General features: G+C 45.7%; 3 protein-coding genes across 3 annotated transcripts in view; 2 read left to right on the top strand and 1 right to left on the bottom strand.

Moving 5' to 3' along the window:
- The window catches only part of LOC309336281 (keratin, type II cuticular Hb5-like), a gene marked incomplete at both ends in the record, with an annotated part of 18,972 nt that extends 16,195 nt beyond the window's left edge, over positions 1-2,777 (top strand). Inside the window, 2 exons of the mRNA XM_081851910.1 lie at positions 2,362-2,393; positions 2,518-2,777. Of these exons, the coding sequence (XP_081708036.1) occupies positions 2,362-2,393; positions 2,518-2,777 (292 nt within the window). The remainder of the gene's footprint in view (positions 1-2,361; positions 2,394-2,517) is intronic.
- A 7,287-nt stretch (positions 2,778-10,064) lies between these two features.
- Positions 10,065-22,600, top strand: LOC309336372 (keratin, type II cuticular Hb3-like; the record flags this gene model as incomplete). The annotated part of the gene is made up of 10 exons (XM_081851991.1): positions 10,065-10,337; positions 12,446-12,654; positions 13,670-13,730; positions 13,879-13,974; positions 15,974-16,138; positions 16,883-17,008; positions 18,446-18,666; positions 19,760-19,791; positions 20,866-20,989; positions 22,585-22,600. The coding sequence occupies 10 exons, from the start codon at positions 10,065-10,067 to the stop codon at positions 22,598-22,600; spliced, it is 1,323 nt and encodes a 440-aa protein (XP_081708117.1).
- A 6,500-nt stretch (positions 22,601-29,100) lies between these two features.
- On the bottom strand, positions 29,101-52,662 carry LOC309332054 (keratin, type II cytoskeletal cochleal-like). The gene is made up of 9 exons (XM_081844717.1): positions 51,993-52,662; positions 50,352-50,560; positions 42,385-42,445; positions 39,952-40,047; positions 37,047-37,211; positions 36,092-36,217; positions 32,295-32,515; positions 31,329-31,363; positions 29,101-30,284 (listed from the first exon to the last, which is right to left on the bottom strand). The coding sequence occupies exons 1-9, from the start codon at positions 52,398-52,400 to the stop codon at positions 30,094-30,096; spliced, it is 1,512 nt and encodes a 503-aa protein (XP_081700843.1). The 5' UTR covers positions 52,401-52,662; the 3' UTR covers positions 29,101-30,093.
- Between the last annotated feature and the right edge of the window lie 19,129 nt (positions 52,663-71,791).

Genomic DNA, 71,791 nt, shown 5'->3' on the forward strand with positions numbered 1-71,791 from the left:
TCTCGGCGTACGGCCAAAGCCTCCCTTCAAAAACCCCCTTTAACGGGGAACCCTGGTATCGCCACTGCAAAGAGGAAGATGGACTAAAGGATTCCGCCCAAGGCCTGATACCGCCAAAGTTGTGACGTTTTGCTACGGGAAAGGCGAAACCTGCCAATGCAGGGAAATTCCTTTCCGGCCCTTTGACAGCGATCTTAACGTAGCAGCGCCCGCATACCTGTGAAGAAAACTTAACCTTCAAAACCTGTGAAGAAAAGTTAACCTGCAAAATAAGACATTAACTGAGGGTGGGTAGGGTGGGAGAAGCTCTGGAGCCAAGTGAGGATTCCCAGGTAAGATCCTCCCTCTATTGTGTGGGCAGGTAATCCCTCCCCTACCTGGCCTGGTCTCCTTGGCAACACTTCTCCCAGGTGGGATTGGACAACTGACTGGGGTAGGCGGAGACTTCCAGGTATCCCACCTGAGGGAAGGCAAAGCCAAGCCTATGCTGATGGAGCCGGTCCAGATCTAGGGGCTGCGCGCGTCCCCGCAAAGGGCGCCCCCTGTTTTAAGCGGGGAGCGGTCATTAAGTGAACTGACTTAATTCACATCTCTCAGACTAATACTTGGCTTGAGATGTACCAGTAATTAGTCTTCAGATCTGACACTTTCTCCAAATTCTGTGATACAGTTTTCAGCTCAAAAACCAGGAGCTGTAGCACAGCAACATCTGGAGAGTCACAGGTTCCCCACCCCTGCCATATACTTATGTTGTGGGGCAAAGTTGATTCCAATCCTTGCAGGCACCTATCAGAAGGCAATGAGAATGTTCGTCATGCAGTGCACATATAAAGGTCCATAAGGAAATCAGTAATGATTCAAAATTCACTGAAAGACAGCTTGTTCTCCATCATTTATCCTCCTTTGCCATATGCAGCCGCAACAGAGAACCTGTTCTGTAGGCTATGCTTTCAGTCTATCTAAGATGGTAGCAACACACACACACAAACACCTAGAATGTACACCTAGAATATGCCACAGAAACCCCAGAATCCTTTGCAACATACAGAAGTTCCGTAGCGTAGATGCAGAGGTTCCTTGACATTTATTCATGTGCAAAGTGCTTTGTAAAAAGTATAGAAGCAAACACAACAAAGTATATATGTTCTGTGTGCATTTTTTCCTATGCACAAGTGATCAGAATAAAGGAGGGAAGAATGAATGTAAAGTCTTGTGCCAAGCCAGGTTCTCATTTTATTTTTCTTACATGCTTAAAAAAAACATCAGCACAGTGAGAAAATTTTATACAGGAGGATTTAAACTCACCAGTTTTACAAGCTAGAATATTTTCTGATAAACGTGCCCCCAAGTGGTGACAGGAAGCATTCACAACCTGAAGGACCTGCTAGTTTTACTTTTCCCAGGCTTTTCCCCACCTGCAATTGGGTGGTGACTTTCTCACTGAGCTCCCATTGCTCTGTCCCTGCTCCTGCCAACCTAGCAGTTCAAAAGCACGCCAGGTGCCAGTAGATAAATAGGTACTGCTGCGGCGGGAAGGTAAACGGCGTTTCCGTGTGCTCTGGTTTCCATCACTGTGTTCTGTTGCACCAGAAGTGGTTAAGTCACGCTGGCCGCATGACCCGGAAAGCTGTCTGTGGACAAGCGCAGACTCCCTCGGCCTGAAAGCAAGATGAGCGCCGCAATCCCATGCCGTCATACCTCAGGTTGAAGTAGCTCCAGGTTAAGTGTTTTCGGGTTGCGCTCTGCGGCGACCCAGAAGTAATGGAGCACGTTACTTCTGGGTTTCACCACTCGCGCTTGCACAGATGCTCAAAATGATGTCACATGCGTGCACAGAAGCGGCGAATTGTGACCTGTACATGCGCAGTCGCGCAGTCGAGGGTTGTGCTCTACTCAGCATGCAAACGGGGCTCCGGAACGGATCCTGTTTGCATTCAGAGGTACCACTATAGTCACCTTTGACTGGACATAACCGCCCAGTGATCCTTTACCTTTTACCTTTTCTCATTGAGAATTTACTGCTGTGGGTGCTGTTTAATGCTGGCCTTTGCCAAGTTGTGGTTTTTTCTGTATGTTGTACCCCTATCTGGGTAGTTTGGATTGCTTCTTTAAAGGGCCATACCTAAACAGACAGACAGTCAGTCAGTCAGTCAGTCAGTCAGTCAGTCAGACAGATAGATAGATATACAGACAGATGGATAGATATATAGACAGACATACATACACAGATATATATAGATATATATATAGATATATGCACGCACGTATACATGCACAACCTATTTCTAGCTATGAAATTTTTGGTGATTTAGGCCTAATATTCAGCTAATGAGATATTTCAATCTATTTAATTCCTGCTAGGATGGGCGATGGAGAATGTGCTGTGAACATCTGTAAGTACCTCCAAGAGATGCCTCCAGAAATGCCATTGCTAATTTAATTCATTTCTTTCTGTTTTGGGTGGACACTTTCTATGTATCTCATCCTGTGGTCCCTTCCTTCCCTTTCCCTCCACAGCTGTGCAGAGGAGCCAGGGTGCCGTTGTGTGCAATCCTGACCACCACTGTGGACCCGGAAGAGGTGGGCACATTATGACAAATGGAAGAGATCCCTGCAGCCCAGCAGGTTTCAAAAGAGGCATGGGTCCCTGTGGAGATGCGGGTCTACCATGTGGAGACAGCCATACCCCTCCTCCTGAAGGATTTAGCACCCAGAGTGTGAAGAGCTCCAATGTTAAACATGTAGCAGCGGCTTCTCCTTGCGCATCAAGAGGTTAAATCTAGACTTTGGGTTTCTGCATGCCTGAAGTTGTTGATTCAGCATTTGTACCTTGACTCAGCAATTCTTGTACTTTTCAGGACAATCCTTGGGGACACGTCCGTCCACCTTTATTGGCTCCCTAGTCTTATGTCACTTTCAATTCACAGTGAATTCTGAGTATCAACCAACTTCTGCATAACCAGGATAAAGACTGTTGCTATTTTTGTGGTCCCTTATTCTAAGATCAAACGGAGGTAAGGCAGGAGCCCCTGGGGGCTTTCCTCCAGCTCCAGTTAAACCCCTTGATCACCCAAAACACTCATTTTAAGAGAATGTTGTCATTTCAGGGTAACTGATTACGAAAGCAAGTTCCAACACCTACAGTGAAAGGGAAGGTTTATTTCATTTGGAAATGCTGTGTATTCTGATGATTAAAAAAAAAGTACATAGCTTCCTGCTGAAAATATTGTGTTCAAAGTCTATTTCTTACCTGCAAATACCCAGAATTTTGCACCCTTTCTTGCTTCTCTCCTTTGGTTTTGTCCTGGGGAATTGCTTCTTTAGACAAACTTTGGGTGCTTCCAGACAGGGAATAATACTGTAAATGATCATATATATGTATCTCAAATGGGTGATAGGTTAGATTTTTTTAAAAAAAAACTTGCTGTATTTTCCCTGGAAGGGAGGTGGGGATATGGACTGGTATTTTGATTCCAGCAATGTCTTGTTGATGCTACAAAACATTTTATGGCCCTTCCTTATTGCTTGTCCAGCAGTAGTTAAATACATACTGCACTTGCAGTTTGATGCCATGGTTAATAGCCAGAGACATCTATCTTCTAAGATTTTTTCTTGGGCTGCAGTCCTGTACACATTTACCTTGGCAAGGACTGGGAGTAAGCCTCAGTGAATTCAGTGGGGCTTGATTCTGAGTAGACATGCACAGAATTGCATTGCCAGCCCTTTTTAAATGCCCGATCTAGGCACTGGTTTGCACAAAGCTGTGTGTTCATGCAAGCCAAGAATGTATAACCAAAACCGGTTTGCAAAAGAAGACAAAGTGCTTTCTGTGAATGATAGAGGTGAAGGTATTCAGACAGCCTAAATGAGGCTGAATACACCAGTCTTTGGTGAATGAGAAAGGGAGTCGGGTTGCTTTTCAGCTGCTTGTGTATCTGCCAAATTATATCTCAGTGACAGAGCTTTAGCACTGCATGACTGCAAGCAGAGAATAGCCCAACAAGAAAGTATTTCAGGTTTGGGCATGCCTTTTACCGTCTGGTGGGTTGCTTTTTAAAAATGTGAACCTCTGCTTTTGTGTGTGTGCATGTGAACTTCAATTTTAAATAAATCAATTCAGCTAAGCAATGACTCCAGTCTGACTAGCTTTAACCATGCAGCAGAGAATGAATGCTATGGTTGAGCTAAATGATGGGTAGCATTTTTGAGTTTTAAGACTGTTTGATAAATCTACAGGCAGCTGGTTCCCATATGCACTTCTGTTATCTGATTGAATGATTACTTGCAAAAACATCACCTTAATGCAGGCATAGGCAAACTCTGCCCTCCAGGTGTTTTGGGACTACAACTCCCATCATCCCTAGCTAACAGGACCAGTGGTCAGGGGTGATGGGAGCTGTAGTCCCAAAACATCTGGAGGGCAGAGTTTGCCTATACCTGCCTTAATGACATTGCTTTCTAGTGGACTTAGTTTATGGGTCCACTGCCAAGCAACATGCTGGTAAATTCCAAGATGCGCACATGCATATATTATCCAAGCTTGTGATGACCCTGGTCTACTCTCTCCATCCCTGTGTCCTTTCCAATGTGGTGCTCCTCATTCAATGAATGGGTTCCCTCCCTCATCTGTGTCTTCTCTTTGTGCCATCCACCACACCACCCCCTGGTGAGGGAAACAGCTTGGCACTGATACTGAGAAGAGTGTGTTTTTATCTCTGAACTGTAGGGTCATCAAGATGAAAAGGCTTTCCAACCATTCAAATGCTATCCTATACATAGCTGCAGGGCCACCCAGGAGGTAACGAGAGGTGACCACATTAGGGGGCCAGATCCATAGGGACAGCAGATCCTGGTGTAGATCTGCATTCTCCTCTTTTTCCTGACGTAGAGTTTCACTTACCCTTTCTTCTTTGGGGGAGGGGGGTGCCATTTTGTTGCTCGGCTTAGGTGCCAAAATGTTTTGGGCTAGCCCTGCGTAGCTGAAACATATCCCACAGCGTACAGCCATGGACACAAAGGTAAAGGTACCCCTGCCCGTTCGGGCCAGTCTTGCCAGACTCTAGGGTTGTGCGCTCATCTCACTCTATAGGCCGGGAACCAGCGCTGTCCGCAGACACTTCTGGGTCACGTGGCCAGCGTGACAAGCTGCATCTGGCGAGCCAGAGCCGCACACAGAACACCGTTTACCTTCCCGCTTGTAAGCGGTCCCTATTTATCTACTTGCACCTGGAGGTGCTTTCGAACTGCTAGGTTGGCAGGCGCTGGGACCGAACGACGGGAGCGCACCCCGCTGTGGGGATTCGAACCGACGACCATGCGATCGGCAAGTCCTAGGCGCTGAGGTTTTACCCACAACGCCACCCGCATCCCACATAATGTAAAATATTAGGTTGGTTCACTCAGCAAGTGGACAACATGTCATTCCAACTAGGGTAGCTTTAGTTACCACCTCTTCGGATGGCCCATCCCCACAATGGAATCACTACTACTTTAAAACCAGCCCCCAAACATGACCCAGTTTCAAATGGCTTGTGTTCCATGTGTAACAACAGCAGAGCTAATCCAACTTCCTCTCCATCTTCCTGAGGCAATCCTGAACAACCTTGGGACCATGGGGATGGGTTGGGGAGCAGAATATTAGTTTTTCCTCTCCCTGCCATGGTCCTGATAAAAATCACAAGCTCTTTCCTGTATATCAGTGGAAGCTCCTATTGGTCTCAAAGGAGGGAATGTTCCTTGGAACGTAAACTGTACCTTTGGATTGGCTATTCTTGTCAGAACTGTAGAAGGGAGAAAGTTAACCCTTCCCCTTCTCCATCCCCACCAACCATAGTCTCAAGGCTGCTCAGATTTTCCCGAGGTTGCTTGCTGTTTAAGTAACAAAAAGTGAGCTCCTTATTTCCATTCACACACTTAATGTCACAAGCAATCTCACATGCATGTCCTAAGCGCTAGGTCCAGCTTTTACATGAGTAATAGCAATCTGAAGTGCAGATATGAACCATCTCAGCACAGAGCAAAGGTAGCAGATGGGTATGGCTAATATGGTGCCCTTCAGTTGTTTGTGTGACTCTTGTCAGCCCCAGGCAGCCTGGCAAATGGCCGAGGATGATGGGAGCTGGAGACTGACAACCTCTGAAGTATTCCATTTGCACTACATTAGGCCATGCCTAATGTGAAGCCAGGGACGCGGGTGGTACTGTGGGTTAAACCACAGAGCCTGGGACTTGCCGATCAGAAGGTCGGCGGTTCGAATCCCTGCGACGGGGTGGGCTCCCGTTGCTCGGTCCCAGCTCCTGCCAACCTAGCAGTTCGAAAGCACATCAAACTGCAAGTAGATAAATAGGTACTGTTCCGGCGGGAAGGTAAACGGCGTTGCCGTGCGCTGCTCTGGTTCGCCAGAAGCGGCTTAGTCATGCTGGCCACATGACCCAGAAGCTGTCTGCAGACAAACGCAAGCTCCCTTGGCCAATAAAGCGAGATGAGCGCCGCAACCCCAGAGTCGGTCACGACTGGACCTAAAGGTCAGGGGTCCCTTTATCCTTTACCTTTAATGTGATGCCAGCAGCAGCCATACGTACAATATATTTGGGGGAATTTGCAAGTGAAACAGCTGGAATCCCAACCAGCATGGCCAAGGTTCAAAGAATTATTCTTCAGAAACATCTGGAGGACCAGATGTTCCCATCCCTGATCCAAAGAGGTGGGGAGGGTAGCTTATATACTCCTTCCTAGTAACCATTATATATTTCGAGTACACACACCCACAATCTACAGAAGCCCAACTATGTACAGGCTTCTGAAGCCCAACTCCTTGTACAGGCACCTTTTGGACTGCCCTGAGAAATAAATGATAGGCTGTATTTTTATGTTGAATGTGTCATATCACAATTGCATTTCAATGGGAGAAGTTAATGTCTTGAAATTGTGCAAGTATCATTGCGAAACATTAAGTAGGGCAGTATCATTTGCAACATCAACACCTCTAGTCATTATTAGAAACTTGCTTGCTAGCCCAGCAGTACTAAATTTCTGTGGTGTGTGAAGCATTCAGAGAAGTGCAGCTTCACAATGGAAACTAAGAGGGTTTGCTCAAGATCACATGCATTAATAGTTAGGAGAGAGGGGCTACTATTATGCTTACGACTACATGAAAAATATAGGCACACCAGACCCCTATAAATTTTGCTGATATTTAGGGATGGGAGACAGATTTGATTTTGTTTGCATTTTGATGAAAAACTACCCAATTCATGCTTCTTGAACCAATACATGAATCGAAACACAGCTACCCATCAAAATGCACACTTCTCTGAGTTTTACAAAGCAGTTCTCCAATGAAACAATGTGCATATATGTTAAGGGAAAGTGCACACAAACATTGATGTAATCAGTGAAAATAGCATTGCATTAGGAAAATTGCTTGCAAAAATACGTGGATTAGGAAAAATGTGCTCTAGAGTGATGCCAATTTTTCACGAGCATTAAAATAAATAAATAAATCCAAAGATTCCTGTGGAAACAGAGAGGAGAGAATTTAAGATTGGAAAAGGGAGATCCATCTATCTCTAATAATGTTTCTTCCTTTTGCCTTAAAATCCCCGCAAAGCTTTCGTGTGCTTGAGTTTTGCTTTACCTGAAATTCAATGGCAATGTTATTGAAACATTTTAAAGCTTTTTTGGAATTTCCTGTGGATGTCTTACTTTCTCAAATTGCCCATTACATGAAATTCACGGGCAACTCTAGCCCCTTGACCAATGATAGCCATAGATGCAGTACATGCACAGAATGGGACTGTTGCACTAACCGCCACGTACCTGGCCTCTGTGCTCTATGCATGTACAATTACTCATGTGGAGGGGCTTCATGCTATCAGGAGGGCTGTGCAAATGGGGGGTCCCGACCACAGAAACGTGTGAAGGGGCTTCTCTTTACAACTCATCTAGCGATTAAAACACGGACGTCATTAGCAACTGCTCAGATAAAAACAGATGCAAGCGAATAATCTTGATATACAAATAAGGAGAGACCTAAAAGCATCTTCTAGATGAAGGGACGGAATTGGTTTCAGGATGTGTGCATCTTCTAATGTCATACACAAACACAACCCAAGACGTTTTGCTGCTTGGAGTGGAGGATGAAAAGGCACCCACCCTATTCTACACACACAAGCAGACTGACCGACCGACCGACCGTCATATCATACTTCAACACTGATTGCAGGGCAGGGCCCTTCAGCACCTGAGGGCAGCAGCCTAGCTTGTGGGGACAGAGGGCAGGCTGAATGTCATACTCTTCCAGCAGTGGAGTATGGCCAGAGGGCTTAGGAGTATGGCAGGCAGGCAGCTACCACTTTACTACACACACACACACACACACACAGAGAGAGAGAGAGAGAGAGAGAGAGAGAGAGAGAGAGATATCTGTTGGGACACAGAGATCACATGTACCCTCTGAGACAGTTCTACCCCACATCACTCTTTAGCCTGGGAAGAAGTAACTCCAATAACTGGACCTGGAGCCCACATGCTAGAGACCTCCTATATCCCTTTCTGAAAGGCAAGTCCCCCTCACAGCTTAAATAATCCTGAAGGGGTGGGAGAATTTGGCTTCAGTGAAGCAGAGCAAAAAGGTAAAGGTAAATGTACCCCTGACCATTAGGTCCAGCCGTGGACAACTCTGAAGTTGTGATGCGCATCTCACTTTACTGACCAAGGGAGCCGACGTTTGTCCTCAGACAATTTTACCGGGTCATGTGGCCAGCATGACGTGTTTTCGAACTGCTAGGTGGGCAGGAGCTGGGACCGAGCAACAGGAGCTCACCCCGTCGTGGGGATTTGAATCGCCGACCCTCTGATTGGCAAGCCCTAGGCTCTGTGGTTTGGACCACAGCGCCACCCACGTCCCTGAAGCAGAGCATAGGGTGGCCCATATTTAGACCCCAGGCTGAAGAGGAATGAGAGGCAGGAAGAAGTTAAATGCTACATACAGTAAGAGATGATACTAATACAGTGAAGGCAACATCTGTCAGCTACTTATTGGGGGTGAAGAGGGGTCTCCACTGAGGGTGACCCCATAAGTCTGCAGCATGATGTGTTGATGGCTGCAGTTTTCAGGGAGACTGTGTGAAACCCATGCCTGTCATTGCATTCCTAATTCTGTTTCCACTTCACAAAGACTCTGCTTCTTCAGCAGCTTAGAGAGATTTTGCAAAAGGTCCCATTGTGTTGCGCAGCAATGACTTTGCTACATCAAAGCAACCTTTCATCTCCAGGCAGCACGGCTGATAATTAAGCCTCCCAACATTTTTGGGTGTGTGTGGAGATCATAGAACCTTAGAGCTGGAAGGGACCCAAGGGTCATCTAGTCCAACCCCCTCATTATCTTTGCTAAGAGGTCTATAAACTGAGATGCAGAGGTCGCACAGCCAACTGCCGACAAAACCAGGAAGGGGTGTCAACTTCAAATCCCAACTTCTTGATATCCGCGTCATAATTACAAGTCTAGTTTCCTCCATGTATAAAAAGGGGAAGGTGGAATCAGCCCTTTTAATGCAGCATTGTAGGCGCTGTAAAAAAAAAAAAAAAAAAAAAAAAGGCCTTTGTGAAATCCCTGAAACTCTTTTTCATCTACCAGGTGATCAGCCACCAAACAGTGTGGATGAGCACATGGGGAGTTGGTTCCCTAAATGTCCCAAGCTAATAAATGTCAGAGAATTTGCTTTCTCTTCCATTTCAATGCTGGCCAAACCCAGCTGTCCCAAACAGATATAAAGGGAGCGTTTCTCCGCAGTAAACCACACTACCTCTGCCTCTTTTGCTTTGCAGTTTCGCTTCCCCCTTTCTTCTTCCAGCTTCTGCTCTCCTACGAAACCATGTCTTGCCACTCAAACTCTGCATGTGGCCCCAGGAATTTCAGCTCCTGCTCAGCTGTCCTGCATCCTGCAGGTTATGCTTCCCGGATGAGCACTTCCTGCTCTGCTAAGGTCACTGAGATCAGCTATGGAGGAGAGGGCCATTTTAGTAGCAGAAGCCTGGGTGGCGCCGGTTCATGTGGCCCCAGGATGGCTGCCAACAGTTGCCTGCCTCCGCGGTGTGGATACAGCTGTCATGGTGCCAGCACTGGATACGGCTATTGTGGCACTGGATACGGCTACGGTTTCAGGCGCTCTGGAGTCTGCCCACCCTGTTCACCTGGCATCACCCCCGTCACTTGCAACGAGACGCTGCTTCAACCGCTCAACCTGGGGATCGATGCCACAGCCCAAGCAGCAAAATGCCAAGAGAAGAATGAACTCCAGTTCCTCAACAGCAAGTTTGCCTGTTTCATTGACAAGGTGAGTCATGGAAGGGCTATAGCTCAGTGGTAGAGCATCTGCTTTGCATGCAGAAGGTCGGTCCTAGCTTCAGTCCCTGGCATCTCCACATAGGACAGGAATGTCCATTGCCTTGGAGAGAGACACTGCAATACTGACCTAGCTGTACCAATGGTGTCACGGTCCGGGTTACAGGCAGTCAGAGTCCCGGCTTGGTATGTCGGGACCGGGGTAGAGGTCGGGAAGCAGGAATCAGCAGTCCAGGGTCAGCAGTCCGGGGGTCAGGAAGCCAAGAGTCCACAAATCAGGAAACCAGGATTCAGGAAGCCAAGGGTCCAAGGGTCAGGAAACCAGGAGTCAGGAAGCCAAGGGTCCAAGGGTCAGGATGCCAGGAAGCCAAAACACAGCTAGGTGGGTAGCGTGTTGCTGTGGTAAAGAGCCAGAGGGAAATGCTGGTCTTATTACCCCTCCTGGCCCTTGACACCAGGTGCTACGCGTCTTCTGTCAAGCCTCACCTGTGCGGCAGCGCCTTCCCCTTCCAGGCCAAACTCAGGAAGGCCCCAGTCCTGCGAGGCCCTACCAGTCACAGGGCCTGGCTCCTGCACGCACTCCTGACAAATGGTCTGACTCTGCATAAGGCTGGTATGTTCCAAAGAGTTTGGCAGGGAATGAATACAGAATGCTTATACCTGAGATAGGAAGATCAAGCATCACTCTTTGGATATATTTCAGAAGCAGCCAAAGTCACATCATAGATGATCTGAATCTAAGCTGGCCTGTTACTTGCGGCGGGGTGGAGGAGGCAGGTGGCATCTCATCAACTTCCTCTGTGTGTTGTGAAGACAGTGCCACAAAACGCGCTGTTGGAGATTGATCAATATGTCTTTTCAAAAGGAGGAGAGAAAATAGAGCGCCGTTGTACTCATGTAGGTTTCCCAGAGGCATCCAGTTGGTCATCAGGAAACAAAATGTTGGACCAAAAAGGCCTTTGTTCTGATCATCCAACATGGCACTTCTGACATTTTTCTGCATATAGTAGGGCCTGATGGCTGGGACTGATAGGAGCTGGAGTACAACATCTGGAGGGCTGCAGGCTCCCCATTCCTGACACAGAGGATAATGGTAGCTAAATTAAGCCTGCTAGATTAGACAGGCCTTTGATCTGACCCAGGTTGCTCTTCAGCAATTAGCACTGGGATAGCAGATTGAGCAGACCCACAAGTCAGCGGGGCACAGTCTTCTCCTCTATGGGAAGACCCGTTGTATTGCTACTAAAATGATAGTCATTGTTTCTCAGTTTGCATCTATACCTATAACTCAGCACATGCACATTTTATGCAAATGGATGTCCCTTATTTAGTGATGCATTTCGTCTTGTTTGGCAATGAACATGTAGTCATTCTGCACTAGCCGGGCTTTTCTTATGCTTTCAATGGTTAGGTGAATGCAACTTTGTTGTTGTTGTTTAGTTGTTTAGTCATGTCCAACTCTTCATGACCCCAGGGACCAGAGCACGCCAGGCACTTCTGTTTTCCACTGCCTCCCGCAGTTTGGTCAAACTCATGCTGGTAGCTTCGAGAACACTATCCAACCATCTCGTCCTCTGTTGTCCCCTTCTCCTTGTGCCCCCAGTCTTTCCCAACATCAGGGTCTTTTCCAGGGAGTCTTCTCTTTTCATGAGGTGGCCAAAGTATTGGAGCCTCAGCTTCAGGATCTGAGTGAGCACTCAGGGCTGATTTCCTTCAGAATGGAGAGGTTTGATCTTCTTGCAGTCCATGGGACTCTCAAGAGTCTCCTCCAGCACCAGAATTCAAAAGCATCAATTCTTCGGCGATCAGCCTTCTTTATGGTCCAGCTCTCACTTCCATACATCACTACTGGGAAAACCATAGCTTTAACTATACGGACCTTTGTTGGCAAGGTGATGTCTCTGCTTTTGAAGATGCTGTCTAGGTTTGTCATTGCTTTACAGTTCTGCAAAACCCACTGAACTTAACGGGACTCAGGCATGCACCTGGACCTCTGGAATGACCCTCTTTGCCTTTCATATTGGAATCAGTTCTGATTCAGCCCTAAAATTAAACACTCCTGTCCTGATGAGGGGAATTATTGTTTCCTTTGATTGACAGGTCCGATTCTTAGAGCAGCAGAATCTGATGCTGAAGACGAAATGGGACTTCTTGCAAGAGAGGAAGTGCTGCAAAAGTAACATGGAGCCCATGTTTAATGAGTACATTGCCAACCTGAAGAAAGAGCTGGAGTGCTTGGAATGTGAGAGGGCACAGCTGCAGGCGGAAATGAAAAACTGGAGTGACACCCTGGAGTGCAACAGGAAGAAGTGAGTGAGATCCATCATCTCAGCCTGCTAGCAGAAGGACATGCTGAAATGCAGAGCCCAAACCAGACCTGTGCAGTCCAGATGCAGTCATAAGTTACGTATGGTGGCCCACCAGCAGATCAGTAAATGGTGGCTACCTCTGGTCATGCCTCTTCTGGCCTTGTGTGAAATCTTCCTTGCCAGCTGTGTGACACATCTGGAGTCCTGTTCATTACAGAAGACATGGGGGGATGGAAGGCAGAATGGGCAAGAGAAGCCACAACTCTGCCTCATGTGCCAATGCTCTGGGGCAGAGACAGAGAGCCTGTAGCTCTCCAGATGTTGTTGGAATCCAACTCCCACTTGTCCCAGTCAGGGATGATGGGAGCTGTAGCCCAGCAGCATCTGCAGGGTATTACGTTGACTAACCCTATAGGCCAGCTCTCTCTTTTGTGATTTGTCAAGCCTAGAGTTGACTCAGCATTAAGCAAAGTCAGTCTTCAAAGATCCTCCCAAAATGAACATGAGCAGAATAATTTTGGATGAGATATGCACAAGTACCTGATAAGCACCACCTGTAAATACCATATTTTTCCATGTATAAGACTAGGATTTTTTCCTTAAAAATAATGTAAAAAATTAGGGGGCATCTTATACATGGGGCCATCTCCCCCAATTTTCTTAAATATGAGTCCCCCAAAATAGGGGGCATCTTATACATGGGGGGCGTCTTATAGAGGGAAAAATACAGCGTTTCACTCTTTGCCTGGGTTGCCCCTTTACTTTAAAGATCTTGTTTCAGATGCCCAAATCCCCTGAATTTTTGTTACATTTCTTTTTGCATGCATCTACTTGTTTTTATGCTGCTATTTTATTGATTTTCGGTTTTCTTTTTGTTTTAATGACATTGCTTGTTTTATTTTATACTGTAAATGGTTTACAGGTTTTTAAAATATCAAGCAGTCTGTAAATGGTTTTATAATAAATAAAATAAACATTCAGATGTGAGGCTAAACTGTTTCACTTACCTCATCAGGTTCGAAGAGGAGTGTCACCGCCGCACATGTGCTGAAAATGAGTATGTGACTATTAAAAAGGCAAGTGGCAAGTCTTCCAAAATATGGCATTTGTTTCTAGACCCGAGTGGGTTTTAACACTATTCTTGTCCTAGCACCTTGAATGGTAATTGTTAAGAGTCATGGCTTCTTATCAATATTTCTTCATTTCATTCTCATGTTCCCATAGGAGGTGGATTGTGTTTTCATGGACAAGTCAGAAAAGGAGACTAAAGTGGACGCCTTGAAGAAAGACATCTGCTTTTTCAGAGCCACCTTTGAGGAGGTAAGGTACTCTCCCATTCCATACAGAGATGGAAAACCCGTGGGGTTTTTGGACCACAGCTCCTATCCCTTGTGACAGGTTGTAGACCAAAAGGCAAACACAATTTTGAATTGGGGTAAGAGCTGAGGAAGAAAACCATGTTAGAACTAGATAAGACAGACATATTCTTGACCTCTCAGGCAGAAAGCAGAAGCTTTGGTGTGAGCCTCCATGTAGCTGAGAGAACATTTGGATTCTTTTTGATGCCAAGACCATCAACTAACCCTAACCCTTTACTGCCCATGGTATTCAACCAGCCCACAATACAGCCAGCTCAAAGCAAATCAAACATTTATTCATAGAATCATAGAGTTGGAAGAGACCACAAGGGCCATCGAGTCCAACCCCCTGCCAAGCAGGAAACACCATCAGAGCACTCCTGACATATGGTTGTCAAGCCTCTGCTTAAAGACCTCCAAAGGAGGAGACTCCACCACACTCCTTGGCAGCAAATTCCACTGTCGAACAGCTCTTACTGTCAGGAAGTTCTTCCTAATGTTTAGGTGGAATCTTCTTTCTTGTAGTTTGGATCCATTGTTCCGTCCACTTCTCTGGAGCAGCAGAAAACAACCTTTCTCCCTCCTCTATATGACATCCTTTTATATATTTGAACATGGCTATCATATCACCCCTTAACCTCCTCTTCTCCAGGCTAAACATGCCCAGCTCCCTTAGCCATTCCTCATTGCCCTCCTCTGGACACGTTCCAGTTTGTCAGTGTCCTTCTTGTGCCCTTCAGTGCCCAGAACTGGACACAGTACTCCAGGTGAGGTCTGACCAGAGCAGAATACAGTGGCACTATTACTTCCCTTGATCTAGATGCTATACTCCTCATGATGCAGCCCAGAATTGCATTGGCTTTTTTAGCTGCCGCGTCACACTGTTGGCTCATGTCAAGTTTGTGGTCAACCAAGACTCCTAGATCCTTTTCACATGTACTGCTCTCAAGCCAGGTGTCACCCATCTTGTATTTGTGCCTCTCATTTTTTTTGTCCAAGTGCAATACTTTACATTTCTCCCTGTTAAAATTCATCTTGTTTGTTTTGGCCCAGTTCTCTAATCTGTCAAGGTCGTTTTGAAGTGTGATCCTGTCCTCTGGGGTGTTAGCCACCCCTCCCAGTTTGGTGTCATCTGCAAATTTGATCAGGATGCCCTTGAGTCCATCATCCAAGTCGTTGATAAAGATGTTGAATAAGACAGGGCCCAAGACAGAATCCTGTGGCACCCCACTAGTCACTCTTCTCCAGGATGAAGAGGAACCATTGATGAGCACCCTTTGGGTTCGGTCAGTCAGCCAGTTACAAATCCACTGAGTGGTAGCATAGTCAAGTCCGCATTTTACCAGCTGTGTGGAGGCCCCAACTATTCGGATGCAGCAGTGGGTGATAACAGCATGGTGGGTGTGGGTGACTTAAGCCCAGGGTCTTCTGTTGAGGTTCATGGGACAACTTCATAATCTTGTGTGGAATAAAATGTGATTGATTAGAGGAGACTATAAGGTAAAGAGGAGCAGGAGCAGGAGGGGGCATTTTAGACTGGGTTGAGCTCATGACATTAAGGCCATTTTAGTGCAAATCCCACACACCTTAAATCATGCTCACAGAATAATAGGAAGGTAGTATGGGTGGTTGACCTTTAGCACCATCAACTCTTATCAGGGCAGCTGAAGATTCAAAACCAGCCTGGTTCTGACCAGTTTTTCTTGACCTCCCATCACCCCAGGCCTTGCTAGCTAGGGCTGAGTCCAGCAACATCTGGAAGATGTTGGCTACCTCTGTCCCAAACAGGCCACCAAAGGCATCCTCCCACATTGGCTAGAGAACATGAAGTGGGGTGTGGAATCAGGTATATTCAAATGAATTCTTCCATCTTCTCTGAAAAACGCAGGCCACATCTGGAGGCAATTTCATGAAAGTAAAACTCCATAGTATTGACAGGCCGTGTTCTGTCCCTCTGACAGGAAATCCGCGAGCTGCAGTCTTGCATTTCGGACACCTGTGTCACAGTGCAGATGGACAACAGCCGAGGCCTGAATATGGACTGTGTCATTGAGGAATTCCGGCGTCGGTATGAAGATATTGCCTCTCGGAGCCGGGCTGAGGCTGAAGCTTGGTGCCATTGCCAGGTGATCCCTGTGGTGGAAATATCTAGCATGCCTTAAGGCAGGAATGGGGGAACTTCTCTGATTCCATACAGTGGACATACAGCTTCCACATTTCTGCCTTCAGCAGTGGAATCATAGAATCATAGAATCATAGAGTTGGAAGAGACCACAAGGGCCATCGAGTCCAAGAGAGTTGTGACCTTTGCATTTTGCTGGGTTTAAGACAGAACTGTGTTTCCCACATGCAAAGATGTGTACAGTGTCAATCAACTGGAGAAGAAGGGGGAGGGAGAACAACTGGTGGCTGGGAGGAACCATTGGGCATTGGGACCTGGCAGAATGAGGCACTGCAAGGAGAACAGATTCTCCTGTGGATGGGAAGCACAAGATAAGACAAGGAAAATGAGTGATGGTATAAATAGAAGTGGCTCGTGGTATGGGGCTCAATCTAGAGAAGGGAGTTCCCTCAAGGATGGGTGGATGTCAAAGGATGCTCTAGGGGTGCTGTTCAGTTTCTATTGTTTTGAAGTCTCTCCCTTTGCTGAAGCTATTTGCCCTGATATTCATTCACAGCCTCCTCTCTAGATTGTTTTGGGGTGTGGCTTTTCCATCCACTTCTCTATCTCTTCCCACTGAGGCCACATACATTGGCTACAGCTGCACAGTAAGGGCTGGGCTTCTGAAAGGGAAACAGGGGGGTGATTGTGTGACTTCCCCCACCACACCCGGCTTTCAGTGGTTCCAACGTCTTCTCTTTCGCCTTAGTATCAAGAGTTGAAAACAACTGCGGCCAAACACTGTGACAACCTGCGTAGCGTCAAGGAAGAACTTAGTGAGCTGACCCGGATGGTCCACAGGCTGGAGGCAGAAGTTTCAAATGTCAAAGCCCAGGTAAGACGGGACAGTGTTGACTTTTGGAAGTCACAATTGTGAGGTTAGCTGCAGATTAGAAATGTGCAATTGAAGTATCACAGCTGCTTACCAAGGAACCAAGTGACTTCAAGTTCAGTCGAGCAGGAATTTTCTTTGATCACAACAGATCACTACTGGGTACAGAGTTCAGCATGTGGAACAGATGCTACTCTCATCTTTTTTTTTTTTTTAAAAAAAAAAGTTCCAAATTTTTTTAGTCCTCAATACTGCTTGAAAACAATTCCAGGTAAAATTGTAGGAGATCTGATGTGAATAAATAGTATGGGGGGTAAGGGTAGGGGTGGGAATTCTCTTAAATGAAACTAAGAGTGTTAAGCTTAGTTAAGCAGACTGTCTGGCCAGAGTGGTGCATGCTCTAGTTATCTCCCGCTTGGACTACTGCAATGTGCTCTACATGGGGCTACCTTTGAAGGTGACCTGTAAACTGCAATTAATCCAGAATGTGGCAGCTAGACTAGTGACTGGGAGTGGCTGCTGGGGCCACATAACACCGGTCCTGAGAGATCTGCATTGGCTCCCAGTACATTTCCAAGCACAATTCAAAGTGTTGGTGCTGACCTTTAAAGCCCTAAACGGCCTCGGACCAGTATATCTGAAGGAGCGTCTCCACCCCATCTTTCCACCCGGACACTGAGGTCCAGCGCCGAGGGCCTTCTGGTGGTTCCCTCGTTGTGAGAAGTGAGATTACAGGGAACCAGACAGAGGGGCCTTCTCGGTAGTGGCGCCCACCCTGTGGAACGCCTTCCCATCAGATGTCAAGGAAATAAGCAGCTATCCTATTTTTAAAAGACATCTGAAGGCAGCCCTATTTAGGGAAGTTTTTAATATTTAATGCTGTATTATTTTTAACACTTGATTGGGAGCCGCCCAGAATAGCTAGGGAAACTCAGCCAGATGGGTGGGGTATAAATAAATCATCATCATCATCATCATCATCATCATCATCATCATCATCATCATTATAGTTAGGAAACATGGATCTGAATTAAGCCATTGTTCTTTGATGAGAGGCAGAGCAAGGGGTGGGAGATTTATTCAGTTTTTATGCATACCAAAGAATAGGACATTAGAATTGATGGACCAGTGGCCTGATCCAGCAAAGCTCCCCCCCCCCCTTGTGTTTAACCGTTTTGAAAAGGAAAGATCACAGTGTGGGAAAGAATATACAAAGCAATAATTAACCTATCACTTCATCAGCTCGCAAAATCTCCAGGGGAACTCCTGAATTGTTGTGGAATATGCAGAGAAATTATTGGTGTCCCTCAAAACCACTCCTTCTAGTTCTTTAGAGTTTGCAACTAATAAGGCATTACATTAACTAGGCAAACCACAGTCCAGGGACCAATATAGCTGAGTTCATGTGCTGTTATGATGCTGTTGCCTTTGCCACCACAGAAAGCAAAACTGGAAGAGGAGGTGGCTGCAGCTGAGGAGCGCGGGGAGATAGCTGTGAAAGATGCCAAATGCAAGTTGGCTGAGCTGGAAGATGCCTTGCACAAGGCCAAGCAGGATATGGCCTGCCAGCTGCGAGAGTACCAGGAGCTGATGAACGTCAAGCTGGCCCTGGATATTGAGATTGCCACCTACAGGAAGCTGCTGGAAGGAGAGGAATGCAGGTGAGCCCCGTAGGACTGGGTGAATTAGCACGCCAGCTGCACTGCAGCACAGTCTAGAGCCCACCAAGCACAAAGTAGCACACTAGCTATGTATTGTGTACATGAGGCTGGATAAATGCATTGTGTGTGTTTTTGTCCCCGCCCACAACTCCAAAAAGGAGGATATCAAGCACCTGGAAGAGCATAATGCATGGTGCTCAAAGAGCATATGTTATTGGGCAACTGATATAAGTACAGTAAATAAATATATATCATCAATAAAGAATAGTTGTATGGGGCATGCTTGACTCAATGGGACAGAAGTTGTTCGATATCACTGTTGTCTCCATAGGAGAAGGAAACAGATGAAATCACTAAACCATTATTGAATCCTTGTGGATTTGACTAAATCGTTGCAGGCTTTTAAAAGATGTTTTAGTTCCTTTAACAGCAATCTGCAATGCAGAAGTACAGCAGGTTAAGTTTTCCTATCACTTCACTTGCCAAAAGTGGAGGCTGGCCCATTAGGGTAACTTCAGCCTTGCAGAAATGGATTTAGACACTAGGAGAGGATACATTGTTCAGTTATTATCCTTCCTTGCCGGTGGAACCAGCAAGGAAGAGTGACAGTGGCACTTAGCAGCTGTCTTATACCAGATCAGAACTGTTGGTCTGCTCAAGTTTAGCGTTGCCTACTCTTGAGAGCCTCAGGAGGAGGATATCTTCCCCATTATCTATTACTCATTTTTTAAAAAAAAGAAAGAAAAAGAAAGGCAAGCTGGAGACAACAGGATTCGAACCTGGGGTCTTCTGCAAGCAAAGCAGGTGCTTCCCCATTGAGCTACAACACTCCCTGCTCTGCCCCATGGTGCCTTAGAGGGTATATATGGGTGAATCATTGGTGGCCATTGTCAGAAAGCCCCAGAGGGAGGTCATGAGATGAGAAACAAGCTGGCAGGGCCATTCTACAACCTTCATGTGTGATATCAGGCCAAGATTTTTCAGTCGATGAATGATGCATAGCAGTGGTGGTGATTTCCTAGCAAAGAACCCATTTATTTACCATTTATAATAATAACAATATTTTTTATTTATACCCTGATTTGCTTTTTAGGTTGGGTGAGGGAGAATGTGCTGTGAACATCTGTAAGTATTCTGACGGCCCCCTTCTTGGGTGACATTGGGGATAATGGTTATTAGAGAAGTGAGATATGACCATGTTTTTATCATGAGCATTGGGGGGGGGGAGTGGCAGGGGCCCAAGCTATGAGAAAATGCATTCTGTGAGGCCAGAGAGTTGAAGGCCAGACAGTGGTGCAATTAGATAGGTTTAGACTCCGGAATAGTGGTCTTATGGGGGCTCCTTAGTTGGTACTTAGGAGGACTCCCCTCGTTAGGGGAAATGTGCATATTTTTTAAATTTTACAGTCATTATGACATTTCTGTGTCCCACTTCATAAGAAAACCCTAGAGCGGTTCAGAAATATGAAGATACAAAATACACGCCCTTAAATATCAAATTCATTAGGTGTTGCTCCAAAATGTGGGGGCCCTGACCTCTGCCCTAACATCCCCTCCCCCTGGTCTCCTAGAACCAGTAGAGGTATGAAGAAGGCAGAGCAAATACAGGCAAAGTCTCAGATTGCTTGGGAAGCACCAAGGGGAGCAGGAGGCTTAAGGAACTGTAGGAAGGTGGGGACCTTCAGTCCTCACAACTGCCCCATTGGGGTAAGATCTACCAGGAAGCCTTGCTCTGCTCACTGGGCCTGGTCTCTCAAGCTGTCTTGTTTCTTTGAATAAAGAGTTAACTTCACTGACGCCATGTGATTTATTGTTGGTCTGCTCCTGACAGTTTTGTGAGTTCACACAGTTATGGAACTCACTCCATGGAAGAGAGTGATGGAGACCAACTTGGATGGCTTCAAAAGAGGATTGGACAAATTCATAGAGGATAGGGATATCAATGACTACTAGCTATACGAGTTATGCTCTGCCTCCACAGTTGGAGGCAGTAATGTTTCTGAATACCAATAGCTGGAAGCCAAAGGAGGGGAGAGGGCTCTAGTGCTCAGATCCTGCTTGAGGTCAGGCATACGGTTGGCCACTGTGAGAACAGGATTCTGCCTAGATAGGCCATCAGCCTGATTCAGCAGGCTATTCTTATGTTCTTGTGCCTTGACCTCTAACTACCATGTTGCTTTTCTCCCTCTTCCACACCAGCCGTGCGAAGGAGCCAGGGTGCAGTTGTGTGCGACACCGACCCACGACCTGTGTGTGGGCCCCGCGGCAAGATCACGACAACCTGTGGCCCTCGAGTGACAAGCTGCGGGCCAGGCAGAGATTCGTGTGTGGATGCCATGCATCCTTGCATGGATGGGGTGACGTGTGTTCCTCCCTGTGGCCCACCTTGCAGAGAACCGTGTCCCCCTCCACGGGGTTTTAGTTGTGGGAGTGGCAGGGGCTCCAGTGTCAAGTTTGTAGCACCTGCTGGCTACTGCGGACGAAGATACTAGGAAGGGCAACAGGCAGCTGGCACAGCGGATGACCAATAATGGCAACCTCCCCCTATTACTGCCTACCAATAGCAAATATTCAAAATAGCAGATTTGCCAAACAAACCCATTTTCAGATGTTACAAATGCCCTGCTGTCAATCTGATATTTATTCAGAAATACTAAAGTGATGGCTCCCACCATACATTTCTACAAGTTGTATGAACTACCAATTTTGCTTAATGACTTGGCTGTTGCAGCACAAATGTGTCTTCTTGGTAGCTATAGTAAATTGGCTTAGGTCCACAGAACACAGCTGTACCATCTATGGATACTGGGAGCTATTTTGCAATTTTCACCCTCCTCTTGCTGTTGGATGGCAGTGTCTCCCTCCGTCAACCTGTCAGTCTGGCTGTGTGGTTTCAGTCTCTGCGCTCCAACCAGCCAAAATAATCACTTGAAGCCCAAACCTAATCAAAGAGCTTGTCTTTCCAGGACATAATACTTGTGATTAAGTATAAAGATGGCCAGAAACTACTGTGTGGGTGAAAACATACATGTTATTGTTGTTGTTGTTTAGTCTTTTAGTCGTTTCCGACTCTTCGTGACCCCCTGGACCAGAGCACGCCAGGCACTCCTGTCTTCCACTGCCTCCAGCAGTTTGGTCAAACTCATGTTGGTAGCTTTGAGAACACTGTCCAACCATCTTGTCCTCTGTTGTCCCCTTCTCCTTGTGCCCTCAATCTTTCCCAGTATCAGGGTCTTTTCCAGGGAGTCTTCTCTTCTCATGATGTGGCCAAAGTATTGGAATCTAAGCTTCAGGATCTGTCCTTCCAGTGACCACTCAGAGTTGATTTCCTTCAGAATGGATAGGCTTGATCTTGCAGTCCATGGGACTCTCAAGAGTCTCCTCCAGCACCATAATTCAAAAGCATCATTTCTTCGGTGATCAGCCTTCTTTATGGCCCAGCTCTCACTTCCATACATCACTACTGGGAAAACAAAACAAAAAACTCCATGGACAAAGACAACAGAAAACATACATGTTCTTTTCTAAATATTCCAACTGGCATTAACATAGAAGAATGATCAATTTTCATTCCCTATAACAAGGATGGATAAACTTATGGCCTTCCAGATGTTGCTGGACTACAGCTCCCACTGTCTTTGCCCACTGTGGCTGATGGGAATTGGCATCCAATAACAATTTGAGGGCTACAGGTTCTTCATCTCTGCCCTGCAATGTGCATAATGAGACAAGTGTGCCCTTCTACCTCCAACTGACTGCCCTAAGTGCTTCTGTATAATACATTTCTGCCTGCATTTTGTTTTCCATCCTGTTTTGGAATTCTGTTTCTAATAAATGGATTGTGCTGAGCATAAAAAAATAAAAAAATAAAAAATGGTTTGAGGGACTCCATGTTTCCCCCCTCTTCATTCTTGCCAGACTATTGTCCCCATAAAGGGAAGGATAAAGCATTTAAATGTGTGTGTGTGTGTGTGTGAGAGAGAGAGAGAGAGAGAGATTTATTTAGAAAAAAAAAAATGACTAAGGGCCCTAAGGTATGCTTGTGGACCTGGATAAAAAGCACTGCCAAAAACTCCTGTTGGTGTGACGAAATTCTTTTTTTGGCTTGGGGTTTTACTAGCAAGCAAGCATGAATCTCTGCATGAGTAGAATGTGGTACAATGAGGATTTTGATGCTATTGCAGAGAGGAGAAATAATGAAAAGATATGATGGCCAGATATAAAATGTGATGGTTTTGTAAGGTACATCTGCTGAAATACCCTCCGTTCTACAGCTATTGAAGGTGCAGAATCCCACCTGAGAAGCAAGCAAACCACACGTGCATCAGTTCCTGAATTATTTTAAGAATTTTTCCTGGTTAAATCTGAATTTACAGGACGAAGTGAAGAATTCAAGGAAGAAAGAAAAGCAGAATAGAGGGAAATCTAACCCAGAGTTGTAAAACCTATGGACTTCTACATGTGATTGAAATTGAGATCCCATCAGCCCCAGCCAACATAACTAAGATCTGGGAAGCTACAGGCTGCCCGGACCCTTACTAATCCCTCTTCTTTAGCAGTTGCTGAAATATGCTGGCCTTGAGCAAATAATATTTCACTAGATCCAACTGACCTCTCAGGGTTCTTGTTTTGATGACTCCTATGTATGCTGCCTGATCTCACAGGAGAAAAGGTCAGATTAGATGCAAATGGAAACTGAATGCAATATAAAGATAAAGGTAAAGGGACCCCTGACCATAAGGTCCAGTCGTGACCGACTCTGGGGTTGAGGCACTCATCTCACTTTACTGGCCGAGGGAGCCGGCGTACAGCTTCCGGGTCATGTGGCCAGCATGACTAAGCCGCTTCTGGCGAACCAGAGCAGCGCACGGAAATGCCGTTTACCTACTCACTGGAGCGGTACCTATTTATCTACTTGCACTTTGACGTGCTTTCGAACTGCTAGGTTGGCAGGATCAGGGACCGAGCAACGGGAGCTCACCCCATCGCGGGGATTCGAACCGCCGACCTTCTGATCGGCAAGTCCTAGGCTCTCAATATATCCCTTTCTAAATATTGTACATTGTTTTATGTTCTGGAGCTGATCCAGAGCAGTTTGTCCTGGAAGCAAAATATGTCATGACTGTCAGAGGAAATATCTGGGGGATTTTTTTAACCCCTTGTCGAAATGAGATTCTAGGGCAGCCACCATTTTACCAGACATTGGCTGAAGTCTATAGATGAATATCACAAAACACCTGTGTGTTCTGAAGCCTGGCCAAATCTAGAGGTGTGACCTCTAGTGGTTGTACTAGAGTGGAGCAAGCAGGAGGGGTAGCCCCTAATGTGTAAATAAAATGATACATCCCAAAGATGCCACAGTCTCCGTTGACTTTCATTCCAAGGAAAGGGAACCCTGGGTAAAAGCTGGAGACCCTGGAGCTTTTCATCGCTTGGAGATTGCGATGTGTGGAACAATTTGTTGTGTACAATATCTACCAGTCCTGGACTCAAAATACCGAAGCCAAAATGACTGGCTGAGTGATAGTTAATTTGTAAACATTTCTAATTACACAATTGGATGAAATCAGGATCTCTTATGCTAAAATCATGGGAATGAAACTGGCTGAGAGGAAGAAGAACACGTCGGGTCCAGGAAGCAGCTTTCCAAGGGATTTTCTCATTTTATTTTGACTCCGGTGCCTTGCAGATTTTCTTGGCAAGAACACAAAGGAAACAAGTAAGGACAACGCTATGATACTAAGTAGAGAGTTATGCTGGCACATACAGCAATTAGGAACTTTTCTCACCCAAATCTCACACACAGTCTTGGAACAGAGATTGTCATATATGGGTGGGAAAGGCAAGCACAGAACAAGCAGAGTTAACACAAAGAAGGCGGCAGGTTCTAGACATAAGAGCGCTGCTAATAGGACCAAAGACACATCTGGCCCTAAAAATGATCTTTCGGCAACTCCTGACACTGCTGAAACCTATGATCCATGCTATCTCTCCTGGGTTCCCTCCCCAAGACCAGAGACACCAAAGTAATTTGCTGTCCCTGAATGTCCAACCTTTGTTCAAGAGTACAGTGGTATCTCGGGTTAAGAACTTAATTCGTTCTGGAGGTCCGTTCTTAACCTGAAACTGTTCTTAACCGGAAGTGCCACTTTAGCTAATGGGGCCTCCTGCTGCCGCCATAGCATGATTTCTGTTCTCATCCTGAAGCAAAGTTCTCAAACCAAGGTACTATTTCTGGGTTAGTGGAGTCTGTAACCTGAAGTCTCTGTAACCTGAAGTGTATGTAACCCAAGGAACCACTGTAAAAAGGTAAAGGGACCCCTGACCATTAGGTCCAGTCGTGGCCGACTCTGGGGTTGCGGCGCTCATCTCGCTTTATTGGCCAAGGGAGCTGGCGTACAGCTTCCGGGTCATGTGGCCAGCATGACTAAGCCGCTTCTGGCGAACCAGAGCAGTGCACGGAAATGCCGTTTACCTTCCCGCCGGAGCGGTACCTATTTATCTACTTGCACTTTGACATGCTTTCGAACTGCTAGGTCGGCAGGAGCAGGGACTGAGCAACAGGAGCTCACCCCGTCGTGGGAATTTGAACCACCGACCTTCTGATCGGCAAGTCCTAGGCTCTGTGGTTTAACCCACAGCGCCACCCGCATCCCTTGAAGCGCCTGTAACCTGAAGCGTCTGTAACCCTTGAACCTGAAGCGTCTGTAACCTGAAGCATATGTAACCCGAGGTACCACTGTAGTTTGCTGCTAAATCATAGTTGGGTGAGACCTAGCCAGTTCTCTGATGGGCATTTACAGTGGCCATGCAACCAGTGGTGGAGCAACATGCTGCAGCCCCTGGAGCAGAGAACAGGTGGGGGCATGGCTGGCGCACGTCCCGGGGGTGTGGCGCGTGGCAAGCGGTGCAGGGCGTGGCACCCACGGGGGCATGGCGAGCAGCGCAGGGGCGTGGTGTATAACCTGCGGGGGTGTGGTGCACATCCAGGGTTGTGTGGCGTGTGCCGTGCATCCCGGAGGGGTGTGTGGCCGCGATGGCACCCTTTCCCCAAATGGTGCCCAGGGCAGTGTGCTCCCCTGCCCCCCTTCGTACGCCAGTGCATACAACAAGGACTGGGAGGGGGAGGGCCAGTCCTTGTTGCATGACCACTGTAAATAGGCCCAATTGGACTACAATTCCCATCAGCCCCAGATAGCATGGCTAGAGCAGACCTACCCATGAGACAGAAGCAACCGTTTTGCTTCTATAGCCTCTCTCTGTAAATATCAAATTAAAAAGGATGGTAAGAAACATTCCCTTGTCTATATACTTTCCTGGGCAACCAGCCGGGAGTTGCTTACAGCATCCTGGCATACAGCTGTGTTGGGGCTACTTCTGCTTCCATATGTGCCACCAGCACTAGTGGTGCTGGAGTAAAACTGCTATTACATTTGCAAAGCTAAGCAGGGTCCAGTATGGTTTCAAATTGGATGGGGGACTGTGTGTTTGGATGGGGTTGGACTAGAGGACTCCAACTCTGTGATTCTATGATCCTTCTATGATTATCCCAGAAGGGTGGGGGGGCAGCAGAAGCAGGATGACAACAAAAATTATCTCATTTGCCTTTCCCAGCTTTCCCACAAGTTTTAAATGTAATAATTGCATTGTCAGTAGTATCAGCACGATTCTCCCCACATCCCCAGGCCCCCAGGTAGAGGCAAGAGGCATAGGTAAGGATGGTGAAGTAATCCTAGCATGTTAGAGCCTGCAAAGCAAACTTCTGAATTTACAAGTTTAATATACATAATAGCTGGTGTGCTCCAGCCTGTAATCCTTCTCACACTGTGTAGCAAGTTTGATATTACAGTGGCACCTTGGTTCTCAAACGCCTTGGTATGCAAACAACTTGGAACCCAAACACTGCAAACCAGGAAGTAAGTGTTCCAGTTTGCGAACTTTTTTCAGAAGCTGAACATGCTCCATTTTGAGTGCCACACTTCTGATTTGATTGTTACGCTGAGGTCTGTCTGTTTTTGCTATTCATTTTGCATTTTTGCTTCTGCAGCTCTTTTTGTTTTGTTTTTGTGACTGTGTGGAACCCAGTTCAGCTACTGATTGATTATGTGACGGCAGTACATTGTTTATTGCTTTCATTTTATGGATCAATGGTCTCGTTAGATGGTAAAATTCATGTTAAATGGCTGTTTTAGGGGTTGTTTTCAAAAGTCTGGAACAGATTAATCCATTTTGTATTATTTTCTATGGGAAAGTGTGCCTTGGTTTTGGAACGCTTTGGTTTTGGAACGGACTTCCTAAACGGATTACGTTTGAGAACCAAGGTACCAGTGTAACTGGCTCCCCACTTGCCAAACAAAGGCTTGCAATTAGATTCCCAGATATGAGCCGCAAGCTCATAAGCAGACCATTGGGCAGTCGCAGTTGGTGGGGTGGGGTTGGCAGTGGTGCTGAGTGCCTGGCTTCCTGATGCTGAGCATCGCTGGCTCTTATGGAGAGCGAGAGGGGTGAGGAGTTCAGCGTGGTGTGGGCAAAGTGGCAGGAGCATCAGATTGGCTCTAACACTGCACCGACACCACGCAGGGCTTGCTGTGCCTTGCCCTCCACACCCCACCCCGGCCTCTGTAAGTGGGTGTGAGGCAGATCTGCAGTAAACAATGCAACCTTAACTCAATTCTTTACCCTTCACTTTATACCAGGGGTCAGGAAACTTTTTCAGCAGGGGGCCGGTCCACTGTCCTTCAGACCTTGTGGGGGGGGCCAGACTATATTTTGAAAAAAATAATGAACAAATTCCTATGCCCCACAAATAACCCAGAGATGCATTTTAAATAAAAGCACACATTCTACTCACGTAAAAACACACTGATTCCCGGATCGTCCGCAGGCCGGATTTAGAAGGCGATTGGGCCAGATCCGGCCCCCAGGCCTTCGTTTGCCTACCCATGCTTTATACTGCTCTTTATTATTATGGGTACCTCCATAGTCCACTTACTCTTTCTCCACGAAATAGGCTCAAACAGCCCCACAGGTCTTAACTCTAATACAGATAAAATTCCATTTCACCCCTACTATTCCTTCAAAGACCTTTTATGTGCTTTAATAATATTATCATGCCTCCTCTTCCTAACTCTTTTTTTACCAAATCTTCTAGGAGACCCAGAAAACTTCTCCCCTGCAAACCCCCAAGTTACCCCACCACACATTAAACCAGAGTGATACTTTCTTTTTGCTTATGCAATCCTTTGATCAATCCCTAATAAACTAGGTGGAGTTCTAGCCCTTCTATTCTCAGTCCTTATCCTATTAATTATACCCATAACCCACCTATCAAAACAACGTACTTTATCCTATCGCCCACTATCCGAAGCACTATTTTGACCTTCAATCAAGCCACTACCTTCTTGTCTCAAACCTTCTTCTGAAATATGGGAATAATAATATTAGCCTGTTTCGCAGAGGGGTTGTAAGGATTCCTGCAATGATATATATGAAATGTCACAAGTAGGCCAGGTATCCTCCAGTGGTCCTGTTTAACTGGAGATATTATGCACAGTGGCGTAGCGTGGGGGGTGCTGGGGGGGCCGGCCGCACCGGGCGCAACTTCTGGGGTTAGGGCAAATCCACGGGTTAGGGGACGCAGATCCACGGGTTAGGGGGCGCAAATTACTTGCCTTGCCCCGGGTGCTGACAACCCACGCTACGCCACTGATTAAGCATGCAAACCAATAATTCTTTTTTGCTTGGACTTCTTTGAATGTTTGGTGCAGTTAGTGAACTTGGTATGCCACAGATGTTTGGGACTTGCATGAGCCCTAAGCAGCTTGCCCAGGGGTCAGGGATGCTGGGAGTCTGAATTTTCTCTGACATTTTTGTAATTTCCACCCGGACACCGCTAGAGACAGCAGTATTCTGGATATGTTCGGGAAATTCTGGAAGTAATGCAACCTTATGCTGTGTGAATCATCTTGTAATGAATTTCAGAAACTGACCTTTCTGTTGTTTTCTCAGTGAAGTCATTGCTCCAGCTCTCCAATCCTAGATTTCTGAATAAGTTACCGTATTTTTCCATCTATAAGACGCCCCCATCTATAAGACCATCTATTTTGGGAGACTCAAATTTAAGTTGGCAGGGGGAGATGGCCCAGAATATAAGACGCCCCCTAATTTTTGACATTATTTTTTAGGGGGGAAACCTAGTCTTATACACAGGAAAATATGGTAATTGATTGCTCACTTACCCCCCTTCCCACTACAAGCACTCACTAAAGTTATAGCTCAACTGTGACATATAAAGAGTTAAAATGGTGTCTTGAAATCCATGATTTTTTAAAAAAGCAGAATGTGAGAACATGTGGCCCCATGTGAGAACTGGATACTCTTAAGTGGTTGTGACTACAATGTGGAGTAGGAGGAAAAAGCCATCACAAAACAGAATATCATTCAGAGAAGAATTTTATTTTTTGTGACTTCCACATTTTCCTCCCCAAGAAAATTGGGAGAGGGTGGGAATCGATTTCTGCATCCAAAACAGAGGACATGGAAATTGCCTGTATAGTTTGGAATTTCGTTTTCCAATTATACTTCGCTCTCAGTTAAACCAACAGTGAAACTCCCCTTGATCTCAATGGGAGCAGCACCACAATTTTAGCCAGGGATGGGGAACCTGTGGAGCCACCCCATAATAGCAGTGCACTATAAGTATACTTGTTTCAAAAGTGCAGGAATGGGGGACTCTCTAGAATTCATTGGCTATACTTGCTGGGGCTGATGGGAGGTGTAGTACCTAGAGGACTGGAGAACCATTTTGGTTCAACAGGCCAGATCTTTATCTCCCACCATCCTACAGGCCAACTTTGACAGGTGGGTGTTCCCTGTCAAAGTTAGTCCGTGGAACTTTGGGGTAAGCTATAGCAACAGAGCAGGATTGAACTCCCTGCACATCAGCTGATGAGCAGGCAATTCAGTCCTGATTTATGCAGGGTTCAGGTGCCCATAGGGAACCCTCTTGCAGACTTGAACTGAGCAGGAATGATATATGGGGAGTTCAATCCTGCTTTCTGCAAAGACAGGCTTTGTGAGCAGCTGAGCCACCCATGTTGCTACCTGGGCCAAACCTGACATCACATACGATGTCTGATGTAGGGCAGGTGGACATGATTTTTGGGGAAAGGGTCTCATGGGCTAAATCTGGCTGGAAGTTCCCCATTCCTGATTTAGGCTGTTGATGTGGGAGGTGAGGTAATACACTTGCAGGATATGGCACCATCATTTCATTCATTACTGCTGGATTTAGCAGCCAGTTTGGTTCTTGGGAGATAATGATCCCATCTTCCCTATCTCTTCTTTACTTTATCTACCTCTGTTCTGGGGGAAGGGGTGGGGGGAATGGAGATGTGTTCAGGCAGTGATGACCTTGGTTTTCTGAGCTTAGTTTCTGACACTTCGTCTGGATGTGCTTGTTGTCACGCTGTACGTTGATTTCAGGGCACCTGAGCCACCTCCAGAGGAGAAGCTGAGACCTCCGCCGCTGCCCATTCCACTTCCCAAGCCAATTCCTCCTCCGAAACCATAGCCACCTCCGCTGCCATAGGAGCCACCAGAACTGGAGTTGAGCACAGCTGTAGGACACAAGGGAAACCGCGTATTAAGCTTTGATACAGTAACAGTGTGGCCTCTTTTTGGGGAAATGAATTTCCAATAACAAGGGACTGTTTCCAATAACATTGAATGGGTTTATTAACTAGGGCTCAGCAGCAACTGCCTGTTACAAACATTTCTGATTGTGGTTATATGCTATTCATTTCAATAGCAATCTAGGCCCCAACTGGCATTCCTAAAGGTAAAGGTACCCCTGACCGTTAGGTCCAGTCGTGGACGACTCTGGGGTTGTGGCACTCATTTCATTTTAGTGGCCGAGGGAACTGGTGTTTGTCCACGGACAGCTTCCGGGTCATGTGGCCAGCATGACTAAGCCGCTTCTGGCGAACCAGAGCAGTGCACGGAAATGCCGTTTACCTTCCCGCCGGAGCGGTACTTATTTATCTACTTGCACTTTGACGTGCTTTCGAACTGCTAGGTTGGCAGGAGCAGGGACTGAGCAATGGGAACTCACCCCGTCGCGGGGATTTGAACCGCCGACCTTCTGATTGGCAAGCCCTAGGCTCTGTGGTTTAGACCACAGCACCACCCTCATCCAACTGACACTCCTACCAGGTAGCAAAGATGGGAATCTCCCCCGCAACTGCAGAACCTCTAATGATGGAGGAGGAATATATTTTAAATAGTTTTATACACAGAATTTGGTGGTTCTGACCAGATCAAGCTTTGCTCACATTGAGTCAATTTTTATATTGAGCAACCGCTTATGTCCAAATGTTTTGTGCATTTTTGGTTTGGTTTGGCCAACTTAATTATACACAAAATAATTTGCATTAAAATTATATGGATATATGTATAAGAGAGTCAGACCTGATGCTGCATTATATTTGTGTATATTCATATTAATACACACATACTGCATATGTATTAAGATTCCACCTCTTCTCTATCTGCTAAGCAGTGCTTACAGTAGGCTATGCTTGCCAAATAGTCCAGATGTATTATGAACAATTGTGGTAGAAGGGGAAAGGAAGGGAGAGAGGAGGTGGGAAAAACAAACTTACTCATGCTCATAGAACCAGCTCCATCACCAGCCAGCCTATTGAGAAAAGAAATCAAGAGCTCCAGTTAGTTCTTAACTTTTAATGCCTGAAGGATTATAGATCTTGGCAACAGAAAGGGAACACAAAATAAATGGTTGTCTATATAAAATATTCAAAAGAGACAGCTGTGTGCCTGTAAATAGCGACCGATAATTAATGGACACGTTCCAGTCCTGGGGGGAACCATTTGGAACCGCCCTGCTGGACCAGGCTACAAGTCCACTTAGCCCTCCAATCTTCTCTTTCCAGTGCCAACCAGCTTGGGCAAATGGCCTGCAAGTGGAAAGGCAAAATTGAAGTAATAACAAATCAGGTGTGCCATGTTTGGAAACAGCTTGCACAAGCCTTAGTGGCATGTGAACTGTGGAAGCACAGGGGGTAAAGAACAGTCTTGTCCCAAATCAAGAGATCTCAGCCAGGCAACTTTATGATTTTTCATGGATCAATTGATCATTCACATTTGTGTGATTTTGCAAATGGGTAAAACCAGCAGTTTGAACGCAAGAAGCAAAATTTGCTTTTGGATGATGTGCGCATGCACTAGAGCAGACAGCAGCTTAGAAAGGCTACGCAAGACATTAAAATAGGGTGATGCCCCTCCTAAGATCTTACAGGGCACACCACCTGCACTGCTTTAAAAGTACATGTCTTTAAAAGCAATTATCTATTTTAAAAATTTGCTGCTTGGGAACACCTCTTTAGCTTATTGCTTTTAAAATAAACAATGGGTTTTATCCCATAACAGTAATACCCAGAGGAGACACATTAACATGAATGATCGTGACTAACTGAGATCCATTCATTTGAATGGTCTGCTGAGTAGGAGCTAGCTGGATGCAGCCCAATTGAGGCTAACCAATTGATGGATTAAACATTGCATCCCTAGTGAAGAGGTTAGATGATTTGAGCATGGCATCTGGCACTCACCGGCTCTCCTCTCCTTCCAGCAGCTTCCTGTAGGTGGCAATCTCAATATCCAGGGCCAGCTTGACGTTCATCAGCTCCTGGTACTCCCTCAGCTGGCGAGCCATCTCTTGCTTGGCTTTGTTGAGAGCAGCCTCCAGCTCTGCTAGTTTGGCCTTGGCATCTTTGATAGCCATCTCCCCACGTTCCTCTGCCTCAGCAATGGCAGCATCGAGTTTAGCACGCTGGGGGGGAAACCAAGGCATAAGATTGTTTAGAAGTTCTGCCTCTCCATCCTTCTGCCCCAAAGGAGAGAGAGCAGCCCAAATGGCAAAGGTAAAAGCTATGGTTTTCCCAGTAGTGATGTATGGAAGTGAGAGCTGGACCATAAAGAAGGCTGATCGCCGAAGAATTGATGCTTTTGAATTATGGTGCTGGAGGAGACTCTTGAGAGTCCCATGGACTGCAAGAAGATCAAACCTCTCCATTCTGAAGGAAATCAGCCCTGAGTGCTCACTGGAAGGACAGATCGTGAAGCTGAGACTCCAATACTTTGGCCACCTCATGAGAAGAGAAGACTCCCTGGAAAAGACCCTGATGTTGGGAAAGATGGAGGGCACAAGGAGAAGGGGACGACAGAGGATGAGATGGTTGGACAGTGTTCTTGAAGCTACCAGCATGAGTTTGACCAAACTGCGGGAGGCAGTAGAAGACAGAAGTGCCTGGCATACTCTGGTCCATGGGGTCACGAAGAGTCGGACACGACTAAACTACTAAAAAACAACAACATGAATTGCATGCAAAAGTTTCCAGATTCAACCCCCAGTGACATCTCCAGTCAAAATGGTCAATAATCAGGTAACCAGAAGGACCCTCTGCCTGAGAGCCTGGAGAACCACTGCTAGTAGGGTGGGCTCACAAGCCTCTGCATAGAGCGAGGAGAAAAGAGCGCACGGATTGGCATACCCTTGGCATGTGCTAATTGGTATGCATAGCTCACCATTGTAGGGATGCAGCTCGCCATTGTAGGGATGACTGTGGCTGGGTTACCAGTGTGTGCCCGCTCAGCCTGTTGTCCTGGCACTAACTGTGGGCGGGCAATTTCATGTCCCCTCCCTGTTCAGGGTTCCTTCTCTTTCAACTTGACTTAGGTTGTACAGTTCTCCAAACACAAGACTGCCTTCTGCAACTTGGGACATACGGTCACTCTAACCACCTGACAGAATGGAAAGCACTGGCCTAGATGGGCCTGTCATATAATAATGCAAAGTGGCCTCCTATTGCTACATGCCACCTGTTCCAGTCTCCACAGCAGTGAGCAGCTAACAGGGCCAGTGGCAGCGGCGTAGCGTGGGTTGTCAGCACCCGGGGCAAGGCAAGTAATTTGGGCCCCCTAACCCGTGGAGCCAGGTAGGGGCAGAGAGCTGCGAGTGAGAGTGTGCCCCCCCAGATGTTGCGCCCGGTGTGGCCGGCCCCCCTGCACCCCCACGCTACGCCACTGACCAGTGGTCAGGGATTATGGGAACTGTAGTCCCCAAACATCTGGATGGCCAAGTTTGCCTATGCCTGCCCTAAGCTACTGAATGTAATGGGGCCCTTGAATATGTTCAGCTGTCCTTTGTCAACAACAAATTGTCGCTGTTTTTTGTGTTGAATATATGCTATATGGTAATTTATGGACCTAATAGATATCTATAAAGCCATTTGAACATAACAAAATATGTACATCATAGGAGACTACACAACACAAAACACTTGCTGTATGTAGGTTTTATTTCTTTTTTTATCTTATATTTTGGAAATGTACATCCAGGTTTTTTTCCTTTAAATTTTTTTTTTGGGGGGGGGCCAAGAGAGTGGGGCCCTAAACTACAGATTGTTTAGCTTATATGTAAATCTGGCACTGCCAATCCACATTGCTCTTGGCTTTATCTGTGATAAATAGGTCCCACCTATTGTTGCCTGCTAAAATTTTCCTTTGTTGTGCTAATAATAATATTATAATAATTTATTATTTATACCCTGCCCATCAGGATTTAACTTCCTTCCGTAAGACAGAGCTATTCTGCCTGGCTTTCAATTTGAAATTAGCCTGATAATAACAATAATAATAATAATTTATTATTTATACCCCACCCATCTGGCTGGGCTTTCCCAATCACTCTGGGCGGCTTCCCAAAAAATATTAAAATACTGTAATACATCAAACATTAAAAGCTTCCCTAAACATGGCTGCCTTCAGATGTCTTCTAAAAGTCTGGAAGCTGTTCTTCACTTTGACATCTGGTGGGAGGGCGTTCCACGGGGGGTGCCACTGCCAAGAAGGCCTTCTGCCTGGTTCCCTGTAACTTGGCTTCTTGCAGTGAGGGAACCACCAGAAGGCCCTCAGTGCTGGACCTCAGTGTCCGGGTAGAACGATGGGGGTGGAGACGCTCCTTCAGGTATACTGGACCGAGGCCGTTTGGTTCATTACCATAATGGCTCATTACCCCAAGCTAACACCTCACACAGTCCTGACTTAATTGACTTTTGATACTTGGATACTTGGTTCATAACAATATATATTGCAGCAGGGGAGTGAATGTCCATGCTGCAACAACTGCTTACAATCAGATTGCTGCTTGTAGGAAGCAAAGATGACTGAGACTAAGATGACTAGCCAACTGCATTGCTGCCAATGACTCATTTATTTCTTGCACTCCCATTGCACTCCCATTGTACTAGACACTCCTGTAATGCAATGTAAAGCGTGCAATGCAAATATAAAGGAGAGGAAGGGCGTACTGCTGAGCATCTGGGCTTCCATTCATTATTCAGAGGCGGTGAATTGGGTCTCACTGTTTGCTTTGGTGTGGATGTTTGCTGGAGCCACCCTGCCCTAAAGCCAAACAAACACTATGGGGAGTGATTCACAATGGCTTATCTCCCCAGCTTTTGAGCAAGCAAGCTTTCTGGTTAATTCAACATGAAATATCCAGTCCTTGAGGGTACTCATCAGCACAATTACCGTACTTTTAAAAAAATACAAAAAACCAACATGTCATTCACTCAGCGAACTGCCAATGATTGACAGAAGACAGAAGGAAAGAGTAGTAAACTTCCTGGCCAGAACTGTCATGGAACCAACATTGATAGGAGACCTGCAGGATCAGGCCAAAAGGCTACCTTATCATAGTGGCCAATGCAATGCCTGTTAATGAGAAACCCACAACTTTAAACTGAAATTACAGTTCTTGAGCACGGGTAGGCAAACAAAGGCCCGGGGGCTGGATCTGGACCAATCGCCTTCTAAATCCGGCCCATGGATGGTCCAGGAATCAGCATGTTTTTACATGAGTAGAATGTGTCCTTTTATTTAAAATGCATCTCTGGGTTATTTGTGGGGCCTGCCTGGTGTTTTTACGTGAGTAGAATGTGTCCTTTTATTTAAAATGCATCTCTGGGTTATTTGTGGGGCATAGGAATTCATTCTTCTTCGCCCCCCACAAGGTCTGAGGGACGGTGGACTGGCCCCCTGCTGAAAAAGTTTGCTGACCCCTGTTCTTGAGGGGGGCATCAGTTTCTTCCAGGGGTGGAGGAAAGGGAACTATCTCTCTCTCTCTCTCTCTCTCTCTCTCTCTCTCTCTCTCTCTCTTTCTCTCTCTCTCTCTCTCTCTCTCACACACACACCAAGTTGGCAATTATAGAAGCACAAAGTCACAAGAGGTGTGGGGAGTGGGGCCTCTTTGGCCTATGCAGGGACACCCCCATAATTCATTTAAGTCAGTGTGTGTGTGTTGTATCACGGAAAACCCCACAAAGAGTTCTTTCCAGCTACTCACCTGATTTTTCACATTCTCAATCTCAGCCTGCATTCTCAGGATTGTGCGGTTAATCTCAGCAATCTCGTTCTTTGTGTTCCGCAGGTCATCGCCATGCTTCCCAGCACTGGCTTGCAGGGCTTCATACTGAGATTAACAGAGAGGAGAGATGCTGTTGAAGGTGCAGGTGGGATTTGTTGCAGCAAAACAGTCTCCCTTCCTCACCACAGGCTCTTCTTTCTGGTGACAGGGCCAGTGCCAAAGACACATGGTACCTATAGGGCGGCATTTAACTAAATAATGTGCTAGTGCAAGAGGATTTCTCCTGGCACCATTGCCAAGTCTAGGGGGTGGGCACAGGGGGAGGAGAGGAAGAGAGCATTCTGTTGCACAAGGAGAAATTTGCACTGATGGAAATTTTTTGCTTATTACTGCAGTGAATGCAACCTATTGTATGCACTCAGGAAGAGTTAATGTGTTTGTGGAAAGAGGAAAATGAGTACAGAGAGAGATTACAAAAAGGACGTTACCCTTTCATTGTTACAAAGATCAGTTCATCTGTCTCTTTGATTATTTGTGTGAAGTATCCTGAGTGCATTAGCCAACAGGCATCACACAATAACACAATGCGGAGGAGGATGTGGAACAATTGGTTAAGGTGGAAATTATGACATCACAATGGGCAGATTGAGGGCTTGGAACTATGCACTTCCATTATAGAACGGTTACAGATGAACGAAGAGCTGTTCATCCTGGAGGCTTTAAAAGGTAGGTGTGATCATCGGGGGGAGGCGTCTCCTTTGCGGATAAGGCAGCTCCTCAACAAGATCAAATCAGGGAATGCAGCAAATATGAAATGTCAATGACTTCTCATTAGTCAAGACTGTAATTGGTAACCACCTCATTATGGGAGGATATTATTCATATCCCCAAACAGTTGTTTCCTTACGAGTTCATCTTTGCCACTATGACTCACCTTGCTTTGATACCAACTTTCTGCCTCAATCCTGCTCTTATTGGCAATCTCCTCATATTGAGCTTTGACTTCAGCAATGATGCTATCCAAGTCCAGGTTTCGGTTGTTGTCCATCTGAAGCACCACAGAAGTATCAGAGATCTGGTTCTGCAGCTCACGCAGTTCCTGGAAAATTAAAGAGACGTGCATTCATTGTCTGTTATCCTTCTTAACATCCTGCCTTTCCTTCAGATCAGGAACCATTAGGGTTTATGAGTAACAAAATTGAAGTCTGGCGGGTAGAGGGAGAGACACACACACCCCAGGCAATTTCAGCAGGCATGCAGTGGGAGGGGAGAAGCCCTGTTGTGCAAGCAGAAGACCTTACACAAAGCTTCTGCTGACAGGACTTGTTAAGGGAATCCCATCCTCTATCATTTTCATCTCCCTTGGCTTATTTTCAATTTGCATTTAAAGTCTTAAGGGTATTTCTTCTTAGTGGCCATATTGAAAGGGAGGAAGGGCACTCTGCTACTACATTTTCCTTGCCCCTGCAAATCACTGAATAGTTCCCCACTTTTGCAGGAATTAATGGTCATGTGAAAGTGTGTGCCAATTTAACCCAGGTTTCATTGACACAGAATGATACCTGGAGCAGATTTGGAGCCCACCATTTTTCGGGGTAATCCTGATTCCACCTGGGGGAGAATCTGGAACCAACTCTTAAAGCACAGGTGGGTCCTCCAGATGTTGCTGGGCTACAACTCCCATCATCCCTGACCATTAGCCATGCTGACTGAGGTTGATGGGAGTTGAAGTCCAACAACACCATGAACACCCTCTTGTTCAAATTATAACCCAAAATGTGCCAATTTCAGCACACCAACTTTAACTTCCCTTTTGGGGTGCCTGTGGTGATAACTGACTGATTCATCTGTTCAGTTCACCACAAGGTTAACATAGCTGCTTGCATGCAAAATTTTAAAGTTGCTGCAAAATGGTGGGCATAATATCCAGATAAACCATTATTGCATCTTTATTGGTTATGTGGCTTAGCATGCACAGAGAATAATGGGGACAAATGTCCCACTGAAGCCCAGACACCAGTTTCAATTATCAACTGGTACACGCTCAGAGGTATTATCTCCCCCAAAAGAAGGAACTTTCTATCATATGTGGTGGGAGTGTAAAAGGGTGAAAGGCTTCTGGGAAATGATATACAATGAATTGAAAAAGATGTTGAAATATACGTTTGTTAAGAAACCGGAAGCCTTCTTACTAGGATTGGTAGGTAATGAAATTAATAAGAAAGATTGTAAACTTTTCCAATACGCAGTAACAGCAGCAAGAATACTTCTGGCGCAAAGATGGAAGCAGGAAGAAATTCCAACGGTGGAAGAATGGAGAACGAAATTGACTGAATACGCAGAATTGGACAAACTAACGATACCAGAGAGACCAAACGTTCGATACCAGAGAGACCAAACGTTCATCGAGGACTGGGGGAGATTTACAGAATATCTGAAAAGCATATGTGATGTACAGATAATGCTTGTTGGTTTTCAAGAGACTCTGTGAAAAATTAAGAAATATTGTAAAAAAGAGAGTAAGAAGGGAGAGGTGATTTTTAAAGGCAATATTAAGTTTAGAAATGTGTTTACAATATAAATTTAAACGAAAGATTGGCAGAGAAACTGAAGGAAGTCAAAAATTGATGAATGTGTGATAAAATGTGAATTGATTGTATAAAAATGTTTTGAAAATGAATAATATTTTTTTTTTTTTTTTTAAAAAAGAGGTATTAACTCCCCCCGTTCCTGCAATGTGGCCTATACTGAGTTCATCCTGCCACAAGAATATCAATATTAAGTCATTAAACCAACAAGACCTGCAAACTCCTTTTGACTTTCATCTGCTGCAGATGAGAAACATGTGAGGAAACCAACCGGATATGCTAAGCAAGGGCTAATGGTCTTCTTCGCTACAATACATTACTTAACAATACTTTTTTGTTGTGAGCGCAACAAAAAGTAAATATAGACAACTAGAATGATATGCCTTCAATGTTTGTTGCTTTCATCACAGAGAACAAATAACCATCATTTGCATTCAGTGGCTTATATAGCAACATATTTTGCACCTGGATTTTCCAGTCTAAATTTATTTAGACTTGATCATTCTCATTTTGAACAAAGTGCTGCTGTTCACAAAAGCCTTTTAATCCTAACCCTTCATGTGTCTTTCCATGCAGCCCCATGCAAATGGCACATTGGTCCTCCTATCCAAATGGGGGGATCTGCGAAACATGGCCCCTAACCACAAGTCTAAAACAGTTTTTTGCTGTTTGAAGAACAAGCAAAACTTCTTCTGAAAATTTCTACCCACCCACCTGGGGCATTTAGGTTTTACCTTCTTGGTTCAAAAAGGAAACAATGTCTGCTTGTTACATTTTCATTTGGCCTTTAAGAGCACTGATTGTCTTCATCATTAAAGTCTTCAAACATTCTTTCATGCCTTATTGATGGGTATATTTAGTTCCTTGAAAGGACACATGCAAACATAACCATGTTCTTTTCTTTTTCCTAACCAATGTTAGAATATTTAAGTCAGGGCTGAGCAAAAATATTCCCTCCCATTTTAAGACCTCAATTTGAGAAGGCTTCATCTGCAGAAGCTTCCAGCATTCAATCCATGGTATTTCCAGGTAGGGCTAGGAAAGGCTACCGTGTGAAACTCTGGAGAACTGCAGAGACCTTCGCCATCCTAGTGCCCTCCAGCTATTTTGATCTACAACTCCTGTCACCCCTGACCATTGGCCATGCTAGCTGGGAGGCTGATGTGGGTTGGAATCCAGCAACATCTGGAGGGCACCAGATTGGAAAAGGATATGCTAAGTGGTGGAAAGAGCATAGAGAAGTTTACTTACATTTTCATAGAGTGCCCTCAGGAAGTTTATCTCATCAGTCATTCCATCCACCCTGGCCTCCAACTCCACCTTGTTCATGTAGGATGCGTCAACATCCTAAAAACATAATCAGAAAACCAAGTTTGATAACATAAAGGCACATATTTACATGTATGGTGGGAGTGTCACCCATTGGCTGTTTTGGGAGAGATGGTGTTCCTAGCAGTTAATCTAATAACAAAGCAAGAATTGATACCAATCCCTTTGTTAGCATAACAGGGGATATGGGGTGGGGCCAAATGCAGATGGTTTGAATAAAGAATAGATTCTCTAATTACTGTTTGCTGTCAGGATGGCTATTGCAAGAAAATATTTAGAGGGATCAAATAAGGATTTATGGTACAGTCAAATCTGGTCCATAGCAATTGCTGGAAAATAGGAATTAGTAACTTTTCAGTTTTAAGTGAGACTGTCATAATACTTCAAGGAAAATATCCTGATATTTATAAATAAAATAATTATGGTTTTTCACAGGGACTGTGAACAAAATTACCCACATTTGTATTGTGTGTGTTTTTAATTTTAATTCTGCTTGTCTTTCATTATTCTTGTGTATTATTGAAGTATATGGTCTTCCTTAAATACATAAAATAAAGAAAACCAAGTACACTGGATAAGATTTCACTGGAGTGAGGACTACGATGAAGAGAAAACTATTGTCACCTTGTGCAACTGATGGAGAATTCCACATCCATGTACCAAGAGTTAATCACCCTCGGACTGAAAACCATTGTGCGCTGCTCTTAATATGAACTGTCTTAGTCTATCACCACCACCACCTCCACCACCATCATCATCATCATTTTATTTGTATGCCACCTTTCCATAGTTGAAACTATGCTCAAGGCGGCTTACAACATGACAAGATCTACATAATTGCAAACATAGCAGAAGTCATAAACAATAAAACACATAAAAAAAAATACACAACCTAATGGAAACAATTTCCACACAAATCATAAGATCTAAAATTAAAGATACCAACAATAATATCAATAACAGCAATAGCTCTCTCAACCCCCCGTAAACAATACTCCAGCCCAGGAATCTGCTCAACAGCCACAGCTTTTGTAGCTGGAGTCAGTCAGGACTCCACTCTCCCAGGCCAGATGGGAAAGGGCCAGTAAGGCAGGGTGCAGGTCTTCCAGGGCTCACAGCCAAGATGGCCTCATTTAAAACAACACAGATGAAAATTAAAAACAGTTTAAAAGAGGAGCCCTTGGTGCTAAGCAGGAGCTGCAGTCCTTGTGAAGCCTGTCAAGCCCCGCCCCAAGCCAGGTGGAAAGAGGCAAGGGCGGGGCCCTTCAGGCCCTCAGCAGGCAGTCCAGGGGTTGCCAACCTTTTTTTGGGTCTGTAGGTGCATTTCCAACCTGGAAAAATTCTCCTAGGCACCACACCACACATCAACCAAGCACACAGCCATCTATTCTTTTGGTTACAACAGTTAATTTCAAGACTAACTTCAGTGGGAGGAGGAGACACTGGGCTCCAGGGAAGGCTCTGGGAGCACATGTGCGCCCACAGTCACCACGTTGGCTGCCTATGCCCTAGTTTGTTTCCAACATTGCCAACGGCCTGTTTGACTTTGGGTAAGTCACCTTCCCTCTTTGTGTGTCTTTTATTATTCTCCTTGTCTATCTTGTCTGTTTGATTTGTAAACAAAGGGAAGAGAAAGGCCATGTCTACACAATGGAAAATGTGCTTTGGGTGTCCAGCCCAAATAATAAGGAAGCGTGTGCAATATTCAGTGTGATTCAGTGCATCAGAGGTGCCCAACAATTCTTTCTTTACTGAAAATGATCTTCAAAGGTGTTAGATCATCCTTCCGCCAGTAGAGGTCGAAATCTGCAGTACACTGATCACTCTGAGAAATGATTCTCTGGCCTTCCCATCTCCCCCACCTTCCATGAACGTAAGCCTGATCTTCGTTAAGTTTGTTTTTTCAGAATCTTTGCTGCATTCAGTTCTAGCTCGTACAAAAAGCAAGTGGCGTGGTGATACAAAAACTGTACCACTTAATATTGCAGGTGGGGATAACATCACTGAATGCTTCTCATGGGGCAAGAGGAAGACCCTATGTATGAGAAGCTAGCATATCAGGGAGAAGGCAAGTCTAATTTTCTACGTGCATTGTGGGGTTTTCCAATATGGACCAACATTTAGCTATGTGACCCCTCGTCTCCACTTTGTAGTGCACTGTCTCAAAACAGTTTTGCCACCTCCTGCACTTTAGCAGATCTCAATTCATAGAGAGCTGCAGAAATACTACTGGAAAAGCTTGCAGCATTAGCATCTTGAGTGTGGCCATCAAGGCACACAACCATAGGTTTTGAGTCAGAACACATATGATTACCAATGACACTGTGAGTAAAAAAAACAGTTATGGTTTCTCACCTTCTTGAGCACAACAAAGTCATTTTCTGCTGTTGTGCGCTTGTTGATTTCATCTTCGTATCTGTTAGAAAAAGGGAATCAAAATACATCATTTAAATGTACGTGTAGGTTAGTAGAATCATAGAACTGTAGAGTTGGAAGGGACCCTGGGGAACATCTAGTCCAGCCCTTGCAATGCAGGAATATGCAGCTCTTGCATACATGGGTCGAACCTGCAGCCTTGGTGTTATCAGCACCACAGTCTAACCAACTGAACTAACAAGGCAAAAATCATGGCACACAAACTCCAGATTGCAGTTCTGTTCTCGAGCAAATCAAGACCATTAACCATATTTCATCCCCCTTCCCTTTCAGTGACAACCAACTTTCTCTCTTTCCCTCTCCTCCCTTTACAGGAAAACAACTGTACTTTGTAAAAAATTCCTTCATATCAGATTCTCCAGTCCTGAAAGCTACTAATTAAGTTGGGCTGCAGAGTTTAAAGGGTGCAATCCTGTGGCTCCTGGGAGAGCATTCTTTTCCACCTTTTCAAACTTGGAGATGGAGCCCTGGATGTTTGATCCAGCCTCCCTGCCACCAGGGAAACTGGGAACAACCTGGCCCAAATAAACGTAAGATTTCTGACACTGGTATGGCCAGAATGGAAGTGTGCTAGGTGTGGTTCAGGGATGTGTTGGTGTGGGGAGATTTGGAAACAGCTTGGTTGTTCCCACCAAGTTGGTCTAAAGCTCTCTTGGGAATTTCCCTCCTGGTATCCCCAATGAAACAAAAAAGAAAAGAAAAGCCCTGAGAAATGGATAGAGAATTGCAGGAGCACCTCCAGCCTGCTTGTGAGAGTCCAGCAAGGCTGAGGGTGAAACCACCTTTGAATTTCTCTGCCCACCAGTCTTGGCACTTTGTCAAATCAAACAAATTCTAGGCACCAATTACCTGCAATATGCAACATCAATACAGCATTCTGGTTTAGCCTTTGCTACTTGGCTGTCAAAATCATTCAGTGGAGCCTCTATTTTCTCTGGTTCTACTTGCCAAATACGAACACAACAAATATCTGTACTTTTCATTTTCAGGAGCAAAACTGGTCTGTTCATAATTGCAAAGGTGTGTCCTAAATCTAGGAAGCCAGTTATTTTGAATTTGGAAATTGGGGGGGGGGAGAGAGAGAGATTGAGGGAGAGAAAGATGTTGCTCTAATAAACGCTTTACATAGCTAGACCAATTTCAGAGCATGGCGGGAAATCCAAAAGATGGAAGAGCAAGATGGAATGGAATGGAAAAGGTGTGATGATGAACAATAAAAAAAAATACCTTTGTGAAAATTAGATACCCTAAGTTTCCTGACATGGGCAAAAAACATGAAAATAGTGCTGTGGTTTACAGCGGCCACAATTTATTCTGCTCTTAACCAAGAAGAAACACTATTCAGACTCCACACTGACAAACACAAGATTGAGTAGGTACAAAATGGATGATAACTAATCTGGCAACCATCCTTCTGAGAAGCATCTAAGGATTAGAGTTGACCTTCAACTATGTAAGAGTCAAGAATGTGGCACTGTTTCAAAGAAAGAGGAAGAAACAGTCATCCCCTCCCTTCTCTCCACTCTTGAAGACAGATAACTGGTTTGGCAATGGCCCTTGAGCATAAATACCAGAGGACTGGAATGGATTTCAGTTTCCATAATTGGTCAATACTGTTGCAAAACCCCAAAGGCAAAAGATAGAACAATAATATTCTCTGCCCCTTCAGTGCTGCCAGAGCTGCATTTGTGGGGCTGTTCCTATTTGCATTTCAGATGCCTGCCAGTGTCTTTTCATGAGGTTATTGGAGAGAGAGAGAGAGAGAGAGAGAGAGAGAGAGTTCAAAGGCCTTTGTGCAAAGATAGTGTAGTTAAGGGCAGGCCTTCCTCTGTGTCATTTACAGCATTCACGTAAACGGACTTTGCTTTTATTCCACAGCCATCATGACTTCAAAGTACTTCATATCCCCCTCTCTATTGTCTTGTTGGTGCTTGTTGAACAGTTTCCTCTTCCAACAAGCCTTCTCAGTGGAGATTGCTATCCTATCTGGCCTCTTGCAAATGACCGATTTTATATATGCAATATTTTAACTTTTTATATGTATGTAATTGCCTTATATATGTTTTTAGTGTCTTGTAAGTCACTTTGAGTTGCCCCACAGGAAGCAATTCATAAATTGCTACTACTACTACTACTTTTGTTTTTGGCAAATTATTTCCACAATATATATAATATCAAATCTAACCTAGAACCCTAGGCTATTGAGCCTGCATAGATCACATAGATTCCCACCCCCCTTTTGATTTTAAAATACCTTGCCCTTCCCTGAAGGAGCTTGTGTGGCACATATTAGTCTCAAGAACAACTCTTCAGCATTGCTTAGAATGTAAAAGGAGCTTCAGACCGAAGACCCTTCTTGTCCAGCACTCTGGTCTCACAGTGGCCAACTAGATGTCTATGAGAAGTCCACAAGAGGCACATGATCACAACACCTCTCTCCCCACTGGTGCTCTTCAGCAACTGGTATTCAGAGGCAAAGGGGTCTCTGGTGGTGGAAGAAGAACACAGGCAGCATGGCTAGTAGTCTTCTCCTCCATTAATTGGTCTGACCCCACTTTAAAGCTATCCAAGATTGTGGCTATCACGGGAAGAACACCCTCTTGGACCAGAGGTTGACTGATGCTGCATGCGCACAAGTGATCTGGTGAACAGGATTTCTTTGAAATACGAAGCAGCACTTTCACAACTAAATGTTCTTCCATGTGGTCACTGATCAGCTGAGCACAGGTCCTGCTCAGATATCAAAATTTGGCAACCCTAATATGCATTCTGTGAAAAACACTTGATTGGAGTTCAGAGATCAAGGGTGGGATTGGGGGGGGCAGAAGGTAGATTAGGGGCTTACTGGTAGATCTCTGAGTGATTTCCAGCAGATCACTAAGGGTTTCTACTACCAGCTGCTAAAACAATAGCAACTCCCTCTCTCATACCTACGCTCTTCTGAATTAGGCTGCTGAAATGAAGAAAGCTTATGGGGAAAACCAGGAGTGGATTTGTGAGTCAGCAGACTGTACACCCAGTTCTGCCCCTGAAAACTTATTCCTGGATGGATCATGTGCTTAGGGGCACCCTGTTCCTTAATTCTGTGTTTGCTCCTTATCCCTCTAGCAAATAACAGAGTGGATCTCACTATCTTATGCTCTGCCCACCCCTGAAAGATAAACGCTACCCTGAGCAACTTCAGTATAAGGCGTGATAAAATTGTACTAAAATAAATGGATTGAATCTTGGCTTCACACTCAGTGGAAGAAGCAGCGCCTGAGTTCTCCTCAGGGCACATTCCACCCGTCAATAAGATAAGGTGATTTTTGTCTATTCCTCCTTCCCCACATCATGTGGACTAAGGTGCTCAATGCTGCAGGGGAGAGGAAGAGCAAAAGACTCTTCCCTTTGAAAAACCTAGGTCTCTCACATCTGCAGATGGACAAATCTGTCAATTTTGGTTTCTCCACATTTCCAAAGAAAGTCTTCACAAAAATTCATCAGCATTTCCATGAGAATTACTCCAAAGAGGCACCTTTCTGCAGAGCAGTTTTTCCAAATGCAAGACATTTCTGTATGTTATTTTCACAAATGCATTCATTTTTATGCACACTTGTGTGTGCATTTTTGAACATGTAACTTGGCAGGGGAACAGCATTGCCCAATTTGGAGAATTGTGAATTTTGTCTTTCGGTTTGCATTGTATTTGGTAAACAACATATATGGGAAGTTCACCTTAAACTGATTCAAATTACTCCCCTGTCTTTTTAGATATCACCCATGTCTATGTTTTCCCAAGAATATTGTTGGCAGCCTGAGCGCAGCTAAAGTTGTCTTCACACTTGGCCTTTGAATCATCCCTGTTTGAAATCACAAGGCAAGAAATATGAGACTGTTTCAAATTCACTTATCTCAGAAAAAAAAAACTACTCCACAAATCTATATCACTCTTATAGGATGTTCATTGTCCTCATAGCTCTCTCTTCCTTCCCCCCCAAAACATTGTGGGAGCTGTAGTTTTGCTGAGAATTCTCTACATTGCATATCTTCAAGTACGCCCTTCTCACAGAACTATGTATCCCAGGGCTGACTGTTGAAAAAGAATGACTTTTATACCAGTTTAAATATGCATTATAGATATGCCCTTGGTTCAGGAAAACGCCCTTTGATTGTAAAGCATTGGCAGCTGTTTCAAAGGCGTAATTCAGATGATTAATAATATAGCAACCCTAGCCAAGCCCTACCCAGGGTCGCTGTCTCTCTGCACCCCCCCCCCCCCAGTTATCCTAGCTATGCATAATACGCCTGCACCTGGGGAAGGATTACTAGTTATTGACTTTTCTCCTCTATGGGTCACACCCTGGGGGTTTATCAGTACTGTTTGCTTTCCGTTCCGGTCTGAGCCAGTTTGCCAACTCATATATATTTTAAAGCACTATAGGTGGGGCGGGGGTTAGGGTGAGGAATTGGTTCCCATTGAGACTTCCTCTAGGAGCATGAAGGGCCTCTTGTACACGATCAAACTGCCAACCTTTGCTCCGCTCGTCTCCATGGAACTCTTTTTAATAACACCAGGTGTGTTCCTTTGTGAACTGCAAAGTTTGTCGACAGATACAACGTTTAAACTCTTGCCCCCCCCCCCACCGGCCTTGTAGCAATTCTTTGCCAAGGGAGAGGGAAAGCCAGGGAGGGGGGGAGCTACCTTTCACTCACTCGAATTTTCCTCTTTGAATTAATTGCACAAAGCAGCTAATCTCAATTGTTAGAGGACACGAAATGCACACACATTGCTTTCTAACTGCGTGGCCATGCAAGAACACAGCATATGGGTACACAGTGAAAGCGTAACAGCTGAAACTTGATTTACTAAAGCTTTAAAACACTGGATATGTGATAGAGCAGGAGCTTGGTTTAAGTTCTGTAGATTCAGGGTGCGGCATAGTGGTTAAGAGGGCTGGGGAGTGGTCTGGGGAGAGCTGAGCGAAAAACCTGACGCAACCTTGAAGGTGGCTGGGCGAGCTGGGACCAGTTACTCTCTCTTGGCTTAGCCCACCTTGAGGGGACAAATAATGGGGGCGGCTACAGATGGAATAAACCAACCAAGCTGGAAGGGCAGGGGTATAAAGCTATCTAACCCAACCCTGTGTTGAGAGAGAGAGAGAGAGAGAGAGAGAGAGAGAGAGAGAGAGAGAGAGAGAGAGCCTGTGACAACAGCCCCAGAAGAGTCGTGCAACTAATCCAAAGGCACATAATGCAAAAGGAAGTAAAACACCATCACAACCACCACCACACACATAACAATCTGCAGACCACAAATGAATCCAGAAGCCAAATCTTGTTCAAACTGCTGCTAGGGTAGACATGAGCAAGCTTTTAACCTTAAGGTCACTGCACCTCTCTAATCATAGAATCATAGAGTTGGAAGAGACCACAAGGGCCATCGAGTCCAGGAAATTATTAGAAGATGGAGGTGTTTAAGCCCATAAACCTGCTGGAAATTCTTTCTCCTGCCATATGCCAAAAAAGCTAGCAGGATCAGAGAAGAAGGCTTTAACCTAGCTCAGCAGGACTGCTTTACATGCACAGAAAGCTACAGGTGTGGGTGAGGGTAGCATATGGGTGATGGTATCATTCAGACATGAGATTTCCGCTCCGCAGTCTGAAATGTTGAAGTCCATGGTGGGCTGTGCCATGCCCAGGTACTATTTCGGCATGAGGAAATCAGCCCTAAGGCTTGATATTTAAAAGGCAAATCAGGAGAGCTTAATGATGTCTCATGTGACATGCATGCAGGCCCATTGGGATTAAACCATATATTCTTTCTAAATTTTTGACACATGCCCACACCATTTCTGCTGCTGTTTAATGTTCTTGCACTTTAACAAAAGAGTAAGTCTCAATCTGAAGTCTCTCCTCTAATATGTTATTGCTTCTCATGTAGCTGTAAAGTCCTCTCGTGTCTCCTTATAAGAAATACCTCTCAATTTGATATCACAAATCTGTTTTTATCGGCACAGTCCTGCTGCCCATCCCAGATCGACTCCAGAAGACTCCCAACTCAGCAACATCAGCCCCAGGAAGTATAGCCATTAGCCAATGATTAGGTTTGATTGGAGTTGTAGTCCAGCAATACTTGAATGATTGCAGATCCTTGTGTTATACAGCCCAAGTGTTTTCCTTGTGCTTTTTGTGGTAATTGCCAATGTATTACATTACTACATTCTAATACTTTCCTTTTTTAAAAAAATAAAAATAAAAATTGCTTTTGTAAACTGCTTTGATACATTTTGGTGGTAGAGTGGTATATAAGTATTTTTTATAGTAAAATAAATAAATAAAATTCAACTAGGTTGGGGACAAGTTTGTTCAATCATTCTTCCTTGAACTAATGTAGATAAAAACTGTGGATGCAGCCACCATGGATTCCCATGAACACAGAAACACTGAGGTGGTAAACCTTTCCAAACTCCAGATGTTGATGAACCATAACTCTGGCCAACAAGATCTATGGTCAGGGATGATGTAGTTCAGTAACACTGAAATCTTGCAAGTACTCAACACTGGCTGAAGCAAAGTCATTCTGCTGCTATCCTCTGCCATACCTTTAAGTATATGGCATTTGTTTAACACCCTTATCTTAAGCAAAATATGTGTCCACATGAATGCACTCTGAGGTCCTGCTCCAAGGATGGGGAGCAGGATCAGGTACAATAAGGGACCATGCAGTGTGTGGCTTCCAAGAGTCTAACAAGGTTGCAATCAAACCATTGCATCCATATTCAGTTTGGGAAACTCAGTGCCAGCCAGGCAGGCTTCTGGCATCCATACAGGAAGGAGGGGGATCACAACAAGATATATTCAGACACTAAAAGGCTACCAGATCTTGGATGCTTTCAATCAAGGGTGGAGAACCCATGGCCCTCCAGATGTTGCAGGACTCCAGCTCCCATCAGCCCCAGCCAGCATGGCCAGTAGACAGGGATTATGGGAGCTGTAGTTCAGGAACATCTGACAGGCCAAAGGTTCCCCACCCCTGCACTTACCTGGGCCCTTGAAAATACTCCACGATTATGAATGCCTGATGTTGCCTGTGCTAGGTTTATTGGATACTTTATTGGATTTCTTAAAAAGTTGATGCATCGTTTGCATGCTTTGGAAGATGCAGCAAACCCTCATACTGTGGTTGCAATTCTCCACTCATTTACCTGGGAGGAAGTCCCATTGAACTCAATAATTTGTAGTTTTGAGCAGACATTTGCATGCTCACACCGCGAACTGCATGAGAGTCATCTCAGGGTATCTCTGCATACACCTGCTTAGAAGTAACCCCTAGCAAGCTCAGTGGGGCTTGCAGCAGCCAGGGGGGGAAGAGGACATGGCTTCTACACCTTTGCAGATTGCATTAGGTCACATCCACACCACAGAAATAATGCACATTTAATGCATGTGGCTTCCTCCTAGAAACTGTGGTTTGTTAAGAATGATGGGAACTGGAGCTCTGTGGGATAAATTACAGTTCCCAGGATTCTCTGGGGAAAGCCATGTGCTTTAAATGTATGTTGTGTATGTGCCCTTAGACTAGGGGTATTCAACAGGTGTAGCTTGCCTTGCCAGCTAAATCTGCCGAAATTCTTTCTTTGGTATTAACTATTAAAAGTGCAGGAATCCTGACCTCTCTTTTTGCACCTGACAAGCCTAGTGGGAGATACTTTGGAGTAGACGTGCAGAGGCTCACAGTGCACAATTACGGTTGCTTGGCCCCACTGAAACCAATGGGATTTGCTCTCAAAAGAAATGTGCATAGGATTGAAGCTTTAAGCTCTCCCATTTAGAGCCAGGTGATGCTTTGTGAATGGGCCACCTGAACCTGCTCATCTCTGCAAAAACCGTTATGAATACATTACTTGTTCTTGAAATCCTCAACAAGATCCTGCATGTTCTTCAGCTCTCCCTCCAGGCGTCCCTTGTCGTTCACCAGGGCATCCAGCTGCCTCCGCAGGTTGCTGATGTAGGCTTCAAAGAAGGCAGGGATGTTGCTCCGTGTGGTCTTCTGCTCCTGCAGGAGGTTCCACTTGGTCTCCAGCATCTTGTTTTGCTGCTCAAGGAATCGGACCTGAAAAAAGCCCCCGAGGCAAATTCCATAAAGCCTGTCATTCTGCCAGCAGGGCTCGAAATACCACAAAACAGTAGAAGATTATGGCCCTTCATGGCTCTCAGCATTTAGATGTGAGGGTAGATGGGGCTGGGGGAAGGAGTCCTCCGAGGAATGTAGATAGATGAGGGCGTGGGAGGAAGGAGATTCACTGATTATTTGTGGGAGAGGAACGGCTAAAACTGCAACACTCTGGGTAAAACTATGCTGAAAATGGAGATTTTTCATATCAAGTATTAGCATTCATCAGGTGAGTAAGATCTAGAGAACAGTGTAAATAGTAGAAGCTTGGATTCAGGTACATGTTTTGCAGAACTTTTGGACTTCCAATATTTATTTAGATTTCTTTTGATCTACATAAAGATTGATTAACTATACCTTTTACTGCATTTCCCCCTCAAAACAAGCCAGTTAAGGCTGTGACTGATCAGTGATTCCACCCCCTGCCCCAGGACCATCATGCCTAAACTCACAGCCTGCTGACTGCATCACACTTGCGATGGGGGAGGGATATGAATACACAAAGTTACTGGGGCTCATTGTGTGTGGGGGGGGGCATAATACTTCACAGGAAGTCAGTGTGGGCTGACTATTAAACTCAACACATTTCCTTTTGTGTAAGGAATGCAAATTCTATTGCAATGTGCCATGAAGGTTACGGCTAATGAACGCTTGTGATATACCACAGGGTAACAAATAAGATACTCCCAGGTATCTGAGAGAACTTAAAAAGAAAAAAAAATGGTCCAGGAGCTAGAAGCAGATGTAATAAAATAAATGGATGATAGGCTATATCTCCATGGGGTTGCAATCTGTCCTCTTTTACCTTATAAAGTGTGGTGCAGTTTAACAGAGATTTATTGATCAATCAGTAAAAGAGGTGAAGCTTCAGATTCATTGATATTTTTAAAAAATATATGATTGAACCTAGCAAATCCTTTAACCGCGTTAATTTCAGATGTCAGGTTCAGAGAACTGAAGCTGCAGCAAGCAAAAGATCACTGTATGTATGTTTTACTTTGGATCCCCTTCTCATTCCACTTTCCCCAGGGTGTGGTGTGCTGGTCACCGTCTTCACAACATGAGGGAATAAAAGCCATCATGTTGAAGTTGTGGCTCCAACACCCCCTGCTATTAACCAGGCAGTGAATAAAGAAGATCACCAATAAAGCAATGGCAGGGTCATGTTGGTCATCGAGTTACAAATCAAAAGCAGAGAACAAAGGCCAGATGCTGCTTCAAATAAAATATCTAGCAGAGCCACAGTTGAGCTTACAACAAAAGACCACACTTCTAAGCAAAGCACAGCCATGACCGCATGAGGCCTGTAGAGAAGCTCCTATCGATTGCTGGGACACTAGAGAAGGATCAGAATAAGCTACGTATAGCTCACCTTATCGATGAAGGATGCAAACTTGTTGTTGAGGGTCTTGATCTGTTCCTTCTCCTCCTTGCGCACCTTCTGGATGGTGGGGTCGATTTCCAGGTTGAGGGGCGACAAGAGGTTCTGGTTGATGGTGACCTCTTGAATGCCTGCGGGCGAAAACCCTCCACCATACATCCCTCCATGTCTGCTGGAACCAAGGGCACCGTAGGAAGACTGGACGCTGTAGGAGCTGGCGGGGGCGATCCTCCTGACGCCAGAACCCAAGTTATAGAGGCTGGAGCTGCCAAAGCCCCCTGGCTTGCTAAAACTGCCGCCGCCTCCGATTCCACGAGATGAAGAGACAGAGCTGACTCTGACCTGGGTGAACCCACCGGACCCAGCTGCTGAGCGGGAGCTGTAACCAAATTTCGACATGGCCTATTCAAGCAGGGCTTTCCTTATTTTGGAGAGAGAGGGTGGTGGTGGGAAGAAACAGCAAGTGAGGCTCGGAGGAGTTAAAGAGAGAAGCGTCCCTCTGAACCTGCAGGCTGGCACTTCCTCTCCTTTTATCCGTTAGAAAGAGCTTGGGGGCAGAGCAGGGATCGTTTTACTGCCTGGACTGGGTGTGTCTGGCGGCCGTCCCACTCCTTGCCTTCAACCTGCTGAGCATACACAGGAGAAACACAGCCACAGAAATCCTATCGGCTCCACTCCCTGCACCTTGCACTCGCCCCACCTTTGCACAGAGGCGGCTTTCGCCCTTTGTTGCTGCACAGAGAGAGCAGGTTGCACTCGGAATACTTCCATAGCCTGAGGACATTCTCCCTTCCCTCCTCGATTTGTCCATGTTTGTGTGGGAGTCAGGGAAGGGTGCCGCAGTTATCGCACATTTTTTTTCAACCTCTTGCTGCGAGCAAAAAGATTAAAAAGCAGACAAAGCCAGGGTGGGTGAGGGAGACTAGAAAAACAGATGAACAAAATGTGATGGGAGAGGTCTACTTCAAATGTTGCCTCACATTTGACATTTCACTTCTGTGCTATTTTTCTCAGGCTTTATTATTATTATTATTTTTAAAAAGAGGATTCACTTATCTTGTAGAGTTCATATCAGGGTTACCATTCCAAGCACAGTTACCAGGAAGTAAGAGGCAATGTCCACACCGAAGCAGAAGGAAGCTGGCTGAAGGGTGTGGGAGGGCGTGGGGAATTCTGGAATGTCCCTCTTTGGCCAGCAATTAGGGGGAGGGTATCTTCCTGAATCCCTCCTCCCACTGGAAACAATGAAGGTAGAAAATCAGCAAATCTGGGAGACATTTTCTCTCTCTGCTGCCTCCCTGCTGCATTATTTTTCTAAGCACAAGGAGTCCATTGTTTGCTTGTTTTCATGTTGGGGAATGTCCAGGGAATGCAAATTCTTATCTCTCCACTCTGACATGATAAAGCCTTCCACCTTTGGATTTTTATCACCTTGTTCTGTTGCCTGGGCCCAGACATGCTGCACAACCCCACTCAGGGGTACACACTGCTGTGTTCAATAGGGCTCAGCAAGTCAGCTTAGAATTTCAGACTTAGTGCCATTGAACTCATTGGGTTCTGCTTCTAAGCAGGGCTGATCCAAGACATTTTGCTGCCTGAAGAAGAGCAACCAACTGACCCAAGACAAGGTGCTAACAGTACCTTGTCTAGCTGGGAATATTAGAAAGCGGCCAAGTAAAAATTTAGTGATAATTTGCATACATGGAGTGACAATAGGTGCAATCTGAGTACATGTGACACCACAACCAGGGTGGGTTTTCTTTAGCTCATCAACTCTTTTATCTACCGGCTTCACAGTTAACCATTTGGATGCTGTTACTAAAGATTATCCTCTACCAGATTATCCTCTACCAGGGCCAGGGCCTTCTCAGTGATGGCTCCAACCTGGTGGAATGCTCTGTCCCACGAGACCAGGGCCCTGCAGGATTTAACTTCCTTCAGCGTGGCCTGTAAGACAGAGCTATTCCGCCTGGCTTTCAATTTGAACTTAGCCTGATCTTTTATTCCCCTTCCTTCCCTCCTTCTCCCCCTTTTTATGAAGATTACCCGCTCTGGGATCCCACAGCTAATTCTCCCCTGGTCTTCTCGCTGGCCCAAATAGGACTAATTTAGCCAGCTACTCCTGGTGATCATCTAATGTTTATGGGATGGATTTCCCCCCTAAATTGATTTTTGAATTCTGAATTTATTGTTATTCACGTTTTGTACTGTATTTTATGCTCTTTCTTGTTGTTGGATCAATTAAAGTGTTTTAAATTTGTTGTTAGCCACCCTGAGTCTGGTCTTTTGAACTGGGAAGGGCGGGGTATAATTTATTATTATTATTATTATTATTATTATTATTATTATTATTATTATTACTGCTATATCCCATGGGCAGGTGTCAATATTTCTTTATTTCATTTTACTGGCTGCAGGCTAGGCTGAGAGATTTTCACTTTTCCACAGCCACCAAGTCAGACTGGAACTTAGATCCCCAAATGTAAACACCCGGTCTACTGTAGTACCCTGGCTTTGAGAGCCAACATGAACAATGAAGCTCTTTGTATCTGATCTACACTGAGACAGAAGGAACAGACAAACTGCTCTAGTGCAGCTGAACTGGGGGCCTTGCATCCCTTCATGTCTGGGCTTTCAACCTTGCATGAGGCTTTCTGAGGCTTACATCCCAGAAATGTGTCCCAGATCTCCCATTTGCAACATGTAAATAAGTGTCCCAACCTCCAAGCTGTACAGTGGTACCTCAGGTTAAGTACTTAATTCGTTCCGGATGTCCGTACTTAACCTGAAACTGTCCTTAACCTGAAGCACCACTTTATCTAATGGGGCCTCCTGCTGCCGCCGCGCCGCCAGAGCACGATTTCTGTTCTCATCCTGAAGCAGAGTTCTTAACCTGAAGCACTATTTCTGGGATAGCGGAGTCTGTAACCTGAAGCGTATGTAACCTGAAGTACCACTGTATTTGAAGCACTGTGCCAGGAAGAGCAAAGAAATTACTGGCCCCTTTTTCTTCTCATTTAAATCTAATGTTTGCAGATGATCACTCTAATAATACAATAATCACCACCATGAGCTCAAACTTCTCACTTTGTGTTATTAGGGCAGATTCATGCCATACATTTGAAGGACATCCAACACACATTTAAAGCATGTGGCTTCCCCCAAAGATTCCAATCTTTAGCGTTTAATCAGAATAAACAGCAAGTGGGTGTTCTGTGGATTGTCGTTTGTTCCGATGTAGCACTAAAGAACAGATTTTTTTGGAGAAAGCAGTGGAACAAAGGCAGAACTTCTTGGACCCGCGGCTAGAAAGCACAGGTCAAGTGGAAAAGCGCTTGGACTCATGATTTCTAAGCAGAAGATAAGCAGAAATATGGATGAGTCCTTAGACTGTAAAAATGGGACAAGGGGGAATTGTGATGCACTTAGGGTTGCCAGCTTCTTTTGATACAAGTCTTTGTTTCTGTGCTTTTAAGCAAAGGAGTTGTGGGACCATGTTTCACCCTGCCCCTCATCTTGCAGAGCTCCTTTCCCACCCCCTCGTGTGCCAAGGGACATCATTCATTATGTTATATGAAGTTATATGAAATGCCAAGGGCAAACTATTTAAAGAAAACTCTAGAGCTGGCTGATTTGACAAGGATAGCTCAGTTGTTTGGAGCGTGGTGCTGACAGCACCAAGGCTGCAGGTTTGATCCCCGTAAGGGACAGCTGCATATCCCTGCATTGCACGAGACTGGACTACATGATCCTCAGCGTTCCTTCGAACTCTAGGATTCTATGATTTGATTTATTATTATTAAATTATTATTATTATTGAGGCAGTGAGAGATTTTACTTTCTTGGGCTCCATGATCACTGCAGATGGTGACAGCAGTCACGAAATTAAAAGACGCCTGCTTCTTGGGAGAAAAGCAATGACAAACCTAGACAGCATCTTAAAAAGCAGAGACATCACCTTGCCAACAAAGGTCCATATAGTTCAAGCCATGGTTTTCCCAGTAGTGATGTATGGAAGTGAGAGCTGGACCATAAAGAAGGCTGATCGAGAAAGAACTGATGCTTTTGAATTATGGCGCTGGAGGAGACTCTTGAGAGTCCCATGGACTGCAAGAAGATCAAACCTATCCATTCTTAAGGAAATCAGCCCTGAGTGCTCACTGGAAGGACAGATCCTGAAGCTGAGGCTCCAATACTTTGGCTGCATCATGAGAAGAGAAGACTCCCTGGAAAAGACCCTGATGTTGGGAAAGATGGAGGGCACAAGGAGAAGGGGACGACAGAGGACGAGATGGTGGGACAGTTTTTTCAAAGCTACAAACATGAGTCTGACCAAACTGCGGGAGGCAGTGGAAGACAGGAGTGCCTGGCGTGCTCTGGTCCATGGGGTCACAAAGAGTCGGACACGACTAAACGACTAAACAACAGCAACAATTATTATTATTTTTATTATTATTTCTCACAGTGGCTGACCAGATGCCTGTGGCAAGCAGAACCTGGGCACAAGAACATTCTTCTCTCCTGTATTTTTGAGAAACTAGGATTCAGAAGCATTAATGCCCCCAGCCATGGAAGCAGAGCATAGCCATCATGGTTTGTAGCTATTGATCATCCTCTATGAATTTGTCTAATCCTCTCTAAAAGACACCCAAGTTTGCGCCATCACTGCTCTTTGTGGGGGTGGCCGCATAGCTTAACTATGTGCTATATAAAGACGTGCTTTCTATTTGTCCTGAAGCTTCCAACATTTTACTTGATGGGATGTTCACAAATTCGAGTGTTGAGAAAGAAACTTTTCTCCATTTACTTTCTATAAACTTCCATCATCATGTCACCTCTTACACACCTTTTATCTAAATGAAGAAGTCCCAAATGCTGCAATTTTTCCACACATACTTCTCATGGCTTGCCTTTGCCTTGGTAAGGGTCCTTCCAGACAGTGGCAGAGCATATGCCCGCACTGCCCAGGGCGGAGTGCGCTCCCAAAGGGTGTGGGGCATGGAGGGTGCCCTCCCAGGCACGGAATACCTGCTCAGGTGCATAGAGCAGTGCGTGTGCCCTGCAGCCAGGGGCGGAGTGAGCCACCAATGGCGGACATTCGGTGCATCACCCACCCGTGACTCCCAAGCCTCCCCTAAGCTGTCAAAACTAAGGGGGGGAGGGATGCCATCGGCAAAGCGGCGCAGCTCCCCCCCTTCCCCAGACGGGTCAGGGTAGGCTTCGGAGTCGCAGGCGAGTGGCGCACCAAATGTCACCCCCCTCAGCGAAGACACCAGGGAGGCAGCCCGCCCCCATCGCACCCCCTTCCTCTGCCACTGCCTCCAGATGACCTGCTTATTGAGTAGCCATCTTGATTTACTTGACCATCGCGCAGGCGGAGATGAGATTATACCTGGTCTTTATTGTGCATTCATTCTGATTTGTTTCTGGGGAGGTTATATGACAATGAACATTTGTCTGCATTCATCCCAATTTGCTTGTGCAGAAATTCACAAGCCTTCCTGTTTGTTTATTCCATACTTTTCAATGCATTTCCCTGTCACTTTCCAAACTGCAAAAATAGCTCTTTTCAAATGAGCCCTATAATCTATTTTAACTGTGCAAACCTAACTTTCAGGTATATGCTTGAATCCTACCCACAAAACAGTGACCATCTGGAGACATGTTGAGCTGATGTATGCCTGCTTTAGGTGGAATGTGGTAGCGATGCATTCCTCTCATAAATCAAGCCAGTCTCACTTGGGTAGGTTAAAAAATCAGACAGGAATTTGCCCTGGGAAGTCTCAGGCCAATGCCATTATCAGAAGCAATGTTTCTCTGTGTTGTTTAGAAGCCATGGTAACTCAGCTGTGCGGTAGAGCACCCCACAGAAAAGACCTTGTAGGGCTCTTCCTCCTGCAAGACAGAGAGTAATGCTTATTTAGATAAGTTGTCAAAGCTACAGGAGCAGCCTTTTGAACGTCTTTTGCAAAGGTGTGCTTTCCCCCACAGTGTGGTATTTTCATACATAACCGAGCAGCAGCACTGTCTCCCAGGGACCATGTCCTTTTGCCCCCCCCCCAATATTTTTGGGATAGGGGCCAGTGGCCCCCAATGTCCTAAAAGCACAGAGCCATAGTGCAGAGACAAGCTTGGCATGCTTCCAGTGGTTACTGGCCATTGAGCCATGTTGCCGTCATGTTCAGCTCCACCCCGAGCTCCTCCTGGTGTCCTGATATCACGTTCATGACATTGGGACGTTGCAACGTCACAGGTACAAAGTCCCCCTGGTGCCTCTGTAGTCCTAGTTCCTTCTTAGGGATATGGGTGGCCCTGTGGTCTAAATCACTGAGCCTCTTGGGCTTGCCAGTCGGAAGGTTGGCGGTTCGAATCCCCGCAACAGGGTGAGCTCCCGTTGCTCTGTCCCAGCTCCTGCCAACCTAGCAGTTCGAAAGTACCCCAGCGCAAGTAGATAAATAGGTACTGCTGTGGTGGGAAGATAAACGGCGTTTCTGTCTGCTCTGGTTTCTATCACTGTGTTCCGTTGCACCAGAAGTGGTTTAGTCCTGCTGGCCACATGACCCGGAAAGCTGTCTGTGGACAAACGCCAGCTCCCTCAGCCTGAAAGTGAGATGAGCTCCACAACCTCATAGTCGCCTTTGACTGGACTTAACTGTCCAGGGGTCCTTTACCTTTACCTTTACCTTTACCTTTACCTTTACCTTTACCTTCCTTCCATGAACATAAGGTTCTGGGAGGAGATGATGGAAGAAAACAGGAGCAGGAATACAACCTTGGGTAAAGAAAACACCAAGGCATGCAAGCTGAAGTCTGGTCCCTGCAGATCTCTGCATTAACACAGCCCAGTTCAAAACAGCCCAAATTTTGTTATGCTCCACTGCAAAACAAGAGTTTTATCTGGGGGCAAAATCTGGCTAGGCAGTAGGTGTAGCCCTTTGGCATGCGCTAAATCCCTAAGCTTCTTTGCACACCTGCTTTGTTGTATTGTGTTTTCCCTAAGAAAGGCAGTGTAAGGTGTTGAGAACAAAGAAAGGAAGGTGCCTGAGCAAAAACTGTTGGTAGTAAATCAATGTCCAACAGTGAATTGCCGCAACAGTGCTTCAAGTTTACAACCTTGTAAAAACAAGGCATATTGCGTGGCCCTTGGTTTACGGCAGAAAGTCACTGGAGATTTTCTATTGGCCATACATGAGCAAACACTCCAAGATACTCCTGTGATTAACCAGTAACAAGGCCTTTAGCTAGAGAAATTCCTGTGTCTCAGAACCACACCTCTTAAGGGGAACTCTGAAAGCTTATCATAGGTCCAGGGTTCCTCAATGAGACGCCCAGTAATGGCAGATAATCATCTCTAGATAGATAGCTTTTCCATACTATGACGTATCCCTCTGAAATGCAGACGCTCCAAATGTCCCTATTTTCCAGGGACATTTCTGATTTAGAGAAGCCTTCCTGGTTTCTGATCCTGGTATGTCCCACTTTTCCTTAGGATGTCCCTATTTTCATTGGAGAAATGTTGGAGGGTATGGAATTATCTGGCCCCTGAGCCATCTGAAGGCAAACCTGTATAGGGAAGTTTTTTAAAAATGTTTAATGTTTTAGTATGCTTTCATATGTGCTGGAAGCTGTCCAGAGTAGCTGGGGCAACCCAGTCAGATGTGTAGGGTATAAATAGTAAAATTATCATTATGGAATGGGATGTCCCTATTTTCACAGGAGAAATGTTGGACGGGATGGAAATGAGAAAAGGGTGTGCCTGAGGCCTTGTTTTCACTTCACATGGAACACTTGTGAAGCCCCACATGCCTAGACCGTGCCAGGCATGCACTGAGTGTGCACCTTAAAATATGTCCCAGAATCCTCTGCAACACTGACAGGTTCAATAGCAGACACTGAAAGGTTAATGGCAGACCAGTTGGTGTAGAAAATGTTCCCTGAAGGCACCAAACTTTGTAAAGGACTGTTCTATGCAATTTTCATTCATGACTCAGGCAACACTATGCAGGAGTCATACCAAATAGGCACAGTCTCTTTCGAAACCATTTATTTCCTTTGTCACACCCACAACATACATTTAAAGCACTCTTATAGAACTTAAACAGTCATGGCTAACACTAAAGAATTCTGGGAACTGTAGTTTGTTATGCATGCTGAGAGGTATTAGAAGACACCCCCCAGAACTACAGTTCCCAACATCCTTCACAGACTCTACTTTCCAGGATACTTTGAGGCAAATGTGTGGTGTTGGCATGACCTCCCTCCGTCTCTCCCTTCTTTAGTACTAGGGCAAGACTAGAGAGTAAAGATTCAGTGCGCATGCAACCCAGAGCATCCCTCTTAGGCCAACTTTCCCCCTAACTGCCCCAAAGATAGCACGCCACCACCACAGTGCAGCAGGAGTCACATGTGAGGAACTGAATGCTCTGGCTGCCCACCATTTTAGGTTTTAAAATTATCTTACCCCAAAATGAGAGTGACAGCGAACTAAGCCAATATGACTCTAGTTTGGGGGTCACAGAGCCAATGAAAGAAGTTAGGATGTGGGCTGAGGGAGAATGGCCTTCCCCTCGTTATTTAAATTGCCTTATTGGCCCTGCGACTTCCAAGCTGGTGTCTGCTTGACACAGCTCACTGCCAAGTTTGCTGTGGAGTTAGCAAAAGCTTCATTTTTATACACAGTCATACCTCTTGTTACGTTCGGTTCAGGTTACGTCTTTTCAGGTTGCGTTCCGTGGTGACCCGAAAGTCCCAGAAAGGGTTACTTCTGAGTTTCACCGCTCACACATGCGCAAATGCGCAAAATGACATCACACGCATGCGCAGAAGCGGCAAATCATGACCCGTGCGTGCTCAGACATGGGTTGCATTCCTTTCAGGTTGCAAACAGGGCTCCAGAACGGATCGTGTTCGCAACCAGAGGTACCACTGTACATAGAAATCTAAGATTGCGTGGCAGTTCCTGCCCCATCCCAAAGATGAAGTAAATAAAGACACCGGACACCAGATTTTAGGTTAATTGGGCGAAAATGGCCACAACTTTATTGATTACAGGTAAGAGCGGTATTGGCTTTAGGCATTGGCCCTATCAGACTAACCGGTCTAACCGGGAAGGGTTAAGCACCAACCAGGGGAGCCCCTGAAATGCACATCCCTGGGCGCTCCCCAGGGGGTTACCGCTCGGGAGCGCGCTTTAGGCCCTAGCCTCCGTAGGTTTCGGACGAGGCGACGCCCCCCGGAGTCCTTTAACGAACTACCCTTCAAGCTTTGGGGGAGGTGATGGCGTTCCTCCCCCCCGACCTCATTTCCATAACAATACCCCTGCCAATGCCTAACCGCCACACGAGCCTGTCTCACCGCCAATACCCTCAAACCTGTAACCAACCCCTGATTCCATTAAAGATGTCGGCCAGCCAGACGTCGTTACCATCATCAGAAAGATGCATGCCATCCCTGCGGTAGAGTGCCTCATTGCTAAAATGGATGCCAGGGTGCCCGATGACCCGTCCACCCATCGCAGTCACTCTACGTGCTACTGAGTGCTCCAGTATCCTCCTGGCTCTATCAACGGCCACGGGGTTAGTGGCGTCTCGCCAACAGCGCCTCTCCAACAAAGATGACCATATGATTGTAAGCTTTGGACACGCTGCCCGCAGCGCCTCCTGATCGCTGATAATGTGCCACATTATGTCCACCCCCTTTCTGTATGCCAGGTCGTTCTCGCCCAGTTGGATGACCAACGCCTCAGGTGGACCTAGTACAGCCAGTTTATTTGATATTGCTGGGAGGAATTCCTCCCAACACATTCCGCGATGGGCAAACCAGGAAACTTTGATATTGTTAGGGAGCGGCCACTCAAGGCGGCAACCTCCGCTAAGCGCCCGCCGTCTTGCCCAGTGGACGATGCTATGGCTGAAGATCCATATACGCACCATCCCGCCACCTGGAAAATAAGATAAGATGCAAGGTGCAAACCCCTCTTTGGGTAACAACCCACTACAATCCCCATAAATACCTGATAATCGTTGAGCCAGTTCTCAGATGTGCGCTCAGCTCGGGGGGACCTGTATCTTTTCTTGCCGTAATACTGCTTTTTCTCCCCTTTACCCTTTATTTGCACCGGCGGCAGTAAAGTGAACAAGTCAACATAGTCCCCATTCAATATTTTGTCCCTCTTCCTCTTAGAGAGGTGATTGCCCAAAATAAATTCAGTGGACAAGTGGGTTGAGACCTTTACGTCTTCAACCAACGCCCCGTCTTTCCACTCGAGGGTACCATTAAAATTTTTCCGATGAGAATTGGCCCTCCTCTCATGTATCCACAAAGGAACCCCGGTTTCTTCACCCTCCCCCCAATAAGTCTCCATAGGAGCGTCACTATCACCCTCCGACGAAGAGGTACCTGTTTCATTGTCGGAATCAGATGGGTCGCTCCTTCTGCTCTTCTTGGACAAATGTTTCTTCTTCGCCTTGCATTTCCCCCCGCGTTTACCGTTGTCCTGCGGCGTAGGAGCGATGTCAGCTGGAGCAGCCTGCTGCGGCGGAATCTCGTCGTCTGACGAGGACCCCTCCGACGGGCTAGGCGGGGCCGTAGGATTCTGAAAGACACTAGGTATGCCAATCCCCTGTTGGCTAGAGTTAGAGGAGCTTGCTTGCTGTGTTTTGGATTTATGTGAAGCAGCCTTTGACTTTTGCGCCCCTGGCCTAGACTTCGGCGCAGCCACCTTGGGCTTCTGAGCATGCGCTGTCTGAGAACGCGTTTGGGGGTGCTTGCGCTGATCCCTGCCCTGATGCGATGTGCTTGCCACAGCAGTCGATGGGCCAGCTTGGCCCTGCTGACTGGGGGGTGTGTGTCAGGAATGCAATCCTGAGACACCTCAACTATGTTGGGGTTTGGGGCAACCGGGGGGTTGCATTGGGTGTAGAATGTTTGGATCATGGAGAATAACTGAGCTAGGGCTTGGGGATTGCAGGGTGCAACAGGCAGTAGTGCTCCACTCGACTGTGGTAACTGGGGGTTGCCCCTATTTGCCATGGTAACAAACTTGTGCTGCGAATGAGATGCCGGTGTGAATATATACGTAAAAGGCGAGGTAGCGTCTGCTCGGTATTGGCGAAGCGTTTGTCACCTAACCTTGACTGCCCCTGCTGATTAGTATTGTGGCTTTAAGAGGAGAGCCAATTGTACTGTACTTGTAACTGGGTCTATACTAGATCTCCTACTCTAGTTGCGGCTACTGCAACAAGTAACAATTAATTATTATTGAATTACCAAACGTGTGAATTAAGCGTATTAACTATTTACCAATTATATTAATCAGAATTAGTTAAACCGACCAAATGAAAAGGGGAGTGCAATAGTAAATCAGGCACAGCAAGCCGGATAATAGCAATATTCTTAAAATCCCAGCACCGAAAGCCTTAAAAAGGGGTAAGGAATCGCCACCTAGTGAACAGCCAAGAGTCAGCGTTCCTACTCCAGAGAATTCTGATACTGAAAACAAGCAAGATGAATGAAAACAGCTTAGCAGTACCGAAGACCGCCTGTGCTGAATAACGAATGATGAACCTCTGAACAGGGGACTGCTCGGATAAGGAAGGGGGTTCAACAAGCAAAGGGACCAGATAGTAAGGGGATGTGACCACTGTCTTACCAATACAAGAAAGGTTGTACCAGCAGTAAAGACGGAACAGTCACAGAAAGTCAGAAGTGTAAAACAAACCTAACCGTAAAACAGTACGAAAGGAACGGTGATCAAACAGCAAACGCCGCTGAAAACGCCACGATGTAGGGTGCCCGGCAAGTGGACCTCACTCAGCAATGGTCACCCGGTAACCTCGTCGTTAGCGACAGAAATGGCACCCACTTCCCCTAGAAGCGGCCCCGGGAAAATGAACCTGGCGGCTGAAGCCCGCCGGCCTGATGGTGAAGGAACAATTAATAAAGACCGACAAAAGCCCCTGCCGCTGGGAACGCAACTATTCTGGGTTCCGGGCAAGCGTTGCCACTCTCAAGATGGCTGACCGGGGACCACGTTGCCAGCAGCCAAAATGGCGCCCGTTTCGCTTAGCGCCCTCAGAAAACCCAGCTTCAGGAATGCAGAATTGGCAGCGGCTTCCCCCGGCAACAAACGTCAAAGAAAACACTCTATTTAATGCCCCGCAATGCACAGAGAAGGCTATAACACAGAAGTGTAGCCGCCCGCGGACCCGGGACTGCCTCACCTAAGATGGCACCTGGAGAGACCACGTGGGCCGAGTAAGATGGCGCCCGGCTACAATGTAACCGAGGCAACCGGTAGCAAGCAACAACAAATGTTCCCAGAAATTAAGTCCGATGTAGAAAAAGGCCCCAGAAATTAAGCACGATGTAGAAAAAAGCCCCAAATTAAACCCAATATGAGAAAGGCCACCAGCCTCTAGCCGGCAAAATTAAAGTGAGTGGGTCTGCGAGCAAATAAAAGTAGGGGTAAACTGGCGCAAACAGAAACTCCACGGAGATAAGGACGATACTACCAGATAGGCAAACCAATCCCTCCAGCGGAAAACTCCTGGAGACCGGGACAAATAGCAAACCTCTTAAGATCGCTGAGTGTTGCCCCCGCTGGTGAACGAGGTAATCCGTGGCGGCGCGGACTCCGTTGCTCCAACACACGCTGGCGGCTTCGCCGATCCCAGGAGGTTTCCGCGCTGAGAAGGCTGCTTCTGATCGTCCGCTAAAAGGCCGAAAGGAAAACCCGGCAAATCCCAATTGCGCTCCCGGCAAAATCCCAAGTGCGCTCCTGCAACCAGGACGTAAAAGGGGGCACGAAAACAAAGAAAGTAAGCAGGCCCTTATCGGTCTGAAAAATACAGGAGCCAACGAAAGGGGAGAACCAAACCGCTGCTGCTGTGGGAACGAAAAAGGGGCGAGCCAGGGCTGCCCCGACCTTAAGTGATCCCGGGAAGCCTGCCCCTACCAGCAGCCGATTGGCTGCCACCGTGGGCGGTGAATACTAATAAGCTTGGGAATCTCTGCTTCTCGCGGGGCTTACGCTAGCCCCGCGAGATTGATGATGGGGGCGTGAGCCCGCAAGCCCACCCCCTCTTTAGATCAGTAGTGGCTCTGTCATTGCACAGCCCCCATTGGAGGATTAATGGTGCTGCATCACAATACAGTGGAACCTTGGAAGTCGAACGCCTTGAAACTCGTACGTTTCGGCTCCTGAATGATCAAAAACTGGAAATGAGTGTTCCAGTTTTCAAACGACTGTCAGAAGCCGAACCTCCAGCTTCCTCACTGCGAGAAGTGAGGTTACAGGGAACCAGGCAGAGGGCCTTCTCCAGGCAAAATTCTGTGGACACTCGAACACTTACAATCCCTGCCAAATATCTATTCAAACTTGTGTACATAAAGTGATAAACGATATGTTGGATGTGGTTAAGAAATACATGTCCAGAAATGCTAAAGCATGCTTCTCCTCTGTTTCCAAGCTTTCCTCCACATCTATAACAACAAATGTTTTCCTTTTGAAATGAAAGCCAAGACTTTAACATGAACTTAAAAGCCAAAGATGACTAGCAGATATGTGACCCCAGAGTGCTGTGGAAAACTGCTGGGGAAAATACAATACGTTAGATAAGTTATCTTGGATAGCAGCCAGTCTTAGCCTTTCCTTTATTTACAGGGTTTGGGAATCCTTTCTAACATGATTTGTTTTTAAAAGGAATAAAAGAAAAAAGATAATGGATTTTTTAAAAATAACAGGCAATAAAGGGGAATGGGAAAGGAATGAAGATGAAGTAAGAAATACCATATTTTTCGCTCTATGAGACGCACCAGACCACAAGACGCACCTCGTTTTTGGAGGAGGAAAACAAGAAAAAATATATTCTGAACCTCAGAAGCCAGAACAGCAAGAGGGATCGCTGCGCAGTGAAAGCAGCAATCCCTCTTGCTGTTCTGGCTTCTGGAATAGCTGCACAGCCTGCATTCGCTCCATAAGACGCACACACATTTCCCTTCACTTTTTAGGAGGGAGAACGTGAGTCTTATAGAGCAAAAAATACGGTAATTTATTTAGGCTGTAATTCTGTATCCTGAATAAGCAGAGTCTTTTCAGGTCTCCCAGGGACCTGGAGGTGACAACCATTTTGGGGTACATTTTGAGTCTTCCATTTTGGAGAGAGACACCATTTCCTACCCATTGCAGGTTCTTGTTCGATATGCGTACCAAATTTCAGATCTCTAGGTGATGTGCAAGTACTCTAACTTTGTCTATTTATGGCCCAGGTGAGCCCACCTCCTTGGCTGTGTTCAGTGGCAAACTTTGTCCCTTTAATTTTGTGGTGTCTGTAGGTGGAGCTGCAGTGTCTCAATGCTATGGCAGGGGAGCCTGAAGATCACACCTGAGCGCTGCTGCTATGGAGTAATGACTGCAGAGCCTAAGTAGCAGAGCCTAAGTAGAAGATGTTGCAAGACTGTTCTAGTCCTCTGCATTATAACCGGCTTTACAGTAGTGGTACTATACTGTTGATATGGGACGCGGGTGGTGCTGTGGGTTAAACCACAGAGCCTAGGACTTGCCGATCAGAAGGTCGGCGGTTTGAATCCCCGTGACGGGGTGAGCTCCCGTTGCTCGGTCCCTGCTCCTGCCAACCTAGCAGTTCAAAAGCATGTCAAAGTGCAAGTAGATAAATAGGTACTACTCTGGCAGGAAGGTAAACAGCGTTTCCGTGCGCTGCTCTGGTTCTCCAGAAGCAACTTAGTCATGCTGGCCACATGACCCAGAAGCTGTACACCGGCTCCCTCAGCCAATAAAGTGAGATGAGCGCCGCAACCCCAGAGTCGGTCATGACTGGACCTAATGGTCAGGCGTCTCTTTACCTTTTTACTATACTGTTGAGAGAGTGCTGTGCTGCAGTTAGGGTTGCCAACCTTTTGGGCACCATGTCTCTGAATGCTCCTCTTATCCCTTTCCAGGGTCAATTTCCCTCCATTCTCAATAGGCAAAGTGCACATATGTCCACGCATGCATACACACAGAGAGAGAGCGCCATTATTTGCCTTTCCAAAAGGCCTGGGTGTTAGGAATGGCCCTTCCCAAAGCGACAGCAAAGACTCTGGAGAAGAAAGGGAGCAGGCTGAGGGGAGTAGAGAGTTGATTCCTTCCCACATTGAGAGTGATGCCAGCCCCTCCCGTTTGGAAATGCAGGCTATAAATCCTCAAGACAGCACAGAGCAGGCAAAGTCTGATTCAGAGGAACAGCCGCTGTTATCTAAGATATCTAAGTGGAATTAGAAGGTTAAATTAACAGTATATGTTAAATTAATTTAAGAATTTTTTTGTGTGTATGTGTGAAGTTAAATTTGTAATGACATTAATGAATTTCAATAAATAATTTTTTATTTTAAAAAAACAAGAAAAAAGAAAGAAACTGAAATAGAACAATCTGCCTCAAAACTGGAGCACATGTAAACATCTAGCATTCAAAAGTAATATGGATAAGAAAAAGTGAAAATGTGCCAATAGAGATAAATCAGTTTAGGTGAATGTTAATAAATTTAACTGCAACAGTAAAAAGAAAAGAAAAAAGGAACAGCCGCTGTTAGATTTGGCTCAAGAGGAGGAGGGGCAGCAGCCTGCCCCTGAGTCTCCTCGTAGTAGGCAGAAAAGTAGAGTAAAGCCACAATGCCAGCCTAGCAAGAGGTGGGGCAACCGGTGGAGGATATCCTGCTGGCGTCGGCAGTGTCAACCAGTGGGTCCAACTGCCTCATCAGGGGAAGATTGAGCCAGGAGGGCTCAGACTGAAACTGCTGTGTAATTACTAAATAAATCTAAGAGTAATAAACCTGCCAGCTTGCCATGTCTTGGTGTGAGAGAGACATTGTAAATCCAGACATTGGGTAAAAGCCAGCTCTGGGAGCATTAAGATTTACAGTGGTGGACTGCACAGTAAAAACCCCAGCAACACAAAAACATTGATCCAAGGCATGAAGCTTTATAGTTTTACATAGGATGGCAACATAACCACCAGCAGAAGCCTATGATTTGATGGTAGTTTTGTGGGGACCCATAAAAGTTATGAGGAATCCTAAGGATCAAGGCCTTGGATCCATGCTTTTGTGCTACCACTATCTTCAAATGCAGCAGGCTAGTTCAGTCAGTGGAGACAGGTGTGATTTGTGATTCGATCGTAGATTATTGTTGTAGGCCTCTGCAACCTCTGCCATCAGTAGCAAGATTCCATGCGTGTTGCCACTTAACCAGGGTTGTGTTTCCATTGGGAAACCAAGGCACAGCGGAGACTAGTGACTTTAAGAGATATGGTTTGTTTTATACATATTAACACCTGGGCCTTAGTATGGAGAGCATCACACCCCAAGAATGACTCTGGTTGCTCCTCTCATAGCATGGTGTTCTGCCCACTTCCTGCTCCTCCTTCTCAGAAACCAGTGCTCCCAAAACCTTTGTTGTATAAGGACACCTTATTTTCCTGTGCTGGCAGTCACACTCACACTCACACTATTATTCTGGCAACCTCCTCTCTGCTTTGCTATTGTCTTCTGCTAACTATCACACTCCTCCTTGTCTGATGCTGAATGTCTCGCCTTTCGTCAGGATAAGGGCACTGCCTTTGTTCTTTGATAGCACCTCTCTAAGCCATTCTCCTGAGGAAGCTGGCTTGGCTTCAAACCCCACATTAACGAATTTCAGAAATTATGGGGAGAAACTGGCACCCAAGAATTTTAAAGGATTCTTACCCGCCTGCAAACCCATAATATTACATAACTTTCATATGTACTTTCTCTTTCTCTTTGGCACACCATTCTCTCATCACTGCATCTCTCCACCCCATCTTTATTTCTCTAACATTTCATTCTGTCTTCCAAGTCAACATCCCTGCCTGGCAGCTTCTCAAGTGCCAATCTGAGCCTTGACAAACCCACAGAGCTGAAAGAGGAGGTTGGGAAGAGCATCACTCTTTCAGATTCCTTCTTCAACAAAGGTGTCCACCCTCAATGCCTGATGCAAAGGCGTGAGAGACCTTGTGGGTACCAGGGTGCATTGTTCCCATGAACACCACACTGGAAACCCCAGGATAAAAAAACAGCCCTGGTGCATTAGACCAAAGGTTGTACAAATCTTTTAGTTTTCATCCCTGGCCAGCCACATCACATGGGAAGGGTCACATGCATACCATGAAACTGATGCCCCCCCTTCACTTTTTGTCCATGGAATCTGGCATTCACTGGAATACTGCTTTTAAATAAAGAGATTGCATTAACTACAATGGATAGTTGTTGATGATAGCCCTGTCTTCTGCAAGTTTCATTATCTCCATATCCGTTGCAGAAGTCTATTAGTTAATTATGTGTCTTGGGCAAAATCTGGTCTGGTGTCTATCCAGGGCAATTTGTGAGATTATCCAGGTGGATCCCTGCAGGATTCTTCACAGGAATGACATTTCTCCCTGGACAAGGTGGGTGTGATATTCCTCCACACAAGGTGAACTATGGCAGAGAAGGAAATTCTGTGTGTGTGGTTACTATTAAGATAGCAAAGGGCAGTAATTAGAGATAATTGATTCTAATATATGGATGTACAGGCCTCCGGGACTCTAGATGTCTCAACTAAGAGGAAAACCATCATTACCTGTGCAGCAAATTCTGAAAACAGAAGCTAATGACACCCACAGAGGAAACTCCCCTCCCAGAAGCATATCCAGAGATGGGCAACAAAATGGAGACTTCCTTGCTTGAAAAGGAACCACAGATGGTTAGACAATAATATATATGGTATAGTGTTGTCATTCTACTTTGACTACCACTGAAGAGGTTTCTCTGCCTCGCAAGCAGGAAAAGATGACTAGTCTCTAGTTCCAACGTCTTTCATTTACCTGTAAAGGACAAATGAATCTTTAAAAATAAAAATGGTACCTGAAACAAAACAATGCAATATGACTTGCTCCCTGATCAGAGTTCCAGGATCCTCCATTCCATCCTCCTCTTCTTGGTTATCTGTTCTCCGCCTGCTCTCCCTAAGTAAAAAAATCAGTCAGCACTGTGTGTCAAGTGTGCATGCTTAATTCTTATTGGACTAGTAGAGGTGGTGGGTTTGGCATGTAGGGCTTTTTCTAAATAGTTTTTTTTTAATGCTGTTTAAAACACATTAGGGGTCCCACAAGCCTGCTGATATCTCCCCTCTCAGAAGTGGATGGTGGGATTTTGTGACACAAGAATCCACACTTGGATAATGAGTTTGCTAGGGGACAAGATAATACCCTGTTGCCTTCCCACCCTGCCAGCAGAACTGCCAAGGGACCAAAAGATAGCCTCACAATGTTATTCTCTGACACTGGCCCCAGAAATAGGATTGGAACCATTGTAAAACATTATTCCCAAATGTCCATCTCAACAAGTCTGTGCACCAGGATACCATGGCACATAGGAGCCAACTCCTAGGGGTCATGGTCCCTTCCCACCCACCCCATAAAATATTTGAGGGGGCTGCCCCCCAAAGTTGAGGACCATTGCCATTCAAATGGTGTGCATGCACCACATCATGTGATCGATTATGCAAGGTGGGGCTTACTTGCCCCCCTATATTTTATTCAAGTTAACACCCCTGCCATCGCAAATGGTCTCAGAGACCACTGAAAGATCAAAAAAGAAGAGTGTTCCCCCATGAGTACATGACATCAGCAAAGGACTTCACAAAGCATGTTGATGCAGCTACACGTGTGATACATCAGGGTTCGTTTTGGTGCCAGGTTTTAATGTGCTTAGCTAAAACATGGATGGTGGAAACTCCAGATCTTAGGGTTCAAAAGCCACCCCTGTGTGTGCGCTGCCATGCCAGAATTAATTTCAGAAAGTCTCCTAATTAGGGGCAAGAATTGTCGGGCAGAGCAAACCCAGAGAATAATAAAGGAATGAAATTGGGGGAATCCCTTCATCTCTCATTTCAGTTCAGTAGAATATGCAGACAGGAACAATATGTTTCCCCACACAATTCCATCATCCATGTTTTCTCCACAATCCTTTTCTGTTTGCAAAAACATCGAGGGTTGCAGCCTATTAAATTCTGTTCAGAGTAAGGTAAAGGTAAAGGGACCCCTGACCATTAGGTCCAGTTGTGACCGACTCTGAGGTTGTGGCACTCATCCCGCTTTATTGGCCAATGGAGCCAGCGTACAGCTTCCAGGTCATGTGGCCAGCATGACTAAGTCGCTTCTGGCGAACCAGAGCAGCACACGGAAACACCGTTTACCTTCCTGCTGGATCAGTACCTATTTATCTATTTGCACTTTGACGTGCTTTCGAACTGCTAGGTTGGCAGGAGCTGGGACCGAAGAACAGGAGCTCACCCCATCGCGGGGATTCAAACTGCCACCTTCTGATTGGCAAGTCCTAGGCTCTGTGGTTTAACCCACAGTGCCACCCGCGTCCCTCTGTTCAGAGTAGACCTATTGAAATTAATGGACTCAAGTTAGCCATGTCTATTAACTTGAGCAGATCTACCCTGAGTAGGATTAGCACTGAATACAACTCCAAGGCTTCTTGACAGGAGGGATCAAGGGGTTTTGAGCCAGAACTCTAGACAACCGCTCCTTTGTTGGTTATCACTTTGGCAGAATAAGGAAACAGAACACAATGCAGTCACCCCAGGAATCTCTCTCCTGTGCACTCGAGCCAGTATTTTTGCATTTCAAGGACCAAGAGGACCCATGATGATGGTGTTGCCTTTGTGCTTGCCCCGGCACTCCCTTTAATATCTTCTTGATCTGTAAATACCCAATTAGAGAAATATC

The sequence above is a fragment of the Podarcis erhardii genome (genome assembly GCF_964252035.2).
Source record: "Podarcis erhardii genome assembly, chromosome: 2".
NCBI classification, from domain to species: domain Eukaryota; kingdom Metazoa; phylum Chordata; class Lepidosauria; order Squamata; family Lacertidae; genus Podarcis; species Podarcis erhardii.

What these genes read in the sequence shown, in the direction of transcription:
- LOC309332054 (XM_081844717.1), bottom strand. Translation starts at nt 52,400, where the DNA reads ATGTCGAAATTTGGTTACAGCTCCCGCTCAGCAGCTGGGTCCGGTGGG. An exon ending in TTGCATCCTTCATCGATAAG is followed by an intron (nt 50,561 to 51,992) that starts GTGAGCTATACG and finishes GGCTTTTTTCAG; the next exon opens with GTCCGATTCCTTGAGCAGCA. An exon ending in TTGAGAATGTGAAAAATCAG is followed by an intron (nt 32,516 to 36,091) that starts GTGAGTAGCTGG and finishes TTTCCCCCCCAG; the next exon opens with CGTGCTAAACTCGATGCTGC.